This window comes from Eupeodes corollae, chromosome 2 (genome assembly GCF_945859685.1).
Source record: "Eupeodes corollae chromosome 2, idEupCoro1.1, whole genome shotgun sequence".
Classification (NCBI taxonomy): Eukaryota; Metazoa; Arthropoda; class Insecta; order Diptera; family Syrphidae; genus Eupeodes; species Eupeodes corollae.
The window spans coordinates 146,504,261-146,576,349 of NC_079148.1; the positions used below are offsets into that span (position 1 = coordinate 146,504,261).

Below are 72,089 nucleotides of genomic sequence, written 5' to 3' on the forward strand. Positions count from 1 at the left end.
CTTCAATCATCCCGGAAAGGATTTGGATATAATGCAACAACGGGATGGATTTTTTGGGTAGAAAAAGTTTATAAAATCCTTTTTTGGCGGGTAAAAATTGTTCATAGAGGTACATATCTACGAGTATAGGTATATGGAGTGACTTTGTTGATTTAGAAGAGTGGATTTGATTTGAATAAATATAGTAGACGGTGGAATCTGAAAAACCAGTTTTAATGATTACCTAACGTTGCTTGACTTCGCCTAGTCGTTGACGGTTGACGGATGATGGTGTGTCCTTTCAATGAGATGGGTTTGTTTCCGTCTGTCTATTTGAATAAATATCACCAAAAGTTTGATTTGGGTTCAGTGGAGATTTTTTTTTCTTTCATTAAAAAATATCATATATAGAATTTTTTTTGTTTTATATGCAAATGAATATTTTTATTTTCAGCAGGTATTTAGAAAAGGCAACACAACTTAATTAACTTAAAAAGGATTATTATTTTTTTTTTTGTTTAAATGACTTTTTCAAAAATTCAAATTGAATTAATGAAAGTTACCCTCTTAAAAAATATGTGCAAACATTTTACCTGGGTCTACCGTCAATTTGAGGGAGAAGACTTCACTTCAATGCATTCCTTCTTTAAATAATTAAATATCAGACGAAATAAATGAATTTTGATAGGTTAAAACCATACGTAATTTTAACGTTATAATTTCACAAATGTTAAATTGGCGCCCGGGAATAAATTGATCCATTTCATCTATTTTTAAATCAAAAGTTTATGTAAAATGTTTTAAACAGAAGTGTACATATATCAAGCTCTTATGCCTTTTTAAGACACTATGTGAATTTGCTCTTATCTCACTAACGTGATGAATATCAATAAATGGCGCCCGGGAGGAACTTAAATCCTAGAATTAGTTTAACTTCAGAGAGTGAAATTCTTCTAACAGTCGTAAAACAATAAACTTTGTATATTTAACAGAAGAAGAAATTCTAAGAATTTGAACAATTATTAATTTTTTTTTTGAAAGTTTAAACTGTATTAAAAATGACGCCTGAGTAGCTTGTAATTCGTTTAATTTCAATAACAGAAAAATTGTGTTCGGGATTCGCTTTAAACTTTCTGAAAATTTGAGTATGGAGGAAGGAAAAAAAAGTTGTACATATTGGAAAAATATTCAAATCCACGCTTATTTTTTTTCCCAGAAGAAACTTCAATAAATGGCGCCGAGTAAAAGAATAGGGTAGGGAACTTTCGACGGTGGGGCACATTCGACTTTTACAATTGTGAGAAGAGAATTGATTTTTAAATCAAAGTTTTAATGGTATTGTTGGTCACATTGTTCTATCCTATCATAAAAGTAATTTTACAGTTCTCTTTCGACTGCTGTTTTGTCTAGAGTATTTTTTTCATACTTAAGTGATTTTGTGTAACTTTGCTCAGACACGAGGTAAGCGATATTTTATTTTGTGATAATGGAATTTAAAAGGTGTCCAATTCAAGTTGTAGTGTATTATTATAAAAGTAGATGTGGGTTTATTTTCTTTAATTTATGTTTAGAAGTTTTCAAAAAATTTAATTTAAAAAAAAAAAACTAACTAACTACGACAATAGTCGAATGTGCCCCATGTTATTTCTGTAATTTTTTTTTTAGAATGGTTCGCTCATATAAGAAGAAGACTGATCGCTGTGATATCGATGAAACAAAGCTTAAAACTGCTCTGGAAGAAATTTTAAGCAAAACAGAAACACCCAGGTCAGCGGCTCGGACTTAAGAAACTAAATCCAAATACCAAATCCAGTGATTCAAACAGTTCAACATTCAACTCCAAATATACGACCCAATAAGTTTTCCAAATATCAGGAGCGTGCACTCGTGGATTACTTTAAAAGGTGTTCTGCTCAAACTTTTAGATTTTCGTATTCAATGGCTCGAAAGTTTGCTTTTGAATATGCCACAAAAAATTATATTGCAGTTCCTACTTTAATGGTTGGTCGAAAAAGAAGCTGGTATCGATTGGGTTCGTGGACTTTTCAAAACCAACTCTGATATTTTCTTGCGCAGACTCAAAAATATAAGCTTAGCAAGATTAAGATGCTTTAATAAAACTTCGTTGGAGGAATTCTTTACAAATTTAAAAAGACTCTACGAAAAGCATCAATTTGAACCTAAAAGCATTTTTAATTTCGATGAAACTGGTATTTCAACGGTCTTAGCACCTCCAAAGGTAAGACAATCTTTTAAAAACAATATTTTGAAATTCTTGACCCAAAACTAAAATTTAGGTAATATCAGAAAAAGTGACACGTTCTGTAAACCAGGTGTCATCCGCAGAGAAGGAGAATCTTGTTACAGTTGTAGTTATTGTTAATGCTGCTTGTTGGGCTCCACCTCCAGTGTATGTCTTCCCCAGGATCAGATTTAAGGATGAATATATTAAAGACGGTCCCAGCAACTGTATTGGTCTTCTGAGCAAAAATGGATGGATAGTCGGAGTACTGTTTATTCACGTATTAAAGCACATCCAGAATTTTACCAACTGGTCCAAAGAGAAACCTATTCTTATTATTTTGGACAACTATTCATCACACTCAAAGATATAGACTTTGTCGAGAAAATGGAATTTTAAAAACAAACTTGTCTTGTCTTTTCCACCTTATTGCTCTCATAAGCTGCAACCACTGGACGTTTCCATATTTGGCCCATTCAAAAGCTATTGCAAACATTTTTGTAATGAGTTTCAAGTGAATAACCCAGGTAAACTGATATCAATTTACGATATTGCTCGACTGACAAAAGTTCCTTTTCCAAGAGCTTTTTGTAATAAAAATATTGAAAATGTATTTACGGCCACAGGGATATACCCTTTTAACAGCTTAATTTTTCAAGACTCTGAATATTGCACGGCTACAGTTCCTTCTAGACACCAAAATTAACCACCAATTATACAAGAAGACATTCAAAGCACTCGCCAAGATATAAGAACGGTTCAAATCACTCCCCATGAGATAAGGCCAGTTCCGACAATTACCCCACCAAAATCCATAAATAGAATAAATAAAGGAAAAACCAGAGTCTACACTGAGCCCCTGAAAAGAACAGAATCATTGAACTTTAGCGATTCGGATGAATTTAGTGTTGCAGATTCAGATAAGTCTGTTGGACCAGTTTCAGAAGATGAAGTTTCTGATTTAGAAGAATCAAATATAAGGGATTATAAAATTAAGCGCGACACTAAACTTAACATTGGCAACTATGTTTTGGTTAAGTTTGACGCCCGAATTGCCAAATATTATGTTGGTCAGATAACTCGATTTGAAAATGAGAACGAGTTTCATTTGTATGTAGATTTTTTCCGTAAAAAAACGAACAGTTGGCAATTTTTTAAGCACCTCTTTGAAGATATATGTCTTGTCTTCAGAAGTGATATCGAGTTGAAGCTGCCGTGGCCAGAACACCCAGCTGGATCATCAAGATATTCTAATCTAATTTTTTTCAAAAACGTTGACATGAACCTGTATAACGTTCAATAAATTACTTTTTACAGGACTTTACCATAAAAAAATGACTCAATACTCTCTTCGAAAAGTTATTGATACTTTGTGATCTTATTTCATACATAATGCGTATGTATGTATATTCGTATAAAAGATGAATGTGATTTTAATTTTAATTTCTGAAGTACCTTATTTAATTTTTATGTTTTTAGATATGAGATTGATTTGTTTAAATAAATTTTAAAAAAATGTACGATAACCAAGCAAACATTTTTTTTTTGTTCTACATTCTGTGTCATCTACATGTGCGTCAAATGTGACCCACGAGTACGACGACAGTGGCCCACCTACGCACTTTTGACATTTTGAAGTAGTTTTTTAACATATCTTTTATCTTTATCCTAGGTTTGAATGAATTCCTTGAGTAAAATTGTTAAAGTTTCAAATAAAACAAAAATCTGGTTCAAAAATGCATTTTAAAAAAAAGTTGTAAGAAATTTACAGAAAATCTGTCGAATGTGCCCCACCCTACCTTAAGTCCTTGAATTTGATGAACGGAAAATTATGTTCAGAATTCGCTTTAAACTTTCTGATTATTTGAGTATGAAGAAAATAAAAAAAAATGTATTTCAAAAATGTTAAAATCTAAACTGGGTAAAGGGCCAGAAGAAACTTTAATAAATGGTGCCCGGGAAAAGTGTAACTCGAACTTGATGAACTTAAGTGAGTTAAATTCTTCTGTCTGTCGTAAAACAAAAACAAATGTATATATCTTACAGACAAAAATCCTATGAACTTGAAAAATTATTAAGTTTTTGGTTTGAATAGCTAACATTTATTAGAAAAATGGCATAAATACATATGATTCATGGGAACAAATACTAAGGAAATGTGTATTTGTTACATAAAGAGATGAAATGTGTTTAATTCGTTTAATTTATTATAGCTACCGCACAGTTCCCATCCATTTACGGATTGCCAAAAATTCATAAAATAGACATGCTTCTGCTCCCGGTTACGTCATCCATGAATGTACCATGTTATGAGCTATCTAAGGATGTTGGACAAATTTTACAGTGCGTGACAACAAATTCAAGCTGCTCTATACACAATTTTTTGAATTTGTTGAAAAAGCAAAAAGGTAAAACTAAGGCAAGATGATGTTTTAGTCTCGTTTGGTGCAGTTTCTTTGTTCACTAACATCGCCGTTCAACTGGCTATCACCAATGGCAAGATGAAATGGGATGTAATAAATAAAAGCACAAAGATCGCACAAAACAAATTTATTGAGATTCTAGACTTTTGTCTTAAAGAAAACAATTTTCTTCAATACAAAGATATCTATAAACAAATTTTTGGGATGCCAATGGGCAACCCACTATCTCCGATTTTTTCAGATCTGGTTTTGGGCCACGTTTTAGATGAATTTTTAAAAAACATTTGCAATAATGGATAAAAGAAACATAGACAAATTTTAAACGGATTGAGAATAAGGTTAAAAAAACAATATCTTTCTTAGATGTAAAAATCTACCGTGAAGAAAATCGTTTGCTTTTCGACTGGTATCAAAAATTAACAGCACCTGGAAGACTAGTTAATTTCCGATCAAACCAAGCAAGGCATACCATCATTAATACTGCGTCCAACCTCGTGAATAAAATGTTCAAAATAAGTGATGTACGATTCCACATTGCCAACGAGAAAAAGTCGTTAAAATCTTAATTGATAATGGTTATCCTTCTACCATAATTCGAAATCTCCTTTTAAAATACAAAATGCAAATTCCATGAGCAAATATAGATGAACCCGTTAGAACGCACCACAAAACCATGGTTTACGTCCCAACTCTATCCGAAACTTCAAAAAATCCATTTCCAAAAAATTGACGGAGGTTCGCCTTGCAAAATCAAACAAAACACTTGACCATTGTTCTACTAAACTCAAGACGAAACCTGATAAGGATAAACAAACAGATGTGATCTACAAAATTAACGGCAATGGTAAATCTAATGAACCGTGCATCCTATGTTATATTAGGACCACAAAACAACATCTTAGCCAACCCATCTCGAACCCTAAGTCCGATATAAAACTTAAAAAATTTGAGAAGACAGCCCTGGCCAGCCACAGCATTCAAAGCGGTCATTCTCCAAACTTTAATGGCGTGGAAGTTGTACAGACAGCGAAACATCTTTCGAAACAATACACGTTAGAAATATTACATTTTTTCAATAACAAAAACTACATGACCCAAAAAGCCGACGGAAAACTAAACTTCCACTAATAATAGCTACTTGATTAAAATTCTTATAACGTTAATGCATAAAAACTGGCGCCCGGGTAAAAGTTTATTCCGTTGAATTTGATGTTAAAACATAAAACAAATCCAATTTTTTTTTAAATTTATTTAATAAATGAGGGCATGAAAGTTATTACATTTTCTGTTTAAAAAGCAGACATTTATTGAAAAAATGGCGTCCGGGGAAAGCGTAATTCTTTAAATTTGATTCGATTAAAAGAGTTCAACTCGTACAACTATTTCAAATCATAAATCCTAAAAAAAAACAGTAATTCTTTGAGTTGGGTGCCCTTAAGTGAGTACAATTCTTACAACTGTTTTAAACCAGAATTTTGTATAAAATTTACAGACAAAATTATTAATGAGGATATGAAAAGTTATTAAGGTTTTTGTATAAAATGCTAAAAATTATTAAATGGCACCCAAATCGAGGAACATTAAATGAATATTTTTTACGCCATTTAATGGAATTCTATTTACTGTTTAAAATGAGTAAACACTATGTAAAGTATATACTGGTAACTCTACAAATTTTGTGTTACACAAATAATTTAGATAAATGGCGCCCGGGCAAGAGTAATTCGTTTTTCTCATCCAGTTTTTTGTATTTATTGAAACATATTCAATCAGTTTTCAGTTACAATAATATTCAGTTTTGCTCGACTAAAGATATGTCTGAGATTGTTAAACATTGTTCAAATTTTGTATAATTCAAATTCAATGTATAACGGTTCCTTAATCTAGAAATATTATATTCCTCTAATTTTAGTTGCTTGCTCCCGACAACTATAGCTGCTTTTCTCTTTTTTCTCATCCAATATGCCATCAATATAGAAACTAAATGGAAAAATGTTGAAAACGTTTTTTGGGAAAGAAACAGAAAATATTTGATAGCAAAATTATGTTCCTTTTCTGTTCCACATCACAAAGAAATCCTTTTTAAAAAAATTAAATTACTTGAATTCGGATCTCAGCTTTTATAATTCTTCATAACTTTAGGTTTTTCAAATATGCTTTTTTAGAAATGTTAAAGGCATACAAAAACGGTGCTTTAAAGGATCGGGTAAAACAAAATAAAGTCCTTTACAGTTTCAAAACTTCGAAGTGGTGAACTGTGTTTTTTAAATACGGTTTTAATTATTTTAGTGTCTTACTTAGTTTATAGAAATCTTTATTAGTTTTGCGTCTTCATTTGAAGATTTTCAATATATTTCAAAAACTCGATGAAACCCCCTATTTGGACGACGGATTCGTTAGAATAACAAATATTTCTTTTAAACCGTTTCGACCTTTTTTTGTAAAAATTTCTTGAACATTAATGGTTTAGCCCTGTTTTGAGAACGGTGAAATCAAAAAACATAAATAGATTATTCAGAAATTTAAAAAAATACTTACAATGTTTGAACTGAATATTGAAGATAACGATTGTTGATCTGAGAAAACATAAAGAATTTTATTGACAAAAATATTCAGAGATCACCTTTGAGTCCACACTTGATGCCGAACAAGCTGAATTCCTCACTAGACCCTCCTGTATTGATCATATTAACACCCTGCGGATCATTATTGAACAGTGCGTTGAATATCGATCACTTCTAGACCTGTTGTTCATCGACTTCGAAAAGGCCTTTCATAGCGTTAACAGGGAGTATATCTGATTATTAAAACAACATATGATGGATTTAAGTGTCACGTTCTGCACGATGCGGAGGCAGACAGGGCTGTATTCTGTCGCCAATATTGTTTGTGTTGGTGATAAGCACTCAGCTCTGTCAGGTAGCGGAGGGATCCAATGGACTTTGACATCCTACTTGGATAACGCGGACGATGTTTGCTTACTCTCTTATAGGATCATCGATCTCCATCAAATGACAACAAGTGTGGAGAGAGAAGCAGAAGTTATGTGGCTAAAAATTAATTCCGGCAAAACAAATATGATCAGCCTCGGAACCCGACCATCCTCTCAAATGGATATTTCCTCGCAACCGGTGGAAAAAGTGGAGATCTTTCAATACCTTGGAAGCATCGTTTCCATTGAAGGTGGGACCGAACAAGACGTCATCTGCCGCATCGGTAAGGCCAAAGTGACGTTCGGTATGCTCTCAGAAATTGGGAGGAATAACTCTATCAGCTTAAGAACAAAGCTATGACTGTTTCGGACAAATATCGAATCTGTGCTTCTTTATGGGTGCAGCACTTGAAAGGTTACTTCAGCCTTAACAAGAAAGCTGCAAACCTTCGTAAATAGATGTCTTCGTTACATCCTAAGGATTTTCTGGCCAAACCGTATTTCAAATGAGTTCCTTCATAGAAGGACAGGTCAGAAACACATACAATCTATATTACGAAGAAGTAAGTGGGAATGGATTGGACATACGCTTCCAAAAGGTAACGACTGGATTGTAGGCCAAGCAATGCAGTGGAATCCGCTCACACAAGAAGGAAGAAGAGCTGTACGACCGAGAAGCACATGGCGCAGGGCAGTCAAGGCAGAATCAGCGTCACTAAGCAAGAGTTGGGGGAGCTGAAACACATCTCCGGAAACCTTACTGGATGGCGCGTAGATGTATTAGAGGCCCTATGCCCCTTAAGAGGTTCCCATCGGACTTAACAGGTCTGAGGACCTAAGACAAGATAACATTTGTACGTCCCTTTCATCCCTGATATTACGCGCATTAAGAACTTGAAAATATTAAGTTACTATGCTTTCTGGTCCTCTACGAATTGTTCACATAATTTATTTCTTTAAATGAAATAAAAAATGGCGCCCAACTGAAAACTTCCCTTTTAAAAGTCTCAGTCTCTTTTATACTATTTTTTTTAAATCAATCTGTCAGTGGTACTGTAGGAATATTTTTTAATTTACCAATTATTTCATTAGAAATTGTAAGTTCAATCGTACGTAAGAATTTTACCGTCAATTTTTTATGAGTCACTTTGAGACTTGACAAGTTTCTTGACTTATTAAAAAATACAAGTATTACGTATTTTTCAAACAAAAAAATTTCTTTGTGCTTATTTTTTCTGGGAAAAGGTCTTTTTAAAAAACTGCCAAAACCTGTTCAAAAAGAAAGATGAAAAAAGCCTTTTATTGGTAACGGTCAATCATAATCTTAAATAAAACAAATATTATTTGTAGTGTACATTGTAAGACTGGTATTTAAAAATAATAAAATATTTATTTAATTAAAAAATACTGTCTACACGATATTCATATAGTTTTCTTTTATGCATTCGTATGTTTTAAAAAAAACACAGTTGTTTGTAAAGTCTGAAGGAGAGTTGGGTAACATTTGTATGTACGTGTACGTTTTTTTAAGGCTTGAAGTTCAATCGAACATCATCTCATTAAATAAAAGAGAAACCTATTGATTCATGCACTTCGTTATTTTATCAAGCATGAAATGTAAACTACCTATACACCGGAAAAAATGAGCCTTTTCACAAACAAATATTCTTCCTTTCCTCCCTCAACCTTATCCTTATAACGTCATATTGACTCTATAGAGGCAAACTTTTAATTCTGTTTTTATTTTTTTATTTTACATTTTAAGACGCAGTCTATCGTAATAAACCTCTGTAATTCGTAATTCAGTCAAACATTATCCAAGCTAAAGCCCACTTAAGGTTTTCCGGTCTAGTCCCGTCCTTATATTCCGACCACTGCACCGCGCCGCACAGCATCCCATCATAACCAACCATCAGAGTTCCAACTATTGGCATCATGGCTTGAATTGCTGCTGTAAAACATCCATCAGCAACATACCACCATCATATGTATGTGCATACATTGTACAGGAGTAACTCTACATTATTAACTCATTTTTTATTGCCTGTAAAGTAATATGCAATTATTTGTTACACGGTACTCTTCGTTGTTGGCAGCATTCAAGAGCAAAAGTCAAATCGGGTGAGTTTGTAGGTAAAAGAATCCGCCTTCGTCATTGACGTCGTCGTCGTCGCCACAGCCGCCGAGGACGACGACGATGACGCTGCTGCCAGTGGTATACCCAACTTGGTGGCTTCGACGTCGACTTAGTCATCGTCATCAGCATCGTCCTCCTCGTCGTCGTCGTAGTCGTTGGTCGCCATTTGCGGCATCTCGTTGCTGACGTCGACGTCCCCACAATGTTATATGTATGTATACACAAAATATGATATAGTACATCCTTTTTCCTTAGGAAGGAGGTAAATGCTCCCCGCAATCTCATCATCCAACTTTTTTGTATGGAAAAAGTTCTTAGCAAATATTTGCAAAATACTTGTATCCGTTTTGTTAACTTTACTTAACATCCTGTTGTTGCATAAGTGTACCTATGCGCGGATATATATCTACGCGTGCATACGAAACGAAAATCGCAGGATGTGCCATTGTAGCAAGAAGAATAAAATACAGTCTCAGATGTTGAAGAGGATTGCTTTATAATGACGAGAAGGCACTTAGAATCATGATGCATGTGCGGAGGACGATTATGATGAAGCCGATCCTGATGCCGATGCGATGATGATGAAAGGATGTTGCATATACATACATATATTTGCAAGCCAAGAGAACATAAATGCAACCCATATATACACATATGCATCTCATACACAACTTATATGCATCATTGTATATGATATGTGAATAAAGGATGCGGGTGGAAAATGATTGCCCTTGCACTGATTTCGTTTCATTTTTTTAGCGTTGTGTGTTCATATTCTTTTGCAACGAACTACAAGAGCCTGTGAATGGAGAAAAGGCTTTTCTCGGTTATGTCTACACAGTATATAGGCTTGCATTTATGCTAAAGAGGATCTCATTTGTGTAAAGAAACACACACAATTAAAAAAAAAAGTATACAAATGAACCCATTCCATGTGACTTGAATACAACGACGACGATGATGACGACAATGCCCCAACAACGATATACCGAAGCAAACCAAAACCAAACCGACCAACGCGCTATGTTATAAAGTTGATACATCTACGCTTTGCTGCCACTGCCTACCACCATCTCATCACCTTACCAGCACCACTAGCAGTAGCAGCAGCACAAACTAGCAGCAGCACAATTACGATGATGTGATGTAAGGTACGTAGGCGCATAATGCAATCTGCAGCAAATAAAATTTCTATTATCCCCTTGGATCCTGTTACCAACATCCTTATTAAAAATGAATGAAGGAACAGGAAGTGGTCTGAGGTGTGGGTGTGCGATGAGGTGAAAATTATGAAAAAAGCTTAAATAGGAAAGAAGAAAGGGACGTGTTTTTTTTATACGTTGTGTCTTTTCTTTTTTATTTTCTGGGTGATGGACAATTTTATGATTTATAGAGAATACAAATTTTAACATAGAAATAGGTGAAGTAAGTTGGTACTTAATAACGTTTCATTAAATAAATTAAAGTTTTTTCAAACTTGGCGATTAAATTGTGAAAAATCAAAAAAGTGGCGCCCAACTGAAAACTTTACTTTTAAAAACTTTGTCTAATTCATAAAATGTTTTGAAAATTTATTGTGAATGATAGTTTAGGAATGATATTTATATAATTTACGAACAAATTGGTAGTTTAAATAATCTTAAAAGAAAAAGTGGCGCCCAACTGGAAACTTCAATTTAAGAAAACTTAGTCTAGATTATGCAATTTTTTTTAAATTAATCTAGCTATGATACCCTAACCCTAGTCAGAATTGCTTTTTAACCAAGTCGACTATTGGGTAAATTAAAAAATCTAAAGAGAAAAAGTGGCGCCCAACTGAAAACTTCACTTTTAAAAAACTTAGTCTAATTCATTAAATTTTTTGAAAATTAATTTGTGAATGATAGTTTAAGAATGATTTTTATTTAATTTACCAAGATATTGGTAGTTTAAATGATCTAAAAATAAAAAGTGGCGCCCAACTGGAAACTTCACTTTAAAAAAAAAACTTAGTATATAACTTATTATTTTTTTTGGAAAAACATTTGCCAATGATACAATATAATTGATTTGTTCATGATAGAATTTTGCTTCTAAATAATGAAACATCGAAAAAGTGGCGCCCAACTGAAAACTTCACTTTCAAAAAACTTAGTCTAATCCATAACATGTTTTGAAAATTCATTTGTGACTGATACTTTAGGAATGATTTTTATTTAATTTATGAAAATATTTGTAGTTTAAGTAATCTAAAAAGAAAAAAAAAAAGCGCCCAGCGGGAAACTTCAATGTAAGAAAACTTTGGTCTAGATTATGCAATTTTTTTAAAATTAATCTAGCTCTGATACCCTTGTCATGACTATTTTTTAACCAACCGAATAATTGGTTGATTAGAATATCTAAAGTGAAAAAGTGGCGCCCAACTGAAAACTTCACTTTTAAAAACTTAGTCTAGGTTACATAATTTTTTGATAACGAATCCGTAAATAAGTTTTGTAGCATAATTTTTTTTAATTTACCGAATAATTGATCATTTGAATAATGTAAAGGGAAAAAGCGGCACCCAAATGAAAACTGTGCTATCACAAATTTTAGTCTAGGTAACAACATTTTTGAAAACAAATCAGTTAATAAGACCATAGCATGATTGTTTTCCATTATTCAAAAAATTGGCCATTTAAATAATGTAAGAAGAAAAAATGGTGCCCAATTGAAAACTTTACTTTTACAAAATTTAGTCTAGATTACACCATTTTTTGCAAATCTATCTCTTGAGTGATGGTGTAGCCACGTTTTTTTTTAAATTTATAAAACTACTATTCATTTCAATTACCTGAAATTACAATAGAATGGCGCCCAACTGGAAATTCTACATTTAAAGTTCTTGGTCTAGATCAGAAACTTTTTGGAGAATGAAACCGTAAATATTACTATAAACATAATTGTTTTTAATTTACCGAATAAATGTTCACTTAAATAATCTAAAGCGAAAAGTGGCGCCCAACTGGAAACTTCACATTTAAGAAACTATACGTGGATCACACCGATTTTTGTGTATTAATGTCTGAATGAAACTGCAAACACGATGTTTTTAATTTGTTGGTTCTAAATTCTTTAACATTAGGCTTAAGACACCTAAATAAGAAAACTCGTCACAAAGAACTTAAAACTTAAACTTATAAAACCAAATATGCAATTTTTATGATTTATTGTAAAAAGACTAAATTAATACAATAGTTATCTTGATATTAAATGCATTTTCATATGATATAGAAAGTGTGAAAAAATAGGATAAGACTTCAACATATAGACCAAGAAAATCACTTCCTCACCATAAACTCAAACACAGAAGTTTTACCAGAATAATCAAAGTAATTAGAAACAATGTTTTAAATGTTAAAACGTTTCAAATCGTTTTTTACTCAACAATTATGTGTGCTGAAGTGAAGCCATCCAAAATTGATATGGTTAAATTAATATTTATCCTTGAGTTCAAGTTAAAAAGAAAATCTTAAATGGCGCCCGGGTAAACAAAAAATATTCTTTGGTACTTTGAAGGAAACATTAACTGAGAAGTAAAAATTCTACAAAGATCAAAGAGAAATCCAAAAAGTGAAGGATTAAAAATGCATTTTTCAGTTCAACGTTTAAAACTAAAGAAAAGCCTATTATAACTGTTTACATACCCTCGGATATAATCTTGAATACATTCTGAAATATTAACATCGTTCCTCGCTAGAACATTGCTTTCTCTTTCTCTACAAAACAACACAAAAAAAAAATCTTCCTATACATTTTGCGTAGGTAGGTAGGTGTAGGTATAGATATAGGTATGCCCATCAGACTAAAAAAAACGTCCCTTACCTTCTCTAAAAATGTAGACTCCATCAGAGAGCCAGCCAGCAGAGGACCAGCATCATCATCAGAGCACATTGCTTTCCCGTCATTTTTTTTCTGTTGTATCCTTTTTCTTTCCGTTCGCACTCCATTTTTTTTTCAACTCTACATAGATATACATATATGCATGTACTGTACATATGCATTTACATATATTTTTTGCGTTTCTCTTTGCATTACCAACCTTATTTTTAACTCTATTTCTTTGGCTTTGCATATATTTTTTACTTTTTGATAAGAGAGAACTTTAGGGAAAACATTCTATAATGGGACGCTTCGCCTGCTGCTACTGCGACATATACATATGTACCTACGTTATATACGTTTCTATAGAGATACATAAAGTATAGGTATAAGTATATAAGAAAAGAATGCTTCTATTAATTTGTATACCTACCCATGTACTTACTATATTTCTACGTTGTTGTCGTGCAACTAAAACAGGAATATAGCAACAGCACACCACAATTCCATTCCAGGACGAGAAAGGACCAGCACATCATTCATATTGGATTCCCTTATTCTTTGACAGGATACTATTGGAGTTTTTTTTGCACTGTTTTTGTTGTTTTTGGTTTCACTGTGTTTCAAGACTCCCTCATAATTAAAAATCTACAGTTTACCATTATCGTGTCACTTATACATTCAAATAAACGGTTGTCCCGTTACGGAATGGTATATATACTCGTACTACCACTAAAGCTGATGTAGCCGCATCACTACACCATTGCTATTGCATATTCCTGTGGGTGACTCAGATGTATTTATTTAGACAGGGTAGGATTTTTTTGATATAAGTCAAACAGGCGCTAATTTGAACTTCTTGATTTCCAATTCTTAAAAAAATCACAACATAATAAGGTAAAACTAAAGCTACTATACATGGTCAACCTAAGATGTCTACGAGTTAACGTCTTTTCGTAAAAATGATCAAAATCTGTCCTAAGGGTCACAACGTGCTATCGTTAATGACGAAAAAATGCTCTCACAAAACAATGCTGTCAAAATCTGTCTCAAGTGTTACACGTCTTGCAATAGTCAACAAAGCTGTCAACGCTTTAGTTCTCTCACTTAAAAATGCCGTCAAAATCTGTCCCAATAGTGTCACAACGTGCAAGCGACTAAACTACTAAAAAATGCTGACATTTCTTTGCAGGGTATGTTGACGCTAATATTGTCAAACATTTGTGTGTTAACGCATTGGCTCTCTGTCAAAACAATGCCGTCAAAATCTGTCTCCTCTCTCCTAATAGACAACAAAGAAAAAATGCTGTCAACGCTTTAATTTTCTAACATCAAAACGCCGTCACAATCTGTCCCAAGGGTATCACATCATGTAACCTTCCACGAAAAATACTTTCAACGCATTGACGGACACATTGACCCTAACGTTGAACTCATATTTGTGTTCAAACCTTGAAACCTTTCCGTAGCCGTGTAATGTTTGAGTCAACGCTATTGGGACAAGTTGAAGCGTTTTCAAGACTGTCATTACCCACAATTAACTTGTTCCAATATTGGCAGGCAGAATTTAATGCGAAATCAACGCTTATTTAAGAAATTTAATCTTCTATTAGACGGTCAATGTAATATTGATCCAGGACGATCATTTACCCAAAGAGAAACACCAGAATCGATATCGACCAATCTTAGAGGTACAAATGCTATAAGGAACAAATATTCGTCCGAGTTTTCAGTATTATCAAATCTTAGCTTATAAGCACTATGGTTGCCACTGCCATCAAAACCCCATTTGCAAATTAGTTTAGCTTTTGTTTCTCTACTCACTGTGACAGATTTGCAAATGCTTTTAACAGTTTTCTCCATAATATCCTGAAAATCAACTTCCGCTGAAGATTCCGTAACGTCGCATTTTGGAAGAATACCAGCCTTAGCTTTCCGTAATGCGTAAATACTTGGGAAGCAGTCCTTGTGCAGAGCATTCACGGTTTTTCTCAATACCTCATACTTTCGTTCTGTTAAGTCAAGGTCAAGATACAATGCAAGGGCTGCTCCCGGTGACAAAAACTGTTGCTCTGAATTTGAATTAGTGCTTGAATTTAATGCTGCTTGGTCTGTAGCATACTTTAATTCCTCGAGCGATCTTGTCCTTACCAAATCATGAACTTTTTGTTTTTTAGTTTTTTGGCAACACTCAACAAATTCTTTTTGCGGTCTCCCGCGCTTATTACTAAGGTCTTGGCTTGTCGATGCACTCATTAGAGTTAGGATGTTTTGGGGAAAGGAGTGAAAATTGTCAAGCCAGTCTTTATTCTTTTTTAAAAACCTATCACGTTTTCTGTGGCAACTTTGCCAACGTTTATTTATTTCCGAGCAAATTGTTGATGCGTGTTTTTCTACGATTTCTTGATCTTCAGGCTCTAAATTTGATTGTATATTTAGTTTTAACTCCATAAACTCCAAAACATCACGCACACGGGCTGTTGAGTTGGAAAACCAAACATCAAAAAGCTCCCTATTTGAACACATTCTGTAAAAAATACTTGTAAACAAACACTTGTTGCAAGAGAAAGCGCAGGCTGCTGCAAAAAAATCTTACTTTTTTTAAAAGGTATAATTGTGTACTTTCTTTAAATAAAAACACTTTTTTCCCATCGGACCCCTCCAAAAATATATAGCTTATCGAAGTTAGTACTTAACACGCACAAAGAAGCTTAGATTTGGACTCTCAAAAAAAATATAAATTTACATGCAAAAAAAAAATAATGCAGTTAGAATAATAATATTTTCTCTCCTGAATATGAATCTAGCAAAAAAAATATCATATGTTCTTTTTTTCTTCAACAAATGCTCTTTTGAGCATTAACGAAAAATCTTACTCTCATTTTTTGTTTTTTTTTATTGATCTTCTGAGCATCTCTGACGACAGAAGATTGAACTTTATCATAAATTAACTGTTGATTCATTCACTCAGACTAATTACCTTGAATTTGGCATACTTGCTCCACATTTTTGGCAAATTTTTTTTTTTGATTTTTTTCCACTAGTCGCCGCACTGTGGTCGACATGTTAACTCAGTGATATAAAAATAACGTCAAAATCTGTCCCAAGTTAATAACGTTGTATAATTGTCAACGCTTAATTCTTAAAAGACTTTGACGGGTACATGGACGCTCACGTTGACACTCATTTTTCAGTTTACGCCTTGACACTTTTCAGTGGCCTAGTTATGTCTTAGTCAATGTCATTGGGACAAGTTGTATCGTTTTTAGGACTGTCAGTAACCACCACTAATGTGACCCAATATTGAATGAGCGGAACTTAATATAGTCAATCAAAGGATATAGTCAAATCAACGGATATTTCAAATTTGAATCTTCTGTTAGACGGTCGACATGTTAACTCAGTAATGTAAAAATAACGTCAAAATCTGTCCCAAGTTAATAACGTTGAATAATTGTCAACGCTTAACTCTAAAAAGATATTGACGGCTACATGCGGACGCTCACGTTGACACTAATTTTTTAGTTTACGCCTTGACACTTTTCCATGGCCTAGATATGTCTTAGTCAATGCCATTGGGACAAGTTAAAGCGTTTTCAGGACTGTCAGTAACCACAACTAATGTGTCCCAATATTGATAGAGTGGAACCTAATATAGTCAATCAAAGGATATTTCATATTTGAATCTTCTATTAGACGGTCGACATGTTAACTCAGTGATGGAAAAATAACGTCAAAATCTGTCCCAAGTTAATAACGTTATATAATTGTCAACGCTTAATTCTAAAAAGATTTTGACGGGTACATAGACGCTCATGTTGATACTCATTTTTGAGTTAACGATTTGACGCTTTTCCATGAATTTAAAGCTTCTATTAGACGGTTAACGTGTTAACTCTGTGATGCAAAAATGACGTCAAAACCTGTCCCAAAGTTGTTATGCCGTGTACTTGTCAAAATGTGTTGCTGTGAAGGCGTTGGCGGGCACTTTGACACTTACTTTGACAAACATAATTAAGTATGTCACTTTTTGGTTCACGATGGTTTGGTTTTGGGACTGTCCGTCATCGCTAACTGTCACATTGGTTTACATTCACGTCACCACAGTTTGGGACAATATTTACCGAAGAGTATATGAACGTGTATTTGAGAAAAAAATTGAATTTTTGGTAATTTCAAAGAGACAACTCGTTAGAACATTACTGTTGACCTTGTTATTTAAGCTTCGAACAATTAAAAGCTTTAAAGGGGTAGCCTCACAAATCCAAATAATTCGAAACACTCAGTTCTGTATTGCTTTTTATCACTTGAAGCCCTAAACCACGACTTGCATTTTAAAATTTGATCGAAAACCACGTGACAATACCAAATACGACCCTGTTACCTCCAGCAGGCTTTAACTAGATGTAATAATAAAAGAAAAAAATCCATACTGTCCCGTACAAGCATACGCACCGTAACAACAACAACCACAACCCCTGAGCAGCAAGCACACCAAGCACCAAACCACCCCCTTATGATGATGGCTATTTTATATAGTTTGCATATCATTATGGATGCCAAAGGAGAAACAAATATACCCAAGCGAAGCAATTTTGCGAAAAGGACACAAAACACAACTCTCAAGGCAGCCATTTTCAATCCATCTCTTTCTCGTTCGCGGTGGCGGCAGCGGGTGGCGTGGCGGCGGACGGCTTATAACTAACAATATACGAATACGAGTATAAGAAGATAAAAAAAAAATGGTGCCCAGCGACGACGACGGTGAGTGATGAGGGTGGTGATGGTGGTTGTGCAAACACACAGGGAAAAAAATTCACCCCTATTGTGAGGGTGAACGGTGAACCATCTGAGGGTGGATTTGCAAGTATTGAAGAAAAAAAATCACCCTGTCATTGTTTTGTTTGTTTTTTTTTTCCTTCTCTGTATATTTCCACAGGAAACCGCCATTTTTTTCTTTGAGTCTACACAGTTCTGAGGGGGTGCTGAGTTCTGTATGCTGTTGCTGTGTGTAAAATGGTGATGAGGGTGGTTGAGTGGTAAATTGGAAACTTCCGCGCGCATCATAGAACTCTCTCCGTCACAACGAACGACGCACGGTTATACCTTCTGACGGACTACATTTTTTGTTGTTGCTTCAGAGAAATTTTGTATCGCCGCAACCTCCGCGTCGCGGCATCGAATCGTACCTAAATCTATATATGATTTCGTAAGGCTTAGCCCTGACTATACTGCAAACTTGATGGAGTTTGAGGTGGGAGTTGATTTTTTTATTCGTCCGTCTATCACCGAAATGGAAGAAATTCCAAAAATTGACAGACAAAGTAAAGTGATAGGTATTGGGTCAGCCTTCTCGTTTCATTTCGCCATCATAATTGAGAGACGATGGAGACCAACTGAAACATTGAAAGGTTTTTCGTTTTTTACTTTATTTTTTAAAAGGTTTCTGTTCGATATACGAGTATGTAAATGGTTCTTCGTCATATGGAGAAAACTGAAAATTGGAGAGATACCCGGATGTTACACGAAAATGGAAGACACAACAAAACCAATTGATCTACTCTTATATGCGGTATAGGTAAATGTGTCTCACTCATGTTCATCAATTTACCACTGACTGGAGATTTCTTTTTTTCTAACGTAATATTTTGAACACGCTGATATTATGAAGCTTTGCTATGGGTTGGCCCATTATTAATGGTACACTACTTTGTATATGAAATGTTAACATAGTTCAAGTTAGCGTCATGATTCATTAATTGTAAAAAAAACAAAAACAGGATATGGAACTCATTGTTTTAATTTCTTTTAATATTCTTCCATATTTTTCCTCGAATTCAACTTGAAACACTTTTGAAAATGGTTTACTTTTTAAATACGGTTCTATATCCACTAGATAGCCTTAAGTTAGAGGAATATTTAAAAACTCTTTACTCTTTTAAAATATTTCGCCGGATGTTTTAACGTTCCAATGACAAGATACAGTATTGAGTTTTTGAAAAATTTAAGTTCCTCATCAGAAGGAATCAGACGTGAATCTAGAAACGAAAATGAAAAGCTTAGCGTACGGTCAGCGAAACAATTTCATGGATTAGAAATGGCGAAATAAAAGATACCGTCTCTATAAAAAGTCAGAGACAAAACGGAGCCCTGGCATTTGAATTATGAATTTTAGACTGGACCCAATGCAATACAACTTGTATTGAAATTGTATTTTCTAATCCAACGAAGAAGAGATTTATGGACCACAAAAGCACGCATTTTGGATGAGCGAGGTTGGTTTCAAACTCTATCAAATAATTTACAAATATCAAGTGCAAAAATCTTACTTTCTTCAAAAGGACTTGAAAATTTGTTTCACTGTTTGGTTAGATAAACAATCAAATTATCGGTGGACCTTGCTGCAAGAGCCATACTGCCTGTCATTAAAAAACTGGCCTTGGAAAGAATGCAAGTAAGTGCTATTGGACGATAGTTAAAGGATAAGGAGCATTCGCCTTTTTTCAGGACAGGCTGAACAAATTCTATTTTCCATCCATTTGGAAAAAGCACTGTAGAGTAGGAGGAAATTCATAGATCTACGTAAAGCATTACTCGTTAAAAAAAATGTATAGAAAATTATAACAAATAAAAAAAATACGTATACGCCAAAGTGTACCTTTCTTTTTAAGCGTATTAACTTCTAAATAGTGAATTATTTCGCTGAAGATTATTGTTGAAAAGAGTTCATCGTAGGTTTCAATAATAAAGCAATTTTATACCGTGATTAATTATAAAAATTTGAATTCAATATAAAGTTTGGGCTTAACCATTGTGTAAAAACCATATCTCTCAAATGGCAACCTAGAGAATTTTCACAGCATGTTATTTCTTGCCACATTTTGAATATCTCTGTGTCGATTTGCATGATATTTGTCATGTTATGTGGCTTGCTGCCCCATCTTGTAAGAAGCGTAAATACCTTCCAAGTTTTAAACTTCAATCACCGCTGGCCAAAAAAAAACCCTATTCAGTTTGTTCAATTACCCTGAAGGTAATAATACTCGTGCTTCTACGAATGCTCATATATACCCTTGCACCCAACTTCGTCGTACTGTCAAGTACAGAGATTTGTTCTTTAGCCGTACTCCGCGAATGAGGATTGTACCACACTCTGTTTTTCCTAGCCATTGCAATATTCAGGAATTCAAAACCAATGCGGACCGACAACTTCTTTCAACCTCTCTATCCTCTTTCTAGTGCTAGCACTGTGTCTTTACATAATAAGGGTAGTTATATCCCCTTGAGTGTGCCAAAATAATTTCTTCTGTTTTAGAGAAATCTTAAAAAATGCAAAATGATTGTTTTCGGGAAATATGAGATCTTAATTTTCTTCCAGTGAATCAAAAACTTATAGCAAATAGATACATTCGGTCAAAATCTATCTTGGGCTTCTTTATGCTCCATGAAAATATTTTTCTACAAGAAATGATACTACTTGAGCAAGGGAAGTTTTTCCCCTGAGTGTTAACAACTTTAAACTTTTATTATGATCACCCTTAAAATTATTGACATACTAGATATGGACTGCTAGTCGATTTATATTCCCACAGAAAATCCTCTCTAAGAGTGATTGCACCTAACTAACTCTCATTTTGTAGATTTATTGAAAATAATAATTAAAACTCATTTTAGAACTTCATCTTTTGCTTCTAGATAGATCTCAATTATATTTTTTTGAAAGAAACTACACCTATTATTAGAAAAGTTTAGGAAATACACAAAATTCAAGTTCCAAAAGCAAGTTCCTACAGAAGTTGACTACAAGCAGCACATATCTATAGTAGCTCAATACTTAGCAGATTGATAAAATAGTCAGTTTCAACATTTTAAGTAAAAAGAACATTTTCATCATAATGAGGTTTTATCGACTTGGTAAATGTATACAACTTCAAAAAGCTACATGGGAACCATAAAATTAAACCAGCTCCTTGTTCCGAATGCAACTTAGCTCTCAAAATGTATCTAGTAGTTTACTTTTTACGAAGATAAGTTACATTTTGAACATACATTTCCGTTTAAATTCCTGCTCTTCCAGAGATTTGTTTAGGTGGCGAAACAGTCCATTAAGCCTAGTGACTTACAACTCTTAACCACTCTCAATCAGTCCTGTGTGCAAGTAAAGTTGTCAGGGATGGAGAGGACCTACAGTTTTATGCCGAATCCGAACAGTATTAGCTGAGAAAGCACTTTTCATGACAAGAATTACTCTTGGTTCCTCGCAAAAGGCAGTACCAGTTCTTTTGTTTAAATGAGGTGGAACACAATAACCAACACGCCACGAGTACAACAAATGAAACTGAAAAAGCGGACCTAGAGCACTATCTTGTGATAACCCATAAATCAATATTTCTTGAGATCTCAATACTCGGTTTCGTGCCTGACATGGAAAATTCTGTTCCCTAGATATTCTTTACAAATTTATTAGGATCCTTCAGGTAACACTTGTCTTGATTTTAATTTGAGGCATCTATGTCATACCTTTTCAAAAACTCTATCAAAAATGCTGTCAAAAAGTAGATTTCTTCAGCAGCAAGACGAACTATGTGTAACTGCATGGACAACTGCTTCAAATATTCAGTATTTAGCATTTGATGGTTTTGGAACAATATTTTCTGCTCTCTTTCTGTAATAGGCTTTTCTTCCAAGTGAGTCTTGAGGAAAATTCGGAGGACTAGCAGAAAGCCTAGATACTCATATTGTTTAACCTTTTCTAATTCTTCGTTTTTCCAACACCATTCCTCATTTCTTGCATACTGTCAAGTTTCATTTCGAAAAAACACGATTTTAGATTTGCTTTAAGCTTTGAATTCCACAGTCACAAGTAGTTTGGAGTTTGTTGATCATCAATTGCATTATATTCGGGAGTCATCCGTGTACATCAAAACTTTGATTTTAGTTTTTGCATAAGATATACCTCCTGAGCTAATTCAAAAAGAGAGAGAAAAGGAATGGACCAATAATATATTACCACCCCATAAAGCTGAACGATTTTTGTGGTAAGGCTGATGCATTATTTTATGCATCTTCATATACATGTCTAGATTCGACAATTTGTAAAATCAATAATACTCGTCTAGAGCTTGCTTCTAGAATCCAATTTCTTCCAGTTTTTTGCTGAAGACGATGAAGGTATTTTAAAATACTGTATTGTCAAAATTCTGTATGATACTGTACGATACTGTAAAGTCATAATACTGCATGGTTAATATTCTGTATTTCAAAATACTGTATCTCATAACACTGTATAATAGTTTTGACAGATCAATCGGTTTGGTGCAATTGTTTATGCAAATGTTGATAATGATAGAAAAAATTCATGTACAAATGTGAGAGCGATACAAAAAACTAAGAAGAAGGAAATGAGAAAGAGAAAATCAGAAAAAGATAGCATTTATATTGTTTTTGTTTTTATTGTTTCAAAGACTTATGAATTATCATAGGTACATACAGTTACTCTCAAAATTGAGCGTACACCAGGAAAAAAAACTGTTTTGCTGATTTAAATTTTTAAAATGTTATGTTTTTGGTATTTTGTTTTCAATTTTCTTTTATTTAATTTTATTTTAAATAAACAAGAGGAAAAACAACAAAAACAAATAATGAAAAATTAAAAAATAACTAAAAAATCATCAAATTCATGGCACAAAATTAAGCGTCCACTTGGATTTCAAAGCATACAAAACTCTTGATTAGTGGTCAAATTTAAATTTTAGAATTTTGTAGGTCCACCTTTAGTAGGAACCACAGTTTATAGTCGCCGCGGTATTGATTCAACAATTTTTTAGTGAAAAACAGGGGTATATTTTCCCAAAATTCCGTGATCTTCTTCTTCAATTGACTTTTGTTGGTTGTGCAACATTCGCTTTATTTTTACAAATAAATTCTCGATGGGATTGAGGTCCGCGGTGACTGAGGTGGGGTCTTGAGCTGGTTTCTGGTATTATACAGCAACCATTCTTTCACAACAAACAATGTGTGTTTTAAATTATTATCTTGTTGGAAGTGAACAGTTGCTGATAAATTCACTTTTCCCGCAGACTCTCAAATATTTTGTTAAGAACCTCCAAAAATTTCTACTTGTCCATGATTGTGTCAGTAAATTCAAAGTTCCCAGTCCCATTTGCTACCATTAACCCCCAAAACATACCATTTCCTAACCAATGCCCAACAGTGGCAGGAAATTCTCTGTCTTGAATTGAGTATTGGGCTTTCTCCAAACAATTTGCTTTCCGTCAGACCCAAATAAGTTAATTTTGGTCTCGTCCGGGAACAAAACCTCGTTCCAGAAACTTTGGGTTTTTATGAGGTACTCTTTAGCGAACTCAAGACGTTTTTGCTCATTAATTTTGGAAATAAGAGGTTTTTTCCGAGCAACTCTGCTGTCATACCATTCTTCAAAAGAATTCGACGAAACGGTTAAAACTTGTCTTTTAATAAGTGTCTCAATTTCGGCCGCCAAGTTTGATACACTCGTTTTGGAGTTTACTTTGAATTTTGATACAATAACTTGTTTGAGATTTGATGAGGGTCGTACCTTCATACCGATATTTGTTAAGTATTTTTTGAACTTTTTTTTAAATTAATTGTCTTGTAGCAATGTCGGTTTCTTTTCTTTTTTCTGTCATTTCCACAAAAAATGAGGAATTGAATATTGAAGCGAAAATTATTTCTGCGACGAACATTGATTTCAAATTCAATTTATAAAATAAATAAATATAGCAGTACATACATTTTTTGAAAACTTAATTTAAGAAGCCACAAATACAAAGTGTACGCTTAAATGTGTGCGATGAAATGTTGAGATAATAAAGTTTTTTTTTTAATATTACATATTTATGTATTCGTAAGAAAAAAAATAATATATATAGAAATTAAAAAGAATTTTCCAAAAACATTGCATCTTAAATATGAAAAGTAACAAACAACTAAGTCTTAATTGAGTGTACGCTCAATTTTGGGTGCAACTGTATGTTATTGTTCAAGGGAAGTATATTAGAAAAATATGTTAATGACAAATAATTATTTTGTTTTCTTAAAAAAAGTTTTCTGTTTTCAAAATTCTGCAAATAAAAATCGTTTTGATAATGTAAAAGGTGTGCACTTTTTTACATTGTCAAAACGATTTTTTAAGCCTTATTTACAGCATTTTGAAATACAGAATTTTGATATAAGTACAGAAGTTTGAATTACAGAATTTAAAGGTGAAGTATTTTGAGCATACAGTATTATGTACATACAGTAGTTTGTAATACATTATTTTGAGATACAGTATTTTAAATACAGTATCAGTCCATACAATATTTCAACCCCAACCCTTTTTTAAAGCCTTAAAATTTCAAAGGTGAAACTCAAAGAAAATGATGTCGTTTGTGAGCTTTTCTATTTATAAATTGTAGATACTCTTATAGATGAGAAAGGTAATTATAAAAGATGAGAGATGGTTTTGAATGAGACAACAAGCCGTTGTCTCAAAGCTTTACCAAATCTCAAATTGTATATATTTCAAAGTCTCCTGCGACTTCACCTTAAAAAAAATAAAGAATCACATTACGTCTTTATTGCTTAATCCATAAAGCATAATATATAATTTTAATGAGAGATTTCTAAAGTGCATTTCTACGTAAAACCAAAAGAATTTACTATGTCCAAAAATCCTTCTACCTCAAAATTTATGGGACATTTTTCATTACCTAAATAATTGAACAATTTTAAGTGTAAAACTAAAAACACCTTACTTTTTAATCAAAAAATTCCCTCAAAACATGACCAAAAATGTATGTGATTTATATATAAAGTCCCACCGCCGCCCGCCGCACGCAAAGTCCATTATTACAAAACATAACATTGGAAAATTCTCTGGACTGTTACAATTCACTGTGAAATCTCTAAAACTTATGTGAAAAGTTTTGGTTTTTTCAAAAAATTCCACCAAATTAAATTAAACACCTCACTCTCGAAGGACGATGACGATGTCGACGGCGACACGACCGAAGACCGCATCTTCATGCAAGGGTTCATCATATGATATACGTTGTATAGAAAATGGAACCCATGTTATGATGATATACTTAAACAAAGGGAGCATTGTACCTTGGTATATCCTTTTTTTCGTAACAGCTCACGCAGAGATACATCACATTTCCAAGGAATTGTTGAGATTCTTTTTTGTCGTGTTAAATGAATTAAAATATGTTCACACGACGAGCGACGAGCGACGACGACGACGACGACGACGACGATGCGATGGCAACGGCAACAGCGATGGCGATGGTGATGCTGACGACTAACAAAACGCCTCACATCAGGATCATAGTGAGAACTTGCCTAACCTATCCTAACTTTAACTTCCATCTCCAAGTCTGCCTTCATCTCCATCTCCATCTCCATTTCCAAAGCCATCGCCAACACCATCGCCACAAAGCTCCACTTCAGCATCCTGTTGATTGTGAATTGCGAGTGCAAAGTGCGAAGTGCGAGGACCTCCCTTCTCTATTTCTCGAGCTTCTGTTGCAGAGGTTTGGTCCTTGGTACTCCAGAGCTGCATACGTTAACAACAAAATTAAAAACTTCTTAATTATATTAAGATACATTTTTTTCTCTTAATTTACAAATTACATTAAGTAAATGGAAAAATAAGTGAAGTGATGTTATATCACTCCTGGCTCCTACCCCTACTCCAAGTGCATACATTATTTTTCATCTTAAGTCGTTTTTTTGGTCTATTTAAACTTGTATCCATACGTTCGCTTCGTCCTGCATGCGGCTCAACCGCTCCTTGTTGTTTGCCAGGACGAGATGATGAGACACAAAATGGAAATGGAAAATACTGCAAGAACAGACTTTGGAAAATGGAAAATGCACTTCTTGAGTGCTGTGGTGTCTCTGCTATATCCTGACGACTCAAGGCAGAAGGCTCTAGATGTTGAAGCTATAAAGCTTATGCTGATGCTGATGCTGACGTTTGCGGACTCATTTGGGAAACAAAAAGTGAGTGCCCAACTTTTTTTACACTTTGCTCCTTGCTGTCGTCCTCGTCGTCATCCTCCTCATCGTCCTTGCCGTCGTCGTGTCGTTCTCTCCTCGTAATTCACTAATTCGAGGATGTTTTACTTTTTCTTTTATTTTTAATGTTGGTCGTTCGACACAAGTTGATGATTTCGTTATTCGTTATATTATATAAAAATATAGTAGACGTCATGTTGGTAAAGTGGATTAATTACTCAGCTCAAGTGGGCGTGTATTTCTATGTGATGCTGCTCTCTGTGCACGATGATCCTTTCATCAGACTTATGCGCTGAGGTTTTTCGTATAATTTAATGATTTGGTTTATTTTGTATCTCTTCAGTTGTTGACTTGACTTTTCTTCATTTTTCATTTTTTCTTATTTCTTATTTTTTTTCGGTGAAAATTGAAAAATGTTTCGTCGAGAAAAATGCTTGGTTTTACAAAAATATTATTTTCAAGGGTTTCATATTTTTCAATAGCTCTTTTCTTTTATGTGATGGAAAGCTTTGTGCCTAAAGGTAGAAAAAATATACCTCTTCCTAGATACTTAAAGGAAAAACAAGAAGCTTTTCAATTTAAACTATAAGAAAAAATGTTATAAAATATATTTCCTTTATATTATCTTCTTCTAAAAGTTTAAGGCAAGGAAAGTTTTTGTTTGTTAAGTAAGGTTTTAATCAACCATGACACACAAATTTACTAAAGAAAGTTAAAAGAAAGTTAAGGTAAGGTACTTATGTTAAGGATTAACTTTTGTGTACCAATATTTTGATATAAATACTCGGATACTTTTGTCTATAATTTTTAAACTACATTGAGATCAGCCTTTCAACTTTGGAGGATATTATGTCAATCTTTTCAATGTGTAACAGAATTTTTGTAGTCTCTACAAAAACGGTTGAATATACAAAAGAATCTTAATGTAAGCCTTTTCGACTGCTAACTACTTTGAATATGACTTTCAAACCCGAGTCGAAAAATTGAGATCAAACTTTAACCATCTAAAATTTCTAACTTCCTATAGTAACACCGACTTCTTGGAAATAAGAAGAGAAAGCAAAGGGAGCGTGCCGTCGAAGATGTTGAGAAGCTAAAATGAAGGTCGAAATTTTATAAGCCGGTGAAAGGAAGTTCAAAACTGTATAGACCTGAAGTCGAAGTCTGCAAAGCCAAAAGTCGAAACATCATTGTAGAAACGCAGTCAATGCTGAGGATATGAAAGGACAATCCCATCTTCCCGACTTTGACACGAAGTAAAGATTGCAACATTGAAGATGAAGTCTAACCAAAGCCACCGAAGCAGATGGCTTGAATGCCGAGTTTTTAAAAGTAGCTGGAGATAATTTGGTTTAGAGCATGCACCAACTTATCTGTAAAATATGGTCGGAAAAAATCATATCCGATGAATTTAACCTCAGTATTGTTTGTCCGATACTGAAAAAAGGAGACTGCCCCAACTATAGGAATAAGTCCTCTTAACATCACTTACAAAATCTTCTCTGCCATAATATGTAAACAATTTGATAGGTCCTTATCCGTGTGGTTTTAGGCCAGGAAATTTCACAGTCGATAAAATATTCACATTTGAACAGATCCTGGAAAAACCCAAGAACATTAAATCGACACCAACCATCTCTTCATCGATTTCAAGACCGCATATGACAGCATCAACAAAGAATAACTGCACAGCGACTATGTATAGTTAAGCAACTTAACAAATCTCACTGAATCGATAGGAGACCTTGAATCAAAGGTGAAAACCTTTGAAACTTCTATAAGTAAAGCTTTTAGAGTCTCTTGCCTAGTTAAATATAGCCGTAAAACCCTTCCTTCTTGGTGGAATGAAGAACTGTCTAGTCTTAGGAAAATGACTAGGACAATTTTCAATATCTGCCACAAACACAAGTTTTACCAACCGTATAAAGACTCTTTTAAAATTTACAAGCAAGCCCTGTCATCAGCCAAAAGACAAGGCTGGAGAGAATACTGTCAATCAATCGAAGACATAAAGGACTCCGCAAGGCTCAGCAAAGTTTTATCGAAAGAACATTGTAATCCTGCATTTCTAAAAAAGCCTGATGGAACCTGAACAGCTTCTCCAGCCGAATCTCTTGAGCTACTCATGAAGACGCACTTTCCGGGTTGCGAGAGTGATAACCCCGAATTGAAACCACAGAGCTAAACGTAGCTCATGTGGAGCAAGTCAATTCCGTTATATTTTGTGGGCCATCAATACTTTTTTCTCCATATAAATCCCCAGGCATGGATGGCATACTGCCAGTTATGCTTCAAAAGTTGCATGATGTGGCAGCTCCATGGCTGGAACAAATTTTCAAAGGATGTCTCCTTCTCAAACATGTGCCCACGTCGCGTTGTGGAGACAGGTCAGAGTAGTTTTTATCCCGAAAGTGGGTAGGCGAGGTCACGAATCCGCGAAGGATTTCAGACCAATAAGCTTAACATCTTTTGTGCTTAAAACCTTGGAGCGCATTCTTGATTACCATATGAGAGAAATCCTAGTTGGACGAAATCCTAGTTGGACGAAATTAAACTCGTCTCTAAACTAAACTGAAAACTAAATATTGAAGTACGGGTTCAGAAGGCCTGTGTTGCCTTCTACGCCTGCAGCAAAACTTTCGGCAAAAAGTGGGGACTTCAGTCGAAGATGATTTTATGGACGTACACAGCCGTAGTACGCCCAATCTTAACATATGGTTCGATTGTGTGGTGGCCTGCTTTTAGCAAAGCCTATAATATTAATAAGCTTAAGAAGGTTCAGAGAACAGCTTGCGTGGGCACCACAGGGGTCATGCGTACTTGCCCAACGGACGCCTTAAACGTTATTTTGGATCTTCTACCAATCGACCTTTTTATTAAAAACATAGTTTCCTGCAGCGCTATTAGGCTGAAGGAATCAAACAGCTGGTTGTCAAAACCTTATGGTCACAGCAACACAACGAAATTAATTCAATCAGATATTATCTCGGTAGACACTGACTACTCTAAACCTACTTAGAGGCTTAGTAAGGTTTTAGGGTTATTTTCCTACGAGAGAAGATTGGGAGGATGACACCGTGTCGATCGGTTTCGACACAAACATCTTTACTGACGGCTCAAAGATGGAGTGCGGAGTTGGTTCTTTGATCTTTTCTGAGTCCCTAAATGTAGCCAAATCCTTTAGGCTTCCTGACTTTGCTAGCGTTTTTCAGGCTGAACTGCTGGCAATAAGGGAGGCCTGTAAGATACTTAAACAAAACCCAAACCAAAACCGAAATGTGGCTATCTTTACAGACAGTCAGGCAGTTGTCAAAGCCATTAACTCGGAAATATCCTCATCTAAATTGGTCCAGCAATGTCACGATGAGCTTGCGAACCTGAATATTAACCTCGGTGTCACCCTGATCTGGGCCATAGTGGTATCGTGGGAAATGAACGGGCTGACGAGCTAGCCAGGCAAGGATCGGCCCTTCATAACTCACTTGCGGAAATGGTTAACATTCCACGTGTCAAGTCACAAAAAACATCTGGCCAACACTGGATTTAAAACGTTCAAGGTGCTTGCTCTCTCTAAGCAGCTCGATAATAGGTGTCATAACCGGACACTGTCTAATAGGAAAGCACGCCACAAGACTAGGCGTATTCTCAAATGACTTTTGCAGAAGCTGAAACAGTTCTTTATCTGCTCTAGCTCGAAAACGCAAGAATTACCTACCTAGAAGAATTCTTCTTTAACTATCTAAATCATATCGGTATAATCAGCCTCTCACGTTTCGTAAGGGACTTAAGCTGGTTCCATTGAGCTTAGGAAGAGGCTCAAGATTCATTTGGTATCACAATGGGCCATTAAAACTGGCCTAAGTGTGTCCGTTTCCATATTGGACAGCCACTATAACCTAACCTAAGGAGGATGATAACATCCAACCCACTACATCTCACTATGGAATGGAACAACCCATGAAGATAAAATCTAAGGGAGCTTAATTTAGAAACTGTAAGCCAAAGTCCAAAAGGGAAAACTTTGTTCTAAATAGTTATTCTATGATTTTGAAGACATTTTCTGGGCAGTCATTTTGGGCAGTAATTTCCGAAACGATAATTGTTAAACGATTAACGATATCGTCAATAATTTGCTTCACGTAACTTTATCACTATCGTTTCGTTCAATCGTTTTCAGTATAAGTTCGTTGAGTAAAGTGAAATGTCAAAATGAACTCAACGAAAGATAATGTTTGTTCAATAACTTGAAAATAATATTAAACTTGGTTTTTCTCTTTGTGAAATTTTAAAAATTTGGAAAAACTACAATTGTTTTATTTGAAGTGAGACTATCGCCGAAACGCTATCGTCTAACGATTATCGTTTTACGGAATGACCCCCCTGAAAAGGGTCCGAAAAATGGAACAAAATCAAAGTTTAAGGTTTGCATTACTTTTAAAATATGTATCTTCTAATCAAAAAAGTTCATTGGACATGTGAGTGTTATGGAGCCAAAACGTTCCCGATAGTTTCTTCAACCCAAACAAAGAAACATTTTTTAAAACCTTATACCTACCTTCCTTTTATTAAAAAAAATCAAATCCATTGAACCGTAATTCTCTAAAAAGATTTCTTTATTTTTCGGATACTTTCCAAACTATAAAACAAAAAATTGATCCTCTCTTCTCTCCTTTTTCAGTATCTCCATCCATCCTAAACTGCCTCCGGTTTGGTTTTCAAATCCATCAACTGTCACATTTCGAAAAGGTAACAAGGTTTTTGCCAAATTGAGAGTCCATTTTTATACTAACCCCACAAAAACATTTACTTCCTGTTTGAGTGTACCCCTCCTTTAAAAAAAATATAAAAAAACCCTAAATATAGGTACCTAATATAGAAACCTCGAGAAAACGAAGAACAACAACTCCAAACAGCCATCTAAAAGCAACAACAAGAAAAAATCATGGAGTACCTCTATCTAGATAGCAAATGTTCACCCCACAATTCATCACCAGGACAAAGGTACGTCTATAAAAAAAAAACCTCCCTAACCTACCTACCCACTATACGATACGTACCTTCTCAAAAACACCAATCGTTTCGTCTCATTTCAGCAAGTTGTGAACATTTTTTTTGCAACCCTCTATTTTTCAATATACTAACTACCTACCCCTCTTTTTTTTCTAAAGACTTACATTCCACTACCACCCCCCATAATCATCAGTGAGTTGTGGGAGAGAGAGAATAGAGCAGGGTAAAAAAAAGAAAAAAACTCACCTCCCAGAAAATAGGGGTAGCTAAGTTATACACGAAAAAAAAGGAAAAGGAAACCTCAGCGAGTTCAAGTATAAGTGCAAACTCCTCTCTAACCTCTCGGATAAATCGAGGCGAATATAGCGAACAGGGAAACAGCGAAAGCGAACAACAGCGCAAAATATATTCGCAAAAACAAAAAAACTGAAACAAGGACAAAGGCATTATTCTTTTTTTCCACATAAGAGGTGGCGGTATAGCGCGGTAGCGGTATAGCGGCAAAAGGAACGAATATAAAATATAACAAACTAAGCAGACCAACCCCTTCCTCTAATTCATATCGTCCGCTCATCCTGATTGTTATTAGAAATCCTGATGGTCTATAAGCGCGAGTCCTTGTTCTTTTCCCGCGCGATTCACCCCCGCTCAGGCCGCTCGCTCTGCTGCCGACTAGCTTCCGATTTGGAAACTAAAATTGCGAACGCAAATAGAAAATCATCCCTTAGGTAAACCAACAACAACAACAAAACACAAACACAACACATAAAGCGAAAGCCGTATACTAAAAAAAAGGACACCCTACGAAGGACTATACCCAGGAACGAACAGAAATCCATCATCATGCCCTCAACGAGCCACGACGAACGACGATGAGCGTCGGCCCTCGCTTCACTTCGCTCTAGTCCTGTCGAAGTTTTTTCCTTTATTTTTTTATTCGTTCCCAATTCTCCTTCCAGAATTCGTCCTGTTTACAAATCCAATCATGAGTGCCAAGGATTGGTTGGGCAGGAGCAGGAGGGTGGTTTTTCGTTCCACCGAGATAAATAGCTAGAAAAAAAAAGTCCGTCCTAGTATTTCATTATGCCAACGTTCGGTTCGCTCGCAGTCTCCTCTACTCTGCCTCTCTCTAATGTATCGAGGACGAGGACGACGACGGACGGAGCGGCGACGATGTTCGACGAGTATTGACTATATTTTTTTTATCCGTTGAGCCTGAAGGGGTGTGTTATGTTATATTGGTGGCGGCCGGCGTACAGAAAAGTACATGCAGGCAGTATGTAGGGTATATCTAAACAGCCCCTGTCCTGATCCTAGTCCTGTTCCTTTTCCAGTCGCTGCTGTCATAGTTCATATCATCAGTCGCTCGATTCGATTCCTCTCTCTCTCTATTGATGGATTTTCGATTTATGTACATATTGTTGGGTTGCAATTATATTGGCAGAGGGGTAGTTATGATGCTTATTTCTTCTACCCCATCATCATCTGCAGCAGGACTTGATGGACAGGACATATCGCACAAAATGTTCGATACTTTTGAATTCCATTAAATGGCTGTTTCTTTATATTGAAGTTGAAGTATAGTTGAATATAGTTTAAAAAAAAATGTAAAAGAAAATGCAAATTACAAAGAACACGTCCTCGATAATTAGTTATCCTTGATGTCCTCATCGTCGTTGTCCTCGGTGGGTCGGGTCGTTGGTGTTTGAATAGACAGATGATGCGGCGCTGCTGTGCTGTTCCTTTTTTCTTCTTTTGGATGTCCTTTTTTCTTCTTCTTCTTCTTCTTGTCTTGTAAAAATCTACTTTGTCATTAAATTTAATGACTGAATTAAGACACAAGAAGAAAAAAAGGACGAAGGACGCACACCAAAAGACATCATCAGTAGAAGGTAATTTTACCAAAGTGAATTGAAAAAAAGCTTTAATGGGAATATTGAAAAAGATGTGAAAAGTTTTCATGTTAATTTTCTATTTTTTAAGTAAGAGTAGGAGGGTGGATGTTTTTTGGAGGAAGATATTCGTCTTTGCAAAAGCCTTAAGGATATTTCTGAGATATTTCCCTGGAAATGCGTGTTGATATGCGGTGAATATTTGTAATTAATTTTGTTTGGTTTAGGCACGTTCAACGTCTACATCCACACCTACACTACTCTTTAACGACCTTTTGGTTGCAGAGTGAAGAATGTCGCGTTTTTGTTTTTATTAGTATTTTAGGTTATTAAAAGGTAATTTAAAAGAAATAATAATATTTTGATCCCTTAAATGGCTGAAGAAATTTGTAATTAAATGGGGTGAAGAGAGAAAAAAGGGTGTCAAGTTAAATAGAAAAAGAAAACATTATTTTTACCTTAAACTTAGAGCTTGTTATTTTAGAATTATGAAAGTTTCAATCATTTGATTAAAATTTTAAAGAGCCTTTTGTGACAATTTAATATTTATCCAAGTAACAAATTTACTAACTTTTCTAAAATCGTAAGCTTTTGTTAACATATAGTTAAATACTTTTTACCTTTTATTAACAAAATTAATCTGAACAGGTCTAAAAAGTGACAGTTCGTGAAAGAAAAGAAAGTAATTAATCCTAAATAAATTCAGCGGTTTTATTAAAATTAAAATGTCAGAAACTAAAGAGTCAAATGGATTTAGCAAATTATTAAATTTTAAAGTAGCCATTTTGTGATTTTAATTTTATTAATATATTAAAAGAATCATAAAATCATATTTTAAGCTTAGTAACTTCCAAATTTTGCACCAGAGATGTTGTAAATAACTTTTGCTCTACTACTCGCTGCTAAGCTGACTTCAAAAAGGTAGCGTGTTTGTGGCTTGCTGAATTTTTTATCTTGTTAAAAATTTAAGATAAAGAATCCAAATGTTTCCCAAATAATTCAATGTTAATTTAAGGGTTTTCTTATATAAACGGGTTGATTTTGATAGTTCATGGCAACCATATTGTTTTTACTTTCTGTCAAAATATCTTCTTTTATTCAGTCACTTAAGCATGGCAAGTAACAGCCAGCCACCCTAATTTTGGTCGAAAAACCGTCTTTAGCGATGAACCCCATTTTTGGATTAATGGGCACGTGAATAAGCCAAACTGCAGGATTCGGGACGACACCAATCCACATAAGATTCACAGGGACTTTGAGCTGGAGGCGTCATCAATCTTTACTTCATCAACATCACCGTCAGCGGCGATTGCTAAAGATTGATGATCACGAGCTCCTTGTGTCCCCAGGGTCGGATTTAGAAGTCCAGAGGTCTCGGGGCAATAAAGGAGCGGAGGCCCCCTCGCCCTAAATTATTTTCAAAATAAAGTAAACCATTTTTTTACTCGGGTTTTTCAATAAAAAGTTTATTGTGAAACCAAATATTGAACAAACACATATTAATATAAACGGAAAAAAGAATTATGTAAAATTAAATTTTAGGGTTAACGAACGGAACCTTTCGATCTTTTTTCTCCGAAAAATCGTTGTTGATTTCGTTGAAATCCAGTTCTCGGAGTAAATCGCTTTCAATGCGAAAGCTTCTATAGACGGTTTTGTCCCAACGATGTTCGGAGCCTATTTTTTTATAATTTTCATTTTTGAAAATCAGCGCTCTCCAGTGCAAATTGCACTTACTTCTCAATGCAATTTTGAGGTTTGGGAATTTACCTCTAAATTTTGATTTTCGAGAATTTAGAAGTAAAAAAGTTTCGGCGATTGATCTGTTCCAGAGTCCTTTTCTTTTTTATATGAGTTAATCAAAGACACAAATTGAACTAACTCATTACCAAGACTAGGCTCTAAATCATCCGGATACACTTTCACCAATGTCTCTACTGTAGCGTGCAAATTTTCATCATCCATCTTCTCGGTGTGATTCAGGAAACCAAATCTCGAACGTACAGCTTCATAGGCATGAAATAGCTGGTCAATCACTGGGATGAAGGCGGATACTTTGGATTTTTCTTTGGGTGACAGATTTGCGTCTTGTGCTTTCCCGTACTCGAGCGAATCCAAGCTTAAATTACTCCTTTTGGTGCGGGTTTGGCTGCGTCTCGTATTTATCAAAATCACTTCGTTTGGATCACACGAATGATTTCAATGATTCTAGTGCACGCATTGTCGATTCAAGAATCATTTTCGGGTTTTGCACACTTGTTTGAAGCGTTAAATCGCTCTAAGATATCGTTCCAAAATGTTGCAAACAAAGCGGTTTCGGGACCACTCATATTCTGTAGAAGGTAAGTTGCTTCATTCCTCACGATGTCATTTTACTCTTTATTGGAAAAGAAAAAAAATAGATACCAAAGGTAAAGATGTTTGCTAGTATTTACTAGTTGGGATTTGAAAAAAAAAATTTTCCGAACTCTCTATTGTGGAGGCCCCCGTTTGTGGAGGCCACGGGAATTCTACCTTGGTCGCCCTCCCCTCAATCCGGCCGTGTGTGTCCTGATATAAATGGTATGGATACCGGAGACAAATTTTTTCAACAGAATGGCGCAAGGTTCCACACAGCTAAGGACACAGCATATTTATATTTTGCTCAATCGGTTACATGGGGTTGTTATCTCGCGGTGAGGCGACCTCAATTAGTCACAAAGATCGTGCGATTTGAGCCCTTTAGACTTTTTCTTGGTATCGACGTCAAAATTGACATTTCTATTAATCGGATTTTTCAATCGCTGTAGTTTCTTTTTCACACTGACAGCTTATTTGGCTTTTGAAATTTCAACTGCAGCCATCACTTCTTAATATTACAGCTTTCGGCACATTGAAGGAAAAAACGACAATAGATGTCTTATAAAATGAAAACTATAGTCTACAATTTTGAAATCACTATTTTAAATACTAGTGACAAAATTTGTTAGATGTCCTTCTGTCAATCAGTCGGAGAAAATTCTCATAAATCTAAGACAGATATGTATGTACAATCAACGTCTTTGAGAAACGAAAAACCACAGTCATCAAAAAACATTTCGCCTTTTACTTTTTAAAATAGAAAGAAGACACTTTATGTTATCGTAAATCGTTCACATTTTATCCTTTTTTCGACATTTTTTAAATCTTTATTTATTTAAATCGACTAAACTGCTCAAATTTCATTCTTATATTCTTGATATTATTTTGGACCAAGCCAACTTCTTACTTTTTCATGCGCCATCTTTGTATAATGCTTATTCTTTACTTTCTGTTTTCTTATGTCTTTTTTAACCGTGTAAACAGACAATTAATCTTTCAAAAAATTGTGTTTTTAGATAAAATCAACCAACCTCATAAACGGACAATATCACTAAATAGAAAACTAGCAACTGTACCTAATTGGACTTTTGACAGTTCGGCCAATATTAGAAGATCTTCAAATCGTTTTAAGTATCTTGCACATGAGCTACGAACTGCGAACTGTGGATGTTCGCATATTTTGACTTTTCTTTCACATGAGCTTTGTTTCTATTCGCACACAGCGACGAACTGTCAACAAACAAAATAAGACAGATATAATTTTGAGGTTAAGTTGAGCGCGAACAATTTATTCGTTGCAGTGTGGATTGTATGTGGAACGCGAATAGAACTTGACAGTTCGTAGCAACCACATTGCAATTCGTTGCTAACAAATTGTTTTTACAAAATTGTCTTGTTTTAGAGAACAAAATGCAAATTATATTATCCTAAAATAAGAGTCAATTGGTTTCTTATAATTTAATTGTGTTTTTGTTTGAAATTGACTCTTTGAAATGTGTAAAATCACGTTTGTTTGTCCATTCGTTCATTCGTTGTTCGCTCTCATGTGCAAGGCTCTTTAGACTTTAATTGAAATTATCAACCAAAAAAAATTACAAATCGGGAAGTAATGAAGTTCAGCTATCTTACTTAAGGTGGCGCTACTGTGAGCGCGGACCTGTACCTCAACCAGCATGCGTCTCCAGCCAGCTCAGTCCCTAGCTAGCTGTCTCCTGTGTGTGCCACCTGAGTCGTGGTCTTCCTCTACTACTCCGTCCCTCGGGATTGGTTTTGAAGACCTTCCGGGCTGGAGCGTTGATGTACATATATTCGCTTTACATGACCCAGCTATCTATGCCGTTGGACTTTAATTCTGCTAACTAGATCAGTGTCGCTGTACAGCCTGTACAGTTCATCGCTATATCTTCTCCTCCATTCTCCATCTATGCATACGGGACCAAAAATCACCCGAAGAATTTTTCTCTCGAAGCATCCTAAGACGCCCTCATCTTTATTTGACAGGGTCCAGGCCTCAGTGCCATAAATGAGAACCGCGATGATAAGTATCTTATAGATGGTGATTTTAGTTGCTCGAGAGGACTTTTCTTCTTAATTGCCTTTTAAGTCCAAAGAAGAAACAGCGACTTGCAAGAGTTATTCTCCGTTTGATTTTAGCGCTGGTGTCGTTGTCCGTGTTTATAGCGGTGCCTGGGTAGACAAAATCCTTAACTACCTAGCAGTTAAAGCTGTCCATAGTGACGCTATCTGTTAAATAAAATAAATTAAGAAAAGCTAATGTTTTGACATAAGTTTAATTAGATTGAAAATAGAATGAAATATTTGACCTTTTGCGGTTCTGTTTAGCTTGAATACGTTGTCTGTCAGTGTTTTGTTGGTTCCAAAAAACATAATTCAACAAATGGTAAACGTCATCTGAAAATATAAAAGAAGACAATTTTTTGTGGACCGTAAAAATACAAAATAAAACTTCAAGCAGACACAAACTAAATCGACTTTTTTGGTTGAATTAAATCTACCACAAAACATTTGATGTCACATTTAGTTTAGCATTTAGTTTAGTTCACAAAAGCTTCAAATAAAATCGCAAGTCTTATTCATAGTTCAAGATTATATTAAATCACTAAATTCGAAGGAACACGAGAGTAACCAATAAAAACAAAACGTGCGTTTTGTTCGCATTTCATATATAGTAAAGTGAGAAATTCCCAACAAAACGATCCGCAGTGGCCAGATTTTTGTATTTAAAAATTGGCACAACTGAAAGAAGATCTGTCAAAATAATAATAAAAAACTTCAAAAAGGGGGTTTGTTCGTAGACTACTACATTAACATGTGGTGTTGAAGCGAGCTTGAAGCTCGCCTCAATTCTTTATATACCTGAATCGATTTGAGATTTATCTATTCTAAACTGAGATAAACCTTTTTTGGAAACATAGCAAAACATAAATATCTTTTCTATTGTCTTTTCTTGCAAAATAAACCCAGTTAGTCCATTTTCACTAACAAAAGTAAATAATATCAACAGTAATAGATTCGTTTTTTCCGCAATGGAAAGCACACATGATTCCAAATGCAGAACTACACAACAAACACAGCCATCGAGATACAAATGCAATATCAATCGTACCAACATTTGAGAACGAAATCACATAAGATCCATTCGAGGCTCATATAAATGTCAAAAACCTATCCATAGTGAGATTCTACTCTAACTTTTATCGGTGTTATTCTCACTATGGATATTGTTTTTGTTATTCGTGTAAAATCCTACTTTACTATGGATAGATTTCCCAACAAAACACAAGTGTTTTAGTCTTTCTTAAAAAATAATTATAAAATAACACAATTTTAACAAGAGCCACCTATCAACGGCTAGCAAAACTATATCGTCCAACTGCACCCAACTTCACTCGTTCAAATGTCATTCATACCCACTTGACATTTCCCAGCTGTTTTTGTTCCCACCTCTGCAACTGTCAACGATAACGAAAAAATTAAATCCCTCTCTGTCATCACACACCAACATTTACATTATTTTTTCCTTTTTTTAAGGAGTGTAATCTTTTTCCACATGAAATTAAACTAAAGTCTTTTAATTTCTTATTTCTTAATTAATCTCCAAGTTGTTGCTTCTAATCCAAGCAGCTCCCTGAATGCATCTGTTTTGATGCAGCGCAAAGAAATCTAAAGATTTCATCTTGATGTCTAGATTTTTCAATTTTTCTTTGGTCTGAAGGGGAGAACAGAGTTTTATTTAAGTGCTACACCACTCCGGGGGGAAATTTTTAATGTTCGTGAGTGCTGCAATCTTCTTGTGTAAATAGAGCACTGCAATAATTAATTATAACAAAAAAGAAAGCAAAGAAATTAAAACAAGTATAGGATAATGTCCATCGATGCTACCGCTCTGCCCTCAGAGCTGCTTGTAGCACCACAACCTCTTATTGGGTTTTGTGGGCTCGATGTGGTGAAGAACTCGGTGCATAAGTCAATATGGGACGCTTTCAATAGCAATCGTAAACCTGATAAGTAAGTTTGTCTCTCGGTCGACCTTGTTGTGGGGCCTTGACACAAGGTAGAGGTAGAGTAAGAATGAATTTTGTTTTTTCATGAGTAGACCTGCTGTGCAGTTCAAGCTGTTGCCGCCAAATTATGAATTCCCGGTGGCCAAACCAAAGCGCGCTTCCTATGAATGGTATCATCCGAAGGGGATACTCAAGCGTAACTGGATGTTGAAGCATCTTCATGTTCTGCCATCTGTGGTGGTTCTGTTCCAGGACATGGAGTGGAATGATCCACTGTGGACTGACAAGCAGCTACAATGTGCCTCAACTATTCAAAGTCTCAAAAATTGCCTACAAGTTTGTACACCTTTCTGATTTCTGGTAGTTTAAGTTTTTGACCACGAAGTTTTTTCTATTTTTGTTGTAGGAACGCAATACTCGCCTAGCCCTTGTGTTGCTCCAGAAAGCTGCACCATTACCTCCTGGTGAAGATATGTTAGCATCAGAACGAGCAGCTAGCCTAACAAACGCTTGTGGAATAAGCAGCAAAATGCTCTTCATCCTTCCGCACACTGATCACCTTGTTGGATATACTTCGCGCCTCGAATCGGCTCTTTTGGAAATGGCTCAGGGATACTATACTCTTATGTCCACACGAATTCGTTCTCATCACTTGACATCCTCACATCATGTCCTCAAGATTCGTCATCAATTCAAACTCGGATTTGTCTCAGAAATGAGACAAGATTACAGTACTGCTCTTAAGTAAGTTTCCATTCCTTTCTTTTTGCTATGACAGAAAATCATCTACAAGAGAGAGATTTGTTTTTTTTGCAGATATTACTCCCAGGCATTTGCTAATTTAGAAGAAATTCGTGTTGTGGACACAAATTGTCTGGAAATCAAAACTATTGCCGGCTTCCTGAATTACAAAATTTGTCGATTAATGTTCAAATTAAAAGTGCCACGTGATTCAATAAATCATTTCATAAGTCACATTGAAAAGTACAAGAATCGAATTGGATTCAAGGATCTATTATTTGAACATTATGCGTGGCTTAGTACTCAGTAAGCTAAAAATCAAGTGAGGAGCTTTTTAAAAAGGTTAAATTAACATTTGTATAATTTACAGGCATAGTGCATTTGCTGATCTCTTTTGTGAAGCAATTAAAAACGGTCTTCCAGCTTTGCAGACACAACATCCTGGAATGTACTATTATAAAGCAGCTTGTAATATTGTCAAGAGAAAGGAAGCATTTTTGGAGTGTTGTGGTAAGATTTGTTATTTAAATGAATTTTGCCTCAAAGGTGTTGCTGTTAGAAAGTAGGAATACATTGGTGAAGAGCTAAAAAGCTTTGATCCTCCAGAACTAACTTCAGAAATATTTTGAGACAAAGAGGTTTGCTATTGAAAAGTAGAAATATATTGGTGTAGAGCCTCATGCCTGAAACACATACACGCTTCAGCTTCGGCTTCGCCTGACGTTTACGAGTTCAGCCATAGGAATTCAATGCATGCTATCACAATGGAGCTTCGACCTCACGTTTCGTTTGACAATCATAAGGAAAAGAACGTAATGTAACGTAATGTGACTCCAAACGGAAGCTCTAGTTCAATTATCTGAACATTTGCTTTGTCTGACAGCTCATTAGCTGTAAAAAAATGTCAACAAACAAAATATTTGCTCTTTGGAGGGATGAAATAATAGAAATGTCATTAAAAGCAACCTCGAAGCAGGCCTAACGTAACGCAGACGAAGCCGAAGCTGAAGCGTGTATGTGTTTCAGCCATTAAAGCTTTGGTCCTCCAGAAGGAACTTCATAAAAATTGCAGAGGAAGAAAGTGGGAGTGTGCATCGATCTGACATGTAAAATTAAAAAGAAGAAAACAGACAAAATAAAAATGGAAAGAATAAGCCAACCGGGACTGTCTCAACGACTTCTTCAGGAACTTTAACTGACCATTATGCTTTCTCGATAATGACGTGGATTTCAGCGCAGATATGGTTACAAGTTTAATCCTTTGTGGAATGAGAGATTCTATCCCGAATAGGATATCAAACCCAAAGAAAACTCATGGTTCGATTCTAGCTGTAAAGATGTCATTAGTTTCTAAGTTTAAAGATGTAAGCTTCCTGAACCCACTGAGTAAATTCGGAATAAGTTCAGACAAGTTAGAAAGACCTGTAACGCTCATATTCCATGAACCGAATTTTACATGACCTGAAATCGTAGCAAAAAATCAATGTTCTCTGGTCATTTATTAAAAAACTTACGAAAAATCACGTCATCTTGGGTCCCAACGCTAGTTCACGATGACATTTTTTATGTAAGCTCGATTGATAAAGCCAATTTGCTTGCAGCACAGTTTGCTATTCATTCGACGCTACTAGAGAGTGTAATGAGTACTCTTGTAATTAAGAGCGTAACTGATTTTATGGAACAAATCTTCTTTCGCACGCGTGCAGTTGCAAGAGTACTGAAAGAACTTGACATACAAAAATACGCTGGGCCGGATAGTATTTCTACTATTGTTTTGAAGAGGTGTTCTTTAAACGCTGAAAAAAACAATTTTTCCTACTCCACAGGACTTTTCCGAGTGGATGAAAAATAACATTTGTCTAGCCTGAACACTTTCCCCCACTATCTATCGTCTAATTGCACTTAAGTCCCTTCTTTCCTCCGTCATGAAACGCGGATCAATTTTCAGCTTAAAAAATATCTCTGAAAGAAAGATTTTTAATGACCGCCAATATGGCTTCCGAAGCAATAGGTCCACCGGTTATTTGATGGTTTATCTAACCGAACAGTAGAACAAACCTTGACACCGCTTTGGAGAAATTAAGATCATTGAAGCATTTGATAGAGTTTAGCCCCAAGATCTCTTATCGAAAATGAGTGCTTTTGGTATTGATTAATGTCTTCTTCGTTGGATTAAAAATTACCTTTCTAACCGTTCAAAACAAGTTGTGTTAGATAGTTTCAAGTCTGAAATACATAAAATAAATGCTGGTGTCTCCCAGTGCTCAGTTTTATCTCCGACGACTTGTCTAACAATTGTAATGACGGTACTCTCAGCTTTTCATATTTGTTTTTAGATGCTCATACTTGTCTTTTGGATGTAGACAAGCTCAATAAATTCCGATCTTGACAGTATGGTACAATGGGGAATTATTAACCATTTAAAATTGAATGCTTCAAAAACGCAATGTTGTCGTTAAAGCACTAAACACCCCACCGACGAAGAGCACTGTCATAAAAAAAATAAATTAGGTGTCGCAACAGTCCGTAGCGAACCAGGGCCTAGTGACTTACAACTCTCAACCATTCCTGTCTGCGAGTAATTGCAGGGTTAGATGGAACCTACAGTTTATATGCCGAATCCAAACGGCTCATTTTAGAAAGCACTTTTTTATTACAAGAATTACTCTTGGAGAATTTGTTACTTTCTCGCAAGAGGCATTACCCGTGAAAAAACTCTAGGTGGCACAGGCAGGGATGGAACTCAAGACCTCTGGCATGACAGTCCAACGCACCAACCATGCCACGGGTACTCTCATAGGAAACTAATTGATTAAGTAATTTAAAAAGCCTTCATTTGTCCAAAACATGAAGATAACTCCAAATCTGATATCCACAATCTAAACGCTGGTGTGCCCCAGGGCTCCGTTTTGTCTCCAACTCTCTTCCTTGTATTCATAAAAGATCTTTTGTCTGAAACTTCTAACCCACTACATTGTTTCGCTGATGACAGTACCCCCAGCTTGTCATACTCGTTTCCAGATTCACATCCTTGTCTTTCTGATTCTGATCTTGACAGCATTATCCAATGGTGAGTCAGAAACCGTGTAGAATTTAATGCTTCGAAAACTCAATTTTGTCTCCTGTTTTTAAAGTGTAACGCACCCCCAATGCCACTATCTATGAGTGGCGCTTGCACCCAGGAAACTAATCAACTGTCAGTACTCGGTATGTGCAACACAGATCACTTTTTATGGAATGATCATATATTTTATATTGCTAAAAACGCTGCCAGGTGCTTAGGATTTCTCCGATAGTGCAAGAAATGTTTCATCCTTCTAATCTGGCTGTAATTTACAAAGCCTTCATCCGTCCAAAGCTTGAATATAATTCGCATATTTGTGCAGTCGCCGCTAAAACAAATTAAATCTCTTGGATAGAATACAAAAAAGGGCTTTGAACATTATATGCGATAGAACTATAATCGAAACATTTAAATCGCTAGAACACCGCCTCAATATTTCATGCCTTTCATTGCTTAATCGATATTTTTACAAACAATGTTCTGTTGAACTTGCCAGTTGCATTCCCTTAAACGATTCAGCCGTAATACTCACACTTCCAGGAATGCTCATCAGTTTACCCTTGAGCTTAATTTCGGGCGTACTGTCAAGTATAGAGATTCTTTCTTAATGGCACATCGCAAATGTGGAATGCTTTGGCCAACTCTGTTTTTTTCTCCCACTTTGATGTTCAGAACTTTAAGACCAATGTGCATCGTTATCTCCTCTTTAATCCTTCCCTATTTTCCTAATGCTCGCAATGTGTTTAAATATAAACATATAAAAGGTACTACTAACCCCTTTACTAATTTTCTTGTTTTATCTGGAGTACGTTCCTCTCCGCACTCATGAAGCTATTCAGAATTTATTAATTTCTGATTTAAAATGATTTAATTGCATTGACTTTTTTCAATTATCATATGTAAGCTTTAAAATAACTTTCAATTCTCTTGTTACACCCTTCAACTTAAAGACTATGAAGAGTTTAAAAAAAACTTGGAAAGTCTAATCAACTTCTTAGCAACACTGGTGTCCCACAAGGATCTGTTTTAGGTCTTCTTCTTTTATTTTCTTGATCTCTTTTCATTTAATTGTTTCTAAAAATAAATCTACAAAATTAAAACTATTTCACAGCACTGTCTCTGAGTCCTACAGAACCCACATCACCCACTACTCTACAAAATATCTCCTCAATGGCACTATTTAGCGAGTACTTTGGCATTCGTACGATCAAAACTGGAGAACCAGTATCCGAACAACAAGTTATAATGTTAGTACAAGAAAATGAAAAGAACTACAACCATTCAGTGAGTAAATCAACTTATTTATGTATATCGTCATTTCATGTATCATCTTCTTATTTATAACAGGGTGCAATAATTCAACTTCTGGGTCAAGCGATGGCTCAGTTCAAAGTCTACAAAGGTCTCAGGTTTCGTAAAAAACTAGCAGTCGATATGGCAGAAGAGTACTTTAAGTGTGGTGATCATGCTAAGGCACTTACGTGAGTCTCATTACTATCATCCCCATAAAAATAAGATTTCAAGGGTCTTCTATGCCACTTACAGATTATACTCTCTCATGTTACCCGATTATCGTCAAGATAAATGGAGTTTACTATTCTCAGATGTGCTTCTCAAAACTCTACGTAGCGCATTCCTATCGGCATCAGTTGCTGATTATGTTGCATGTAGTTTTGAAGCATTATCGTTAAAAATTAAATGTGATCAAAAAGAGCGTATTACAGTGCTCGAAAATCTCTGGAAAGTTTTCCAGGTAAGTGTCATCAAAAAAAAAGTACCAACCCATAAATTAATTATTTTAAAAACGTAACCAATTTTGTAGAAAGTTCCTCCTGTATCTCAAAGTCAAATTACACCCGAACTACGAACGTTATGGGAAAACTCGTTGGCTAATTTTAAATCTCCTGCAATAATTGATTTAGATAAAATAACTGAATTACTCGAATGCAATGTGAGTTTTGAAAAAGCCGAATTAAAAAATGACGAAATGATAAATATTCGTTTGGTTGTCAAGTAAGTCAAGAATTTTATCACCAATTCATTGTTTAACTCTTGTTTGATTCTTTTAAAGACTTCTTACGGATGTTCCATTGAAGATACACAATTTTACAGCAGTTCTAATCGATAACCAAAGTCAACAATATAAGCTTAAAGCAATCAAATACACAACCTTTGAAGATCTATCCCAATTAAGGGCTAGAGAAAGTTCGACAAATGAATTTAAATCCTTTGATGGTGATCTCAAATTAGAACCAGAAAAATATTATGAAATCTTATTCTGCACCGAGGCACAGCAATATTTGGAAAATACTCAATTACAAGTTTCATGTATTGAAATCTTAATTGGCACTGATAAAGTATCAGCGGTTTTGGTGAAAAATGTAACGCTGGCAAAGAGAAATTTCAAACATCATAATCGATATCGAGATTTGATTGATAATGTTACAACTAATCCAACTTGTTATATTGTTCCAACGTAAGTTTCAACTTGATTTCTGTTTTGAGATTTTTAAAAAAATATTTACTATATTTTTGTGATTTCAGATTCCATTTGGTAACTCAGACAACACAACCGGTACAACCGATGTTAGTTAATGAATTCTTTAGCATCGTTTGTGTGGTGAATAATCCATTTAATTTGTTTTTGCAAAATGTTGGATTAAGTATCAGTGTTCCGAATAATCTTCGAAATAAAGGTGAGTTTTATTCTTTTCTAATATTTTTTAAATAACACAATAAGTGAATGACAAAAACTATCCATGGTGTCTAAGAGTATAACTTACAATGCAAAGCTACATTAACCTGTGATATTCAGCCGAACACAACTTAGATTTACTCTTTGAGGCAACAATCACTAAAGTCTTCTCTGCCGTAATATGTGAACGTCTCATACACATCGTCAACAAACTATCCTTCAAATATTCACGTAACAACATATCCTGAAAAAAAAACGATGCATTTCAAGACAGCATCTACAGGGACTAACTTTATAGAGCAGCTCCATAAAGGTTAAAAACAACTTAACCGGAGTTTTTGATGTCAAAAAAGGTCTTAGACAAGGTGGGCTGTAATGTGATTTCATTCACATCATCCTTGAAAGAATAGTGCAGAGCGTCCACCGCAATACTTTCAAAAGTCTCTGTCTGTACAATCTGAATAGGGATTTTGTGAGTATTGACACGGATTTAGAAAAAATGAGGTGAAAGCAAAGCATATGATTTCAACAAGAAAGAACCTACAACCTGTGGGTCAAAACGACATCATGAGAGACCTTACTTTGATTTTGTTAAGGACTTTGTCTACCTGTGCTTAGCTATGAACGCCGAAAATAACACCAACGCTGAAATCAAACCAAGAATTACTCTTGCTAACCGATGTTTCTTTTCGCTAAGAAAAAAAAGCCCTTTCTAAAACAACTAATACTATATAAGACCGCAAACATCCCCGTCATACAGTGGTAGAAGCATGGACTATGACAAAAGCATGAAAGCACTTTGGTTCGTTTCGAGAGAAAAATTCTTCATGTGATCTACGGTGAGTGGAGAGGAATATAGAACGAAGAGCTGTACAGTGAAGTAGACTTATCCAGAAAGATAAAAGTCCAACACATGTGATGGCTGGGTCAAATAGAGCGCTTAGAAACCAATGCAAAGGGCTGTAGCGCCACCTTAACTAAGTAAGTAAGAACCAAGTAAACTGCGATGTTTTAAACATAGTCCACACAAATTAGATACAAACAATTACCTAGCTTTGAAAAAATGTCGACAATAGCTGAATTTTGGTAGCAACAAATTATATGAGAGGAGGTGAAAGGAGCCAAAATATACATTTTTGAAATTAATCGACAGTTGTAGATTTGTATAGAAGTTATCGTAAATATTGTAATACAGTGCCATCTTGATAAAAATAACCCCCAATAGGTTTTTTATTTTATTTAAATATCGTAATTGCTTAACAACAGTAAGATTTAAAATCTCATAAGGTAACTGTATGTTTATTTTACAAAAAAAAGGCTGAGCCAAGATAAGAATAAAACCAAATTACTAAAAATTATTAATTATTAAAACTATCAAAAGATACAAAAATTCAATTATTATTAAAAATGTTCATATTGAAAAATGAGATATAAGTAATCTTTTTATGCTTGATGCGTTTAGATTTTGTTTTATACTACGATGTAAGGTGTTCCAAAGCTTAAACGAGTTTAAAAAAATTGACTTCCGTTATTAAATATGAGAAAAGAGCGATAATTAGCTGATGAGATCTGTTTGAGGTCGCCCTTCTTACTTTGTCAAAACAATATTCGAAATTATCTTTAATCGCTCTCTCCATGAAGGTTTCTTCTTAAAACAATGGAAAGTTCTTACGTTTATCCTATATTTAAATCTGGATCAAAAAATGAAGTCATTAATTATCGTCCTATCTGTAAGTTATTTGTTATCCCAAAAGTATTTGAAAAAATTGTTTACGATAAGCTTATTTTTTCATTGAAAGAAATAATCTTGCCTCTGCAACATGGTTTCGTTGGTGGAAGATCTACCTCCACTAATCTTGCAATAGTAATTATGTATTGAGTTTTCTTGAACAGGGATATCAATGTGATGTCATATACACTGATTTCTCAAAAGCGTTTGACAGGGTCGATCGCTCAATATTAATTGCTAAACTTCATAAGTTAGGCTTTCGCTCTAACTTATTAAATTGGTTGGATTCATATCTTACTGTTTTTTATATTACCAACGTCACCTCGAACCCAATTGTTGTTGTAACTTCCGGTGTTCCCCAAGGGAGTCATTTAGGACCCCTTCTCTTTCTCTTATTTAGAAATGATATTCCAAATGTTTTGAAAAATAGTCTTTGTTTAATGTACGCAGACGACCTTAAGCTGTTTTTACGTGTTAAATCTTTAGCGGATTGTATAAAACTTCAAAACGATCTTAATAATTTAGTTGCTTGGCGTACCATCAGAGACCTACATTTGAACGTTTCTAAATGTCGTAGTATGATGTTTTACCGTGGTATGTCTCCAATATTGTTTTCCTTGAAAATAAATAGATTTGCTTTGTCCAAGGTTTCAGAAAAAAAAGATTTAGGTGTGATCTTTGATTTAAAACTCACGTTTTGCAACCATATCAACTATGTATATCATTTTTAAGGCCAGTTCAATGCTCGGTTTTATTTCAAGGAATGCTAAAAACTTCTCAGATCCTTTTAATTTAAGATCTCTATATTTTTGTTATGTACGATCAATATTAGAATACTGCTCTCCTATATGGAATCCTTTTTTATGCTGCTCATGCTAATAGATTCAAAAAATACAGAAACGCTTCACTAGAACAGCAATCCGGATTTTACGATGGAATGTCGACATGCCGCCATATAACACGAGGTGTCTGTTATTAGGCATTCAATCCTTGGAAACACGCCGTAAATATTTTGATGTCATGTTTGTAAGCGATTTAATTAATAATAAAATCAATTGCCCTGATTTACTTTCGTTAGTGGGTTTTCACGTTCCAAATCGTACCTTACGAAATAATCGTTTATGTTATGTTCCTTTTCATAGGGTTAACTATGAAACAAATGAAGCCTTAACTCGCTGTTTACGACAAGCTCATTCTTTATGTAATGTCATTGATTTTAATTTATATATGAGTAGAGACTGTTTTAAAAAAATGTTGTTACTAAGTCTCAATCTCGGTGGCTAGTATTTATGTACTTATTTTGTTATATTTTTGCCTATATTGTTAAATATTTTTAATTAGTCTTTAAGAGCTGTGTCTCTGCTTGATGAATAAATAAATATGTCGGAAAGCAAAACCAGACTACGAAGTTTTCGCCTGCTCGTGAAACTGCAGTTACAATAGATTTCACAACCATGAAGTAGGATAGGAATTACCAAGGTTTTAGCGAGCAAACGCGTTTTTAATGGAGTGAAAGATTGTGTAACCCATAACGTACGAAGTGCTCCGTAAACCTTACTAACGAGCCCATTTATATGATCATCCCAAGTCAAAAGACGATTAAAAGTCACACCAAGATTCTTTGCTGTAACCACATATTCGATTAAAGCATTGTTCAAAACAATCGGTGGAAAATAAGAAAAGTCAAGAGATTTTCTGTACATTACAAGACATTTGGATTTTTTTTGGGTTCAACATAAGTCCGTTTGACAAAGACCAATTTGCCTCTCAGGTCTTCATAGACACAGAAAGCTCCATGTTCGATAAGGTCAAGTGAACAGCTGAAGTAAAGTGATAGCTGCAATTAACTAGAAAGACGTTAAAAACTTTCGGCAAAAATGGCAATACCGAAATAGGTATAAATTCATCTCTTTTGGCGTTTTTGGGAAGTGAAATGATTTTAGCAACTTTCCATAGTGCAGGGTACATCGAGGACTTCAAATAGTATTGAAAGCAAAAGTGATATATGGCAATATCATACACAAAAAGGTAGGATGTATATCATTGAACCCAATAGCTTTTGACTTTCTACTGCAGAAAATTCAAAACCAGGCTTATTACTGTCGTGTTGGTCAGCAAAAGAAATTGTTTGTTTTTTTTTCACAAAATGTTTTGAATACAGCCTACAACAGTCAAAAATAATTTTCGTTTGATCATACTCATTACATTTTTTGTAATACTCTTAACATCATTTAAATTTAGCCAAGTACAGTATTTTTCTACTCTAAAACACTTTGTTGCAGTTCATTCAGTGTGGCTACAACTTTTTTCAAAAAAAGCGTTTTGCTTTCGTGTACTTTGCTAAAACAAGTGTCCTTTGTCCCACTTTTACACAACCCCTACCTCCAACCTTAAAGTTTTTTAAGTGATCAAAAATAAGAGGACTTTTAAGGGAGCTAATAAAAAACTACACCAAAATTTTGATCTGTCGAAATGCTTCGAAGTTAAAACCTAATTTATTTCGCTGGCGAAATATCTGGTGATATGTTATGAAATTTGTTACATTCGTTTGGATTTCATATAAAAAGGAAGCACCTTCTATCTTCATTTCCAATTTAGCCGTAAAATAACCTGTGAAAAGCATGGTTGAAATAATGTAGACCCTGCGGAAATTAAAGTGATCTCCTGAATTATCATAAAGTTAAAACTCGTTTGTAGATTCCTGCTGCATGGGTTATGTTTACTTAAAGAAACTAACAAAATAACTGAATGTTTGGTCCGAGGACACACTAGCATTAAAGCGAACGATTTGACAGACATATTGATATCCCCTCTTTATCTAAATTTTCCAATTTTTTCAAAGAAAAAACATAATGCCTGTTCATTGAAGTTAGTAAACTAACAGGTTACAACACAAAAGGACTCACATAAATGAACTCATGATATCCATTCAATTCATGAGATGAGGCAGAAAAGCGCACATTTTTCTCTCAAAAAACCATCGGAAATAATTGTGTGGTTACACTTTTTTGACGTCTCGTTTCCGCCACTAAAAAAAAAAAAAAACAATTTACAGGTTCAGACTACATAAGCGACTTAAAAGTAAGGCAAGTGTCTAGTATCAGCGCCAAAAAATTACCTTTAAATTAAGGCCACTTTAATGGAAAGTTGTCTGGCAAGTTAGTTAAGAACTATTAAGTCAAGTCTAATTTGATCGAAATGACAGCTGATCATGTTTTTTCATTAAACTGAAAGCTGAACTTTATTACTCTATGATTTATTTATTTTCTCCACAACTTCATTTATTGCTTTCTGTAACAAGGTTTCTTGTAAATTTTGAAATAAATAAGTAATATTTCTTGACAATAAAAAACAAAAATTGCGATGGACTTGTAGCTTTCCTGATGTGTGTTTTGTAGACACTAATTTTGTTGGTACTTTTTGTACTATGAACTTGAAGTAGAAGTTTGCGAAGTAAAGTTCTGAATTTGAAATTCTTGACACTTCAAAAATTAATTAGTTTCCTTGGTCAAAGTTTACGCTTAAAGAATGAAGTTAACTGCAAACGAAATCCCTCATGTTGCCTAAACCTGCCCAATTTTGAAATTTTCCCAGGCTTTAGAATAGTTCATAGAGAAACACAAACCTGAATTGAATTCTATTGTGTATATTTTTTCCTAGCAGCCAATGGCGGATCCAAGGTTTAAGGACTCTTTCTTTTTAGGATTTTAAGGCTGCCAGTCCTTTTATAGGGTTGAATTGGTCCAAATTCCAACTTTTTTGAGTAACTATATATTTTAACTATGGAATCCATTGATTAATTCTCGATTTGATAGCACTGCACTATGAGCTTCAGGAGACTACAAGAAGCACCCCCCATCCATCCCCACCAACAAAATTTCTAGATCCGCCTATGTCAAGTTGAATTGAATTTTGTTCAGAATATGAAATTATTTATTTTTTAAATTAGAGCATACAAAATAAACAGCTTTTGTTTGGGAGCCTTAAAAACCTATTTTTTTATTAAGAAGATATAACAGATTTCTTTGATTAACAAACAATTTTGGTTTTTTGTTTATTAATAGTTAGCAAAAACACACAAAGACTGAAACGCTTAAATATGTGTGTTTAAAGTTAATTAAAACTATTTTTAACTATTTATTTTACGCAGACAATTTGCAGCTGTTAAGTGTTCTGTTATTCTGAGAATTAAAAACGCAATTTATTTAACACAACCTTTGTTAGCCTTCTGAAAAGTTTAACAAACAAACCTTTTATTGAATCTTAATAAGACTCAGCCAAATTTACAGAAACGTTTATTTAAAAATTCCAAAAAATTGGTATTTAACCTTTGAAAATGTCGAATGATTTCCAAAATGTCTTAAATTCATTGTCATTGTGATGAATCATATAAAAACAATCTGTATTAAAAATATACATATTCATATTTTAAAGATGACAAATAAATGAATAATACGCATAAACATTAAACTAAATCAAATAACTTATCTAAAGTTGATAAGTGCTGTATGCTCCAAATACCTTCTTAATTGGTATCGAATAGAAGATATTAAATATTGACAAACCCTATAACCGATCCGCACGTTTAATTCTTGGTAAATATTGGAATCCATGTGGCATTTTGATTACGAAATACATGTTTTTTGTTTCTATTGCCAATTCATTTCTTAAAATAAATGATCATATTCCTTTGGATTAACCGAATTATAACACGAACAATAAAATATTTGCACAACTGTTCGTTTTGTTGTTGTTGTTTTTTTTTCCAATTTTTAATTAAGGAAAGTTTTTTCTCTGTTACCAATAAATTAGTTACCAAAATGATCTGAATGTATCATTCGATCGTTTCCATTCAAACTGAACAGCGAGCATTCATTTATAATGTTCCATCAAGTTTGCTTAATTTTCGTGCTTGGGTTCAGCATCACCCAGGCTCTTGGCATTGACAATAGAATTATTGGAGGAGTTCCCACAACCATAAGGGAATCACCTTATCAACTGACCTTGGATTACAAGGAACAACATATCTGTGGCGGATCACTTATAACAAATAAATGTGTCCTTACCGCAGGACATTGCATAGAAAGCTTAATGTGGCCGGATATGATAGTAGTTCGAGGTGGTATGACTCGCCTGTCGGAGAGGGGTGTAAGTCAGAGAATCTCTAGGATCTTCAAACACGAGAATTTCAACCTTGAAACCATGAACAATGATGTCGCTATTCTTCGCTTGCGAGGACCACTCCAGGGACAGAACATCAAAACCATTAAACTTACGAATAGGACCGTTGCCGTTGGCGAGCAAGTTGAAATCACCGGATTTGGTTATACAAATGAAAACATTACCAATAATTCGAATGTTCTGAGAGAAGTTCTGGTCAATGTGATCAGTCAGAAAGAGTGTAAAAAGGCCTATCAAGGAGCGAATAACGTAACTGAGGGTATGTTCTGTGCCACAGTGAAAGGAGGCAAAAAGGATGCTTGTCAGGGAGATTCTGGTGGTCCAGTTGTGTCGAAGAATGAGCTTGTTGGTGTCGTTTCATGGGGCATTGGGTGTGGTCGGCCTGAATATCCTGGCGTCTTCGCCAATGTAAAATACTTCCGATCATGGATAGACAATATTGTCAGCAAATATTGTTAAAAGACAAAATAACTTTTATATAAATTAATGAACAAATGCAAATTGATTGTGTTTTTATTTTTCTTAAATTTCATTTCAGTTTTTCTCACCACCGATATTTCTTCTAACCGCCAAAAACTCCACTCCCAGATTCAAATCGATATTGGTGAACTTTCGATGCTTAACTCAACATCAGTGTCGTACTACGTCTTTAGTTTAGTCGAAGTCAATATTGATTTACAACAAAAGATTTGGTATAATTTAGATTCGATAAGACCAAAGCCACCTCCATTTGTGGAGAGTCCATCGACCACGGATAATTCTCCAATTAATTCACGTGTTGTTCTGGCGGATTTTAGTCCTTTAGCGTTAAGTTCATTGATTCGGATTGATTATATCGATGATAGTCGAATGCGAAAGGCTCGAGATGAAGTTGTTAGTATTTCGTGTGAGAATGAGTTTAAATTTTGTGGAAGGTTTTATACTCTCAATCGACAACCATTGACGAAGATCTATCGGGGCGAGAATTTTTTGTTTCGAGCTAATATTGAAGTGCAATCGAAAAGTGATTTGGACATATTGGAGACGTATTTTATATGTGTAAGTTATTAATTATATTTCTTTGCGGGTTTGAACTTTGCTAAAACACTTGAAAAGATCAAGGGCTTTGAAAAATGAGGTAAAAGATCGATGTACATTGGTTTTATAAACATTTAAGATGAAATAGAGTGTTTCTATATTCATCATGTATAGCTAAGGAAATAATTGTTGGCCTTGAAAGTGTAGTATTAAGAACATGTCTTAGGTTTGACATTAAATGTTTTTTTTTTACTTGATATGGCTAAAAAGCCGCTGTTCATATGTTGTCAAACTATTGCATAAAGAGTGTAATGAGTACGTTCCATACAATGCCCTAAGCTTATAGAGATTTACAATTTAGCTGTTTTTTAGCAGTATAGGAAAGACTTAAGGAAAGACCTCATACAATAAGTCTTGTTAGGATTAAAAAAGTCAAATTTTTGGTTGAATTTTTTTTTTAGCCGATGGAAATCTTCAAAAACAATTCTGTAAAAATCATTACCGAGTAGTCTGAGACTCTTACCGCACTTAATCCACCTGGTAATCATTCAGACCAATTTCAGGGTGAAGTTATAATACTTTCCTATAGCTTTTAGAGCATTCGCTCATGAGGCTTGTTTTTTCTTAAGCTCGGAACATTTGCTCGTACATTTAACATTTGCTCGTACATCCATTTCGTAGTTGGTATGAATTTCTAGTATCTTATTGTATGTTAGAACGTGCTTTTTTAACGACTTCTGTAACCATTTCAATTTGGAAATCACGATATAGTAGATCACTATTTCTTACATACCAAAAGGGCATTTGTCCAGGAAGGACCAATATTATCAGCAATGGTGTCCATGATGGTTGACGTCCACTGGAATATTTCTTGTACATGTAAATGATAGAAGGTTGGTCCTAGGACACTTCCTTGTGGTACACCCACTTCCAAGTTCTGAGTTATTTTGGTCGTACCGTATCCCAAAGAGTCGGTTTATAACGTAGAATTTTGAGATTTTCGTATTATTGCTTGGCAAGTTCCCAAGAGAAATGTCACTGAAATGTGATACTCAACTTCTTTGATATTTGTCAACTAAATTTTAAATCTATCAATCCGTTCTTCATTGGATCATTCAAAAACAAGTAGTATCGGATAGATTCAAGTCATCTAAAATCCATTAAATCAACGTTGCTTTGTCTCTGAAACTCTATCATTTTTATAAATGGTCTCCTGTCTGCAAAATTTAATCTAATTAGTTGTTTAGTTGACGATAGTACTCTTAGTCATTCGTATTCGTTTTTAGACTCACATCCCTCTTTTTCCGATGTTAGGTTAGGTTAGGTTAAAGTGGCTGCATATCCAGAATCCATACACTTAGGCCAAAAAAAAGGCCCATTGAATCTAGAGAATTACTTCTTACTAGTCGAACCTTTATGAGCTTTTTATAAAGCGAAGAAGATATTTGTTATCCTTTTTAGCTAGTTCACTGGGATTATGAAAAGAGTAGTCTCCAAGATGAAGATTGCGTTTTAGTGAACGAGCAGAGCAAGTGTAAAGAAGGTGAGAGATTGTTTCCTCTTCTTCCTCGTCCACACAGCTCCTGCAGAAGCTATTTGAGGCTACACCAAGTCGTATTGCGTGTCTGCCTATAATACAGTGTCTTGTAAGGACACCTATTAGGAAGCTAATATGAAGTCTGCTTTGGGATAACAAGTCTTTAGAGCGCTTAAGGTCCAGTGAAGGCCATATTTTTTTGGCTGCGCATGTTGGTAAAGCCGTTTCTTTTAGCAGAAGTTTACATTTAGCTGTCGGTAAACCTATCTCCTCCCTTTCAGGTGAAATACGTATGACAGTTCCATTTTAATCGAGTTCATCGGCTCTACAATTTCCTGTGATGTCTCTGTGCCCGGCACCCAACAGAGGTGAATGTTAAATTGCTGCGCCATCTCCATGAGAGACGATCGACAATCGAGGGCCGTTTGAGATTTGGTTGAGACACCGTCAAGAGATTTAATAGCAGCCTGACTATCAGAGAAGATGCGGATATCAGAAGTTGATATCATGTTTTTTCTTAGCCAGGAGAGAGCCTCTTTGATCGCTAAAATGTCCGCTTTGAAGACGCTACAATGATTAAAAAATCATATAAAAATGAATACTTTTGTTATCCAGGAGTTTTTTTGTCTTCCCACTCATCTCTGGAGGGAATGGATACCGCGAAGTTTTTTTCCAAATTGGGGTTTTGGAAAAGTGTAGTCTATTTATTTTGGTATAGAAGTAAAAAGGTTAAAAATGATGGAGTGCCCCTCTTTGATGTTGATCCATTGAGATGAAATGCCACTTGTTTGCTGAAGGTGTCTAGGGGGGTCGGATGGAGGAGAGTGTCTAAAGCTGCTGAGGGTGTGGTTCTTCTCAATGCCCCGCTTATGAAGAGACATGCAGTGCGTTGGACTCTGCTGAGTTTGTCGTAGTATGTGACTTTCTCCAGTGCAGTCCACCATACTGCAACCCCGTACATAAGTATTAGTTGGATGACCGATGTGTATAGCCAAGAGGTTAAGCGAGGTTGAAAACCCCCCCTATGGCTTTCTTGCAAAGAAAAAGAGCTACTGTAGCTTTTTTAACTCTTTCCTGAATGTTAGGTTTCCAACTTAATTTTTTGTCCAATATATTTGGCTTCATTGGTAAAAATTAGTGGTACCTCCTGTGAAGGAGGAAGGAGTAGCCTTCCCTTCCAAGGGATATTAGTAGTTCGTTAACCACTATGTTCCGATGTGGCACTGCAACGCCAAAATATGCTAAGCTCATTAAATTCTAAATACACTCGCGCTTTCAGAAATTCCGATCTGTTTATTCCCTCGAATCCAACTTCGATAGTACTGTTTAATACAAAGATTCGTTCCTTAGCCGTACTACCCGAATATGGAATGCCCTGCCACGGTCTGTCTTTCCCTGTCAGTGCAATGTTCAAGAATTAAAACCCTTTACTTTTTCTAAATCCTCACACAGTGTCTTTCGATATTAAAGGCATTTAAAAACCCTAATTAAACAAATTTGAATGATTTAGATGCTTTTACCAAAATCTTAAAAATAGTTATGTTAAGTGAGGCCAACCAAAAACCTTCGGAAAAACCAATATTTTGTTGATCCCCTAATACCTCAGATATGTTTTCTCAAAACATTATGGTCGGGAAAATCATTTAAGTTTTTGAATTTTAGTAGTGTATTGAAAAATTATTCATGATTTTCTTCTATTTGAAACTTCAAAAACGTTTAACTCAATAATATTGTTTTTAAGTTGGCCCGATATATAGCTCAGACAATTTAGAATCGATGGACTCATAATTTTCAATGTGTTGGAAAATACGTTGTCTTTGGAAAAATAAAGTATTTAATGTTTTATATTACACCGTATAATTATTATAAATTATTATCTGACAATTTTTTTTAACAAGTTTGCCACCTTTCAATTTAGAAATGAAAAATCAAGATATCGTACAAATCCTTGATCATTAGGATTTCGAAATTACACTTTCTGTTAGTCCGGTCCGACTTTAAAGCGTTGCACAACCTTCAATGCCAAATTCCCGCCATATTCGAAAATTGGGAACGTGAAAACTGTCTTTTGGAATTTGTTTATATCATTTCTAATTTTTTTGGGTTTCTTAGCAAGCCCACAGGTTATCCCTAATTAATTTAATTAAATTGGGTGGCGCAACAGTCCGTTGTGAACCAGAGCCTAGTGACTTAAAACTCTCAACCATTCCTGTGTGCGAGTACTGTTGTCAGTTTAGGCCGCACTTTTTCATGACAAGAATTACTCTTGTAGGATTTTTCAATTCCTCGCAAGAGGCAGTACCCGCGAAAATTAATTTTGTTTAAATTAAGGTGGCACAGGCAGGGATTGCACCCAAGACAGTCCAACGCAATAACCATCATGCCACGGGTACTGCCTATCCTTAATTACAACTTGTTAAAAAAGCTCTAAACTCTCCATAACAATTCTAAATTTTGTGAAAGCTAACTTCCGACATTATAACTCTAGAATCATACAAAATATTTTTTTCCATTTCGGAATATTCCAGGAACCCATAAAATTAAGTTACCCTTTAGCTTAGCTTCCTAAAGCCACATCAAGTGAATGTAAAACCTTAACCCTGCTCCATTTTCCCACTTTTAAACCAATGTGCATCGAGAAACTTTAATCAATTCCTATCCTAACGTTTAGTCTTTTCTCTTACTTAAATTGGTTGATTTTTAACATGTACATATATCAAATCCTCAGGACCACAATCTAGTTCAATCCACGTACAGCTTTAAACGCAAAAAATACAGCAACTGCTATCGCAAAAACGACACCCTTGAAGATGTAATTGTCTTAAGAACAAACTCAACCAACTGTGACTGGATTACGGCCAAACAATTCGAGCATAGTGAAAACGAACCCGACCAACTATTCCAACGCTCCCGAACTCTGCGAAGCATCCAACAAACGGCCAATAGCAGTGGTAGTGGTAAGCTCGAGAATAGTATTGTGCCTTCTTCAGCAATGAACAAAAATCTCTTGTCGAAAATTCCCAATAACATGACAATAATTGGTAATTGCGCTCTGCTCGCTAGCCAAAGTTCAATTCTAAGTTCATCGACTATTTCCGATGATGGTAAATTAAAAATCGACTCAGATTCATTAAAAGATGATCAAATACAACAACAACAACCGGTAAAACCAAGTTCCCAAATGGTCTTTGGAAAGGCTATTGAAGCAATCACACCCACGGGACCATATCGTGGTTTTATAAAAGGTGTTGTGACCGCAAGTGAGTCGGGAAATACAGCGACGGCGTCACAAGCACCAATATTTGGAGTGTATTGCATAAAATGGCGACGAAGTGGCTCTAAAGATGAAAATGAATCAAAATTTGTGGTCACAGGATTGGAAATCGATGAACCACCTTTGAATATTTACTGTTCCATTGAAGAGAAGATGTTCGTTAAAGTTCCAATGACTCTTAAGGTTGTCCTCAAAAATCCCACTGCAAAAGTTGTCCATTTGATTTCGACATTGAGTGTGAGTAATTCTGATAATTTCATGTGTTCCGGTCATAAACAGGTGAGTTTTCTAATGATTCTTTTTTTGATTTGTATTTTGATTGATTTCAAATTCTTTGTTTTTTTTTGTATAGCTTGACATTTCAATATTTGCGTATTCAGAAAAAGAACTGGTGTTCAATTTATATCCACTCAAAGTTGGCTGGCAAAATCTTCCTGAACTCCACTTAGAATACAATACCCTCACAGATCCAACCAGGGACGAGTCACAAAATCAACTTCTCAGTCATTTAGTTCAGCGATCAATGCCTAAAAAGGTTTTTGTTTTGGTAAATAATACAAAATTAATATAAAATACAAAAATTAATTAAAACAATTTTCTTTCTTTTCTTCAGCCTCCTTATAAACAACATAGCAACGGTGTTAAGTAGTATAGGCAACCCCTTGGAATTCAATTTCCACATTCTACATATTATTTTCTAATTTAAAATTTAAAGAAAAATAAAATATTTTAAATACAACAAACTAGTAAAATCAACAACTATCTCTCTCTCTGTTGTTGGTAATTAAATGATAATATTGTTAAATAACAAAAATGTGAATAATCCTTTGGATAACTAAAAGTTTAATAACAAAAAGATAAATGTAGAAGAAAATAGTATATTATTATATTTCTAGTTTTTAAAAAGAATTTTAAAAAAATGAAAGCGGCTAACATAACTACATTATGTGTTGGTTTTAATAAAAACAAAACAAAATAAACAAAACAACAAAACTTTTATTGCAATTATTGTAGAATCCCTTTAAATAAATTACAAAAAAAATAAGTAAACTTTGTCAAATAGAGAAATATTTAATTAAACGATGATTTGTTAAATAAAATGATTGTTTTAAATTATAATCAAATTAGATCAAGTATCAGTTTTGCATAAAAGAAGACTTTTGGGGAATGTTGAGTCAGAAGAAGTTCGGGAATCGAAGAAGACCCTGCGTTTCGGATTTTTTGGTGAGTTCTTTATAATGTTGACCTAATTAATAATAATCAAAGTTTCCGACCTTAAGCCCAGAACGTAACATGAACAAAAATGGAAAAAAATACTGACATTTCCGGCATTGTTACACTTATTGTTAAATTTCCTGATATACAATTAATGACGATGGAATTAAACCACTTGAGAAACGTGTCAAAGTCATTCATCGTTTCGTTGGAATGTTTGATTTTTACCGAAAATACATTTCTATATCACAACTTAACTTTTTCAATGGACTCCAGTGTTAGAAGAAGCATTTTGAAGTCTTATCTTTTTCAACTCTTCTCCATCTTTGCTACGGTTGGCGCACAACCAGTAATGAAGAAAATTATCAATACTATATTTTTTTACGATTTTGGGGCTAAAAATTTGAACCTAAGATTGTGTCTCTTAAACCCTTAAATCTGGTTTCCAAATTAAAGCTTTTCAAAAATCAGCTAAAACACAATTCTTACTTTCTAACTTCTTTTTATATTTTTTTACAATTTTGGGGCTAGACAATTTACTTAAATTTGAGCCTAAAATTGTGTCTGTAGATTTAAAGCTTTCCGAATCAAAGCTTTTCGAAAAGCTAAAACATTCATTTATACTTTCTACTTCCTTTTATATTTTTTTAGAATTTACTTAAATTTGAGCCTAAAATTGTGTCTGTAGATCTAAGTGTTTCCAAATTAAAGCTTTTCAAAAATTAGCTTAAACAAAATCCTTACAAAAATTCAACGAAATAAGTTCTTCAGTTTCATATTCCTAACTTCCTTTTAATGTTCTCGAAAATGAATTTCTTATTATATCAGTCTCTGAAACTTCAATGGTATAAACACCTTTACTAAAATTATCATGCATAAATTACGCTCAACAGTTTTAGAGATCAAGTTTGAAATTTGTGTCGCCTTATTTAATTTTATTTTTTACACGACTTTACTAAAATATAAAAACGAAAAGTTTGAAGCCTTTAATTATAACAATTAATTGTTGGGAATTGTGGTCTATGACCACCGTATTGACCAGGAGGGGCAATTTTTTGCAAGGTTGAGTGGACATTCAAAATAAAAGATTGAAAAACAACAGTACAACTTTTCTAACAACCCGACATCCATTTTTGAGGGACCTTTTTCAAGGTTGTTTCCATCCATAGGTTAGGTTAGGTTAAAGTGGCTGTCCAAGATGGAAACGGACACACTTAGGCCAGTTTAATGGCCCATTGTGATACCACATGAATCTTGAGGCATCCTCCTAAGCTCAATGGAACCAGCTTGAGCCCCTTACTAAACGTAAGAGGCTTATTATGCTGATATGATTTAGATCGTTTATATCGATAAAGAAGAACTTTCCTAAATAACTCTTGCTTTTTTGAGCCAGAGCAGGGCATATACATGTTTTTTGTGACCTGACACGTGGTGATTTTGTTCCACCTGGTGCCTGCCATCCTCACGGCGTCTTGCAGTAACAACAGTTTACAAGTAGCGATTGGCATGCCAGTATGTGCACTGCAACGGTCCTGGCGAGTTCATCTGTCTTACAGTTACCTTTAATGTCTCTATGGCCCGGCACCCAGCAAAGGTGAATATTAAACTGTTCTGCCATCTCCATTAGAGATGATCGACAGTTATGGACTGTTATAGAGTTTGTAGAGACAGAGTCCAGTGATTTGATAGAAGCCTGACTATCTGAGAAAATACGGATAATAGATGTTGATAACACGTTTTCTTCAAGACTTCTTTTATCGCCAAAAGTTTTACCTAGAACATGCTAGAATGAAATAAATAAAATTTCCGTCCTTAATTTCGAAGAAAAATTTAAATTTAAATTGGAAATTAAAAACAACAAAGAAAGAACAATCTTGATTTTTAAATGAATTTATTTTTGAACGAACTCAACAAAATTATTATTCTCAAAATATGTTTTGGTTTTTGAGTTTTTTGGGGAATTTGGAAACGAGGAAATCTTTTTTGAAATCCGGCAGATCCAGTATTTTCAGAAGTGTTGATTAAGTTTGCTTTTATAAATAACCAACATTTTTAACCATGAACGTAACATGACGGATAATCATCAAAATTGCTAAAATCTCTCGGTGTTATCAGTTATAGGCAATTTTCACTCTAATGGATGGACTTAACGATTTTAAGCTTACTTAATTTTCTCCAATTTGAACTTCTAACTCGACCGTTTTTCCCTACCCTCAAACATTCTCAAATAAGACCCTTGAATCTTTATTCCCGAAAGTGTCAATTATCTTTTGCAAAAATGGAATTGGTTTTCGTTATGAAATCTTAAATCCAGAGGAGTTGAAAATAACAATGAGTTATATGAATATACCCTGAAGTTGATATAGCCACAAAGATAAGGGTTTGTAGACTCCGGATTGCTGAGCATGTACTACGCATGAGCGAAAAAGAACCAGAACGGAAAGCCAACAGAAAGGATAGCTTAGACCATTAGCCCGGAGCTTTGGGTTGTCAAACTGAATTTTATCAGCCAACAACCGTGAAAGTTGGATAAGCATGCTGAACTAGGTCCGAAGCGGATTCCAAACTGACAAAGTAAGTAATGATTTCTTACTTATAAATCCCTTAAAATGTTGTATCATGGCTCTAGGCCAAAAACAAGCGTTATTAATTTGGCCAATGCCTACACCTTTATAAACAATGAACTACACTGGGTTTAGATTTTTTTCTATAGCTTTTCTATCAATTTAACTTAATCTTTCTTCTGTTTTTAAAGGTGACTACAGTTAAGGCAAAACTGACGATGTTTCAAGAAATGGAACTAATTTCTTTTTCATGGTTAAGAAATCGAAAATCGGTACACGAGAAACTTATCCTTAAGGATACACCATTAAAAGAAACCAAACCACTGATATACCTAACCCTAATCTTGCCTTTCAGCTAAACTAATTCCAGAAACGTATGTTAAACATTCATTTTCCTCGATAGATTACACATCAGCTCCGTTATAGGTGAATAGTTAAATACTGCTTAAAAGGTAGACATGCTTTTTGACTTGGAGTTCCTAAATGGAGGAAGAGATAATTTTTCACTTTTTATCAGAAAGTCAAATGACATCCGACATTTATTGTCTCAAACGCTTCATAAGGACCAACTACTTTTCTAAGTTTGTTGGCTTATTTTCGGCCAAACACCGACGATTCCAAATCAAAATTCAAAGACAAAGACTTAAAGCTTGAAATATATTTTAAAGAGATCGGATTTATTTTGGCAAAGATATCTCAAGTTTAAAATTATATTGATTTAAAAAATGTGTAAAAGCGATAAGAAGAAAAACAAAATTATCTCCCATCTGATGTCTGAGACCTTTGACTTGGAAAAAGTCGTTGTGGTGGACTTTGACTGCATTCGACAATCGACGACGAATCACTTGGTATATTACCATCTTCAATAATTACTCCATAATTTTCATCTGACAAAATATTATCAATAATTTGTCTTAGGTCACCACGTTCCATGTTAAGAGCATTCGCAAGTCGAATGATATGATTTTCTGTCAATTCGTAAACAACTTCGTCACCTCCCCCAAAGACTTCATTTAATTTATCTGTGCCAAAAATTTTCCGAAAACCTTCTTTCAATGATGGTGTCAACGAAGTTCCACTATCATTCATATCAGATTCATTTAAGTCTAAGAATTCATCGAGTAGAAAATCCGGTGAAATAATTTCATTGGTTTCTGTTTGGGCATTTCGTGGAGGAATCCGAGGTAGGTCGCGTTCTCGTGGTATCATAGTTTCGGTGTTTCGAAAGGGTTTTTGGCATTTTTGAATTGTTTGAGGAGCGATTTGAGGGGGGTTTTGTTTTGGGATATTTTTTGATTTTTTCGAACAACTTGCTGTTGGGGTTTTTTGGAGTGTGTTTAAACTACTCGTAGCAGCTGGGGGTAGATCCCTGTACAACCTGATGATACTGTTTTTTAAAGATGTTGAATCTTTTGAGGGGCCAACGACGGCAGCACTACTCGCAGAAGTTTCTCTAAATAGTCTCTTAGGGATTTTTGGTCTTTGTTGAGTAGGAAGAAATTTAAGCCACTTGGAAACATGAACCGGACTCTTTGGCTTAGAGGCTTGTTCTATAATTTGGGGGAATATATTTTCTCTATTTATTTGAATTGGATGTTCCTCAGTTAAATCAATCATTGGTTCCTTAGGAATACTTAACGAAGTCTTTTTGGGTTTTGGCTGTTGTTGTTTTATAGGAACATCTCTTTTGGGAGCTGTTGAGATGGATGGATGGTCTTGTTGTTGTTGCTTTGGTGTCTCAGAAGTGTCTTGAGTTAAAACTCTTTGGGACACAACTTGGTTTTCAACAATCTTCCTTGTCAAATCAAGTGGATTCTTTTGTGTAAGAATAATACTGGGCCCAGAAGTTTGTCCAGCATTTGAATTTTCTGGTAAATTCTGTGGCTGATAAGGGGGAAATTCAGTTAGGTTTTCAGTCATCATTCCGGCTAAGATGTTAGGAGATTTTACTTGTTCAACATTTTGATCAAGTTCAGTAGATGCTGGTTCTGTAGACTCGTTTGGGTAGTTAGGTCTTGGCAGTTTCTCAAGGTTTTTATTTATTTTCTGGAGAAGTTTATGCTTAAGACTGGGTATATTTGTTTTTGGAGAACTATCTCACCTTTAAAATAAATAACGCCTTTCCTTTATGCTTTGATTTTAGGGTCTCTTGAATTGATTCAACTTCAAATTTTAATGACAACCAATCATCAGTTAACCATTTTGAGCTTAACTCGCCATATTTGAGAGCTTGGTAGATTTCATAGAGGCGTTGAATGGGATCCCGATTGAACCGGAAGCCGGAGAGAGAATTCCGTTGGGATAAGCGCTTAGAGCGGCGAATTAGTTTTTGTTCTTGGAATTAAACAATATTTTAATTTTTTTTTTTTTGTTTGGAAATTAACTTTAAAGTAATTTACCTTCAATCTCGATTTCTGAACAATAAGTTGCATCACTTTCGGTGTTGCGAGCCATTTTATTCTCTACTTAACTGTTAATTTCAATGTATTGCATTATAATAAATATTTTATTATAAATCGCAATATTTTTATATGCAAAGTTATTATCTGATTTTATTTTGCCTCCGAAAGAACGATGACTTTCGAATGAATAATCTGTGTATTATACAAAAACAATTAAAGGCCAATACCTTGAATAAAATCATCATGCATACAGAAATTCTTTTCCTTTTTGGATTACCAGCAGTTTTTAATTTTCATACTTGTGAAATTCACCTTATAGCCAACATCAGTCATTTTAATGTCATTTTTTAGCAAGCGGTATTTTAGAAAGATTGACATTTTAGCCGTTTTGTTTTTATAATTTAGGCTGAGTACAGACGATTGTCAAATTTTACAATAATTTCAGATTTGTCAGTTAAAAAAAAACTTCCCAAATTTCAAGACTTCTGTCAATTATAGACAATTTTTAAATTAATCACTTTTGCTGTTAGAAATCATTGAACACAATTTTTATGATTCGATTTCTCAAGAATTCTTTGGATTAAATTTCTATTTGGGATTTAATAGTTAATTGTGATTGGCTGCCTTAAATCGCAGACAGATAGGGTATCCGAATACCTTTTTCTTAGTGTTTTACGTGTACAATAACAGCTGGGATGTCAAAAACGAATCCAAAGGTATCCAAGAATTTCTGAGGTATGTTCTGACAGAACAGCTGATTTAACACATGGTTGAATTTCAAAATTCCAACTATATCTTCATAATAGTCCTCGTTTCTGTAAGGATAGTTCTCTGTTTAACGTAAATCGTTTTAAATTGGAGATTTCGCAAATAAATTATTAATCGTAAAGAATTCCAATTAAGCTAAAAGGAAATTTAACATAGATTACAGATTAATGTTATCTCTTATTTATTAAATTGTTACGCACCTATCAATCGTCCGAAGAATCAGCTGAATTATCCATTAAATTTTGTATCTTACAACAATTTTGATTTCAAAGCTTAAATGTTTCTCTGCTTTTTTTGCAGCTGAAAGTTGTTATTATTATTTGACAGCTATCTCAATGCAGTTATCCAACTTGTTCAACAAGGTGCCTTAAAATCCACCTGTCCAAAATACCCTATCCAACACGATATTGAACGCAGCCTGATTCCATTGAGATTCACGCTGGACAAATCAAGTTGGCAGCAATGAGCTTGATAGTGCTTTTCAGAAAATGACAGTTTATTTTTGTCTAAAAGAAGGAGTTTACTTGCCCAAAAATAAGTTTGACAAACGAAATTTGATTGGTTAAAATTTGAACCCTTCATATATTTTAAAATATACTGGATAAAAATGTATATACTTTCATATTTTGATCGTAAGAAAACAAAATAATGATTATTGTAGGGGACAAAATAATATTTTAGGATTATTTTTCAAATAAATATAGTTTTATTTGTACTGATATGTATTTCTTTATCGTTTAAATTTAATTTATATTTGAAGTAGGCCGATATCGATCAAAATTCTCATGGGAAGTGATTTTTGACAATATATTTCACGAAAACAAACACCATTACACCGATGAAATGCCAATCATTCTATTTTTGTTTAATGAAACCTAATTTCTAAATAGCAATAAGCTTTATAATCACTTTGAGCTTCTTCTTTAGAATTACCAGTCAAAAATTCCACAAGGCCACATAAGAAACTACAATATATTTGGTGAGCGAAAGGTTAAGAAATGTCAAACATTTCTGATCTTATTAGCATTTGGTATTTAGAATTTTTGGTTTCGTCATTGTTCAACGGAAATACAGAGACGGTTTTGTAACTTGTTACTTTTATTTTGATTATTTTATTAAAAACTTTACAATAATAGATGTCTTTAATTTAAAAAAAAAAAAAACTTTTTTAAGCCTAGAAACAAGTGATGCAGCTTTAAAATTATTTTTTTTATTTCCACTAAACATAGCTAAATAAGTGGTTTTAACTTTGAAAGTTATTCTTAATTCATAGTCTAGCATATCAGTCTGTTTCGTATCATAATTTTTGTATTAATTAGTTATTTTTTGTACATTTTGACAGCTCGTGGAAACCATATTGTTCCTTTTACTGTCAAATTATCTCCTTTAAAACAGTCACTAAAGACAAATCATCATGTCAAGTAACAGCGTCGAGCAACACGTTTAATTGATAAAACTTTCTTATTAAAATAGATGTTATCAAGTTACAAAGATTAGTGCGTTTCGTCCTTCCATGTCGACTAGTCAACGTTTGGTGTCCAAATTCGAGTCTATTTGCTCAGGGAAAATTAACCAACACCTGTACTTCAGCCAAATCCATCTGCTGACCAGCCTAAAAGTTTGCAGTAGAATCCAAGGCAGTCAATTTTGAATCGCTCAGAAGATATTGGCCTGTAGCACCCTAAAACATGGCCAATTTTGCGTCGTGATTTGGGCTTGCACTCATACAAAATTCAACCAAATTTAAAAGACGCTAATTTAACCCCTTTATAACTTTTGACTCTTTGTAATCATTGCGTTGTCTTTAAAATATTGATGTAATTTATTAGAGCTGAGCCATTATGAAAATAGTATGTTCAAGGGGTAAGGAAAACATACACGAGTAGCCTTGACCTTAGTACCTATTTTCTTAGTACCTTCCAAGCTCCGACGACATCACTGTCACATTTTTGACATCGGCTTTTTTCGTTGCTGTGCTTGACATTTCAATCTTCGATTCGTTTTTTTTTCTGTTTACTAATTCTTGAATTAACTTTTCAACCATTTACCCGAGATTAAGCTTCCCAAACATTTAATTTAACAATTCTTCTTTAAATTATAAATCACAAAATAAACAGAAGACATGACAGAGCACAATGGAAGCCTGGTTAAAGATCCCAAGTTAGCTCTTAATCGTGTATTTATAGGAAATATTCCGCAATGCACAAAAGACGATCTCGAAAGCATTTTCATTCCCTATGGTAAAGTTATTGATTCGCTTGTCCAGAAGAACTATGGTTTTATTCAATTCGAGTCCGAGGAAATCGCTAATAGAGCTGCGAAGGCACTTAACAAATCCCTATTCAAGGGCAATCATATATCCGTTCGAAATGCTGGACATAAAAAGCGTGCAAATCCGAATGCCGGCGGGGTTGCTGGTCCAGCTAATAAACAACCTTTCGCAGGAGCTCCCCAAGGCGGTTTCAATCATTCGGTAAGATCTAATCCTGATTATAATGATTGCGAGATCATCGTTGTGGACAGACAAAATACGTAAGTTCCTTTAACCAAACATCATCTTTATCATGACATTATAAATTCCATTGTAGGGCCTATGCTGAGTACATTGAAGGGCGCTTAAAGACACTCAATCTTCAAGTGGATGTGCTCTTTCCCAACGAGGAAGTCTCACTGGGAAAGGTGCTTGCAAACATATCCTCTCGAGGCTGCATGTACGCAATTCTAGTTACACCACAAAACGAGGAACTTCGAAGCATCACGGTGAATATACTGTACGGAATCCCTGCGGAACATCGCAACATGCCAGTGGACGATGCCATCACTCTCATAGCCGACGATTTTCGTCTCAGAATCGGTCCGCATTTACAAAAGAATAACCTACCCAAAGCCGTTCAAGTAATTACTCCCTCGAATGTGGCTGCTCCACCTTTGAAGGAACGTCATCCCGATGCAGTGCAATCTCTGCTAAATTTACTGGCAGATAACTTGACACTCACCGTCCTACAATACGATTGTATCATCAAGTATCTCCAGGAGAGAAGGGAACTCCAATTGAAACTAGAATTGGGTGATGCCGCCACAAGTGCTGGCGCTCAACCAGATCCCGAAATCGAATTGCAAAAGAAAATTCTGAACATTCTCAATAAGCCATCGGTCGCAGAAACACATTATGAACTGCTCTATCCAAGTTTGGAATCGGTCAAGTCAGATTATCGTGCAATGGATTTGTTGAAGGACGTCCGGATTCAAAATGCTATCGATTCAATTCTAACTTCCAATCTTATGGGTACAATTGAAAAACATATGAAATTTTAAAGTTGTATTTATTTTTTCTAATGCAAAAATAACAATAAAATAGAATGTTCGAACACAAAAATAAAGAAATTCCTAATTGGAGCTTACTTTTACTGTTTTACTATTTATGGATCAAACAGGAATTGAGTAGTATCTTCAAAATGCGAACTTTTATTAAAATCTGAGGAATTGAGATATTATTTGGAGTTTTGTACAATGATAATTTTTTTGAATGGCACTTTTTTGGAAAACAAAATATTTCAGAGAAAATGAAGGACAGAAGATGGATCTCGAGAGATGTGGAATCCTTTAAGTTATACATGAATGTTTTTTAGGCTTAATTTATTACACATTTTTTACATTTATGTTAGAAGGGGGAGGGGGTTATGAATCCGGGTGTCTTTCTCAAGTCAACAGCCGTTTATAGTAAAATGTTTACTCTACCACTCTTAAGTCTCTTGAATATTAAAAACGAAATAATCAAATATGTTAGCAGTTCTAAAATTGTTGGAATGGTTTTCAATCGTTCCTTCACATGAAACGACCAACTATTTAGAGCAATTCGTAAGGTTTATGGTACTCTCCGTGTTCTCCAAGTCACTCAAACATTCCTCCTTGTGTCTTTAATCTCTAGTCGTCGGCTCGTCGCTTTGACAACGTTTTCTCTTTTGCTGTTCCTATTCTTGGCAATAATCTCGAAAATGTGTTAAATTTTTGCTCACTTCCTGAATTTTTACACGTACTCTGAATTTCCCTCATTTAACAAGGTCATTTGTTCTTACTGGCCTTTAATTTTTGGCCCTGTTATAGAAATTCGAATCTCGCTTTGAGTTTTTGAAATAATATGCCTATTTTAAAATGTAAAAGACAACCAAAAACGATGTTTTTAGGCTAATAAGCTAAAACACAACATAGTCCTGAATGACTTTGCAAAGTACAAGTATTAAAATCACTTTAGAACCTTAATCTACGTTTTTGTTTTTTCTCATAAATTATAAGTCTTCATTTGACTCGATATGAAATTTGAGAAGCCTTAAGTTTAATGGTTTGAAAAATAAAGTTTTGGTTCTGAGTTCACTTAATTGTAAGTATTACCGTTATTTTGTAAGTATTTTTTTTTTCATTTTAAGTAACAATTTTTTTTAAATTGCCTGTAAACGTAAAATATGCCCTTAGTAAAATATGCTTGTTTTAACTGTTCTTAACAAATCCGTAATAATATCTGGTCGCCTGAGTTAGCGTACTCTTACCGATTCATTTGACCATAACATAAACAACGGCCTAGGTACGGTTGAATAGCAGATTTAACATTTTACGAGTAAAATGGGGAATCACTCCAGATTAAACATTTATTCGAATTTATAACGTCTTTATATTTTTAAATAGCTTATTTAAAAATGATCTAGTCCTTTGTTTGCAACGTCTTAGAAATGGTTATGACTTAAGTGATAAGGCCAACCTAGAATTTTCGAAAAATCTTTTTTTGGTGTATCCTCAATTAAGGAAAATCCAGCCTCGGTTTTGCGAATTTAAGTTGTAAATGTATTGCAAAAATTGTTCACGATTTTCTACTACTTTTTATATAATATTGATATTTTGAATATTCTCGAAGAACTAAGTATTTTTTTATATTGTAATGTAATGTATCCCATAGGAAGTTATTGTAATGGGTCCGTTTTGTCAAATTGAATATTTTGACATTTTTCTCGACGTTTCAAGGTCCCTAGAGTCGAAATAAAAGATTTTTAGAAAGATGTCTGTGCTTGAGTGTGTACGTGCGTTCGTACGTTCGCGACGTTTTTTCGTCCTCCATAGCTCAAGAACCAGAAGAGATATCAACTTTAAATTAATTTTGTTATATTATAAGGCAGAAAGGGCTTTCAAGAAAATTGCGTCGGTGGTTTTTTTACCATAGCAGTTTGAAAAAAAGGTGAAAATTTTGGTTAACCCTAAATATCTTACGAACCAAAAACGCTAGAGACTTGAATTAAATTTTAAGGAATATTGTTTTCAACATTAGGACAAATTTTGAGAAAAATCGAATTGACAGTTTTTTTACAAAAAATAAAAACCTGAAAAAAAATGTATAAAAGTTGGTAAAAATTGATTTTCGACTCAAATAACTCTTCAAAAATTTTAAATATTGGCTTCAAACTTATTTTATCTTATAAGAAATATTGTTTTCAACATTTGGTAAAATTTTTAAAAAATTCGAATTGACAGTTTTTTTTACAAAAAATAAAACTCTAAAAAAAAAAACAATACTAAAACTTGGTAAAAATTTACTTACGACTCAAATAGCTTTTCAAAAATTAAAAATATTGTCTTCAAACTTTTTTTATTTCACAGAAAATATTGTTTCAGTAATTTTTACATAAAAATGCAACAGTACGTTTTTTCATAAAAAAATAAAATCTACAAAAAATAGTACGCAAATTTGGTAAAAATTGATACGAGTACATATAGACAAACTTTTAAGCAAGACAAATCGACAGACGGGATGGGAAGTTATCAGTGTGGGTCGCATCCCAGCCTCTTTTTTGTTAATATTTTTATGCCGTTTGGTCCAAAGATAAGACATAGCATAAATCTGACGTTCTTATTAGTTATCTTATATTACACAAAAAGTTGTCGCAAAAACGCCATTTTCGAAAAACGATTGAAAGCTGAATAAAATTTCTCATCTTCGAAAATTGTAAATGTGGATAATGTTTAAATTATCCCTAGGTATTTATTTGCATGAA

The 72,089-nt window shown here is 34.6% G+C and overlaps 4 protein-coding genes across 5 annotated transcripts; 3 read left to right on the forward strand and 1 right to left on the reverse strand.

Annotated features, from left to right (window-relative positions):
- Positions 1-39,338: 39,338 nt before the first annotated feature.
- LOC129946019 (trafficking protein particle complex subunit 11) lies at positions 39,339-59,916 on the forward strand. Its single transcript, XM_056056026.1, has 15 exons — positions 39,339-39,868; positions 39,957-40,200; positions 40,271-40,608; positions 40,681-40,911; positions 40,976-41,115; positions 44,781-44,953; positions 45,017-45,150; positions 45,215-45,422; positions 45,492-45,682; positions 45,741-46,145; positions 46,214-46,365; positions 53,813-54,312; positions 58,557-59,381; positions 59,455-59,649; positions 59,716-59,916. The coding sequence occupies exons 1-15, from the start codon at positions 39,726-39,728 to the stop codon at positions 59,749-59,751; spliced, it is 3,915 nt and encodes a 1,304-aa protein (XP_055912001.1). The 5' UTR covers positions 39,339-39,725; the 3' UTR covers positions 59,752-59,916.
- Positions 52,921-53,775, forward strand: LOC129946020 (trypsin beta-like). The gene has a single exon (XM_056056027.1). It carries the CDS (start codon positions 52,975-52,977, stop codon positions 53,731-53,733), a length of 759 nt encoding a protein of 252 aa, XP_055912002.1. The 5' UTR covers positions 52,921-52,974; the 3' UTR covers positions 53,734-53,775.
- A 3,608-nt stretch (positions 59,917-63,524) lies between the features above and the next one.
- Positions 63,525-65,300, reverse strand: LOC129947199 (uncharacterized). 2 transcript variants are annotated; one of them, XM_056057653.1, is made up of 2 exons: positions 64,983-65,300; positions 63,525-64,869 (listed from the first exon to the last, which is right to left on the reverse strand). In XM_056057653.1, exon 2 carries the CDS (start codon positions 64,802-64,804, stop codon positions 63,638-63,640), a length of 1,167 nt encoding a protein of 388 aa, XP_055913628.1. In that variant the 5' UTR covers positions 64,805-64,869; positions 64,983-65,300; the 3' UTR covers positions 63,525-63,637. The 2 variants fall into 2 exon arrangements, with proteins under 2 accessions (XP_055913628.1, XP_055913626.1); XM_056057651.1 differs by having other exon boundaries at positions 63,525-64,927.
- Positions 65,301-68,046: 2,746 nt separating this feature from the next.
- On the forward strand, positions 68,047-69,401 carry LOC129945610 (nuclear receptor coactivator 5). The gene is made up of 2 exons (XM_056055448.1): positions 68,047-68,583; positions 68,640-69,401. Exons 1-2 carry the CDS (start codon positions 68,174-68,176, stop codon positions 69,364-69,366), a joined length of 1,137 nt encoding a protein of 378 aa, XP_055911423.1. The 5' UTR covers positions 68,047-68,173; the 3' UTR covers positions 69,367-69,401.
- Positions 69,402-72,089: the final 2,688 nt, after the last annotated feature.

Excerpts from the sequence above, each read along its gene's own strand:
- LOC129946019 (XM_056056026.1), top strand. The coding sequence starts at position 39,726 with ATGTCCATCGATGCTACCGCTCTGCCCTCAGAGCTGCTTGTAGCACCA. Across the intron at positions 40,609-40,680 it reads GATTACAGTACTGCTCTTAA|ATATTACTCCCAGGCATTTG; the intron begins GTAAGTTTCCAT and ends TTTTTTTTGCAG. Across the intron at positions 46,146-46,213 it reads ACTTGTTATATTGTTCCAAC|ATTCCATTTGGTAACTCAGA; the intron begins GTAAGTTTCAAC and ends TTGTGATTTCAG.
- LOC129946020 (XM_056056027.1), top strand. The coding sequence starts at position 52,975 with ATGTTCCATCAAGTTTGCTTAATTTTCGTGCTTGGGTTCAGCATCACC.
- LOC129947199 (XM_056057653.1), bottom strand. The coding sequence starts at position 64,804 with ATGATGACTGAAAACCTAACTGAATTTCCCCCTTATCAGCCACAGAAT.
- LOC129945610 (XM_056055448.1), top strand. The coding sequence starts at position 68,174 with ATGACAGAGCACAATGGAAGCCTGGTTAAAGATCCCAAGTTAGCTCTT. Across the intron at positions 68,584-68,639 it reads GTTGTGGACAGACAAAATAC|GGCCTATGCTGAGTACATTG; the intron begins GTAAGTTCCTTT and ends ATTCCATTGTAG.